Source organism: Spinacia oleracea, chromosome 3 (assembly GCF_020520425.1).
Source record: "Spinacia oleracea cultivar Varoflay chromosome 3, BTI_SOV_V1, whole genome shotgun sequence".
In the NCBI taxonomy this organism is placed as follows: Eukaryota; Viridiplantae; Streptophyta; class Magnoliopsida; order Caryophyllales; family Amaranthaceae; genus Spinacia; species Spinacia oleracea.
In genome coordinates this window covers 154,898,301-154,970,389 of record NC_079489.1, presented here as the reverse complement: position 1 = coordinate 154,970,389, position 72,089 = coordinate 154,898,301, and the positions used below count along the sequence as shown (strand labels likewise).

The window sequence follows — 72,089 nt, the reverse complement described above, 5'->3', positions numbered from 1 at the left end:
ATATTAACTTCATTGATATATCTATTTTAATTATTTATTGCTAAATATTGAAAAATTTAACTCTAAAATAAGTTAAACAAAATTTTTTAGAACATAAAATCCTTAAAATGTATAGGTTAATTATCAGACCCGAGTTTGACCCGTCCCTGAGAGTGACCCGATCTGAATTCTATTTGATCTGATTATTATCCGATCCAAACTAAGACCAGAACCCGAAAATAACTGTGTTGCAAACCGACTTAAACCCGACTCTATAAGACCCGAACCCGAAATTATCTGCTACAAACCGACTTAAACCCGACCCGATAAGACCCGAACCCGAAATCAAACCTAACCGAAATGTGACCCGACTCGAACCCGACCTGAACCCGGGATAGGAAAAAACCCGATATGACCCGACCTGAAATCGACCCGACCGAACCCGAACTCAACCCGAATGAAATATTGACCCGACACGACCCGACCTGATCATGACCCGAAACCCGAGATGATCGACCCGAACCCGACCCGATGACCTGTTTTGACAGCTCTACTAATGGGTACCAATACATAAAACAAATGTATTAGTATTTAGGGTGCGTCCTTGAATAAAATCTGAACTTACCTGAATTGAATTTATTTGAAATAAATTTATCTGAATTCAATTGACATGATACGACTTGGTTGGAACTTATTGGATCTTATCAGACTCGATTACAAGAAATTAAACTTATCAGAACTGATTGAAACTTATTGACTTTATATGATATGATTTTAACTTATCTAAATTTATTAGATTTGAAACTTTTTTTAAAAGGTAAAGACAACGTACGCACCCTTCATTAAAGTATCAAATAAGCATTACTTAGTACTCCGTAGTCCATACCAGTGACGACATACTAATTTGTACCGATACACGTTACCTGCGTACAAAATGAACGTAAGCCACTATTGATAGACATAGCGGAATTTAGCATATTATATAGGAAAATTTGTCAAAAAGGTCCTTTTAAAACACAAAAATTGTGAGAAAGGACCTTTTAAAAAAAAAGTTGTCAACCAAGGCCCAAATTGAATTTTTTGTTGTCAATCAGGACCAAGTGTCAATTTCCGGCAGTCAACCATCACTTTCCGGCGTTGACTGGCGCGTGACAAGCACGTGATTGACCTTTAGGCCTTTTTTTTATTATTTTTTTATTTTTTCCCTCCAAATTTTTTTCACCTCCCCCCACTTACCCCAACTAACCAGTTAAAATTTGAAAAAAAAAAATCGATCCTTCTCTCTCTCCTGCTGAACCCCTTCTCTGCCTCTTCCTCCATTTCTGTCTTCCTTCCAAGGTTGAATTTCTGGTGGAAATTAGTCAAATTCGTGACTCCCAAGTGGTATTCGGTGATTTTCGTACCAGGTAAACATTAAAGCCCTAATTTGTTTTGTCTCAATTCTCCAATTTTTAGAAACATGAAATTAGGGTTCTTTAGCTTAATTTCTTGCCTACTCTATTATACAGGATGAATGTGACCAAGAGAAAGGGTAAGACATGTGGATGTGGTTTTCCTGTAGTTCAAAGAACTTCATGGACCCATGAGAATCCTGGACGAAAATTCTTGGGCTGCAAGTTCTATGATTTCGCGACTGGGAAGGCTCGTTGTGATGCGTTCGATTGGGTGGATGAAGAAATTTTGGAATGGCAGAAGGATGTGACTAATGTACTCATTGCTGAGAAACAGCGATTGATTGGTGAAGTGGAAACCCTCGAGGCAAGGATTGATTGTATTCAACGTGATAATAACCGGGTGCACGAGGAGCATGGGAAGATGAAGGTTAAGTATGAGAAGATGAAGAAGATGACAGAAGGTGGTGTGAAGGAAGGGATTAGGAATGATCATTTGTTAGTTATGATATGTGTTTGTGCTATCGTTTCAATTATCGTTAGTGCAATGTACGTTAAGGTTGTTGGTTAAGCAATGCTTAAGAATGTTGTGGTCACTAGTTGATTTAGTTTGTTGGTTAAGATTAAGATGCTTGAAGTGCGTAGTTGTAAAAGTTTAATGAAAACTTTATGTAAGCGTTTGTGTTTTGATGAATAAATTCTAGAAATATTATCGTAAAGTATGTTTTTAATCTTAATTCTTGGGCAAGGTTTTACCAAAAAAAACCGAGAACTTAATAACACAACCAAGGACTTAATAAAAAAATTAACGAGAACTTAAAAAAAACCGAGAACTTAATGAAATACCGAGAACTTGGCGAGAACTTGGATTATAGATGGAGTAACCTGAATTTTACAAAGTCACCACAAAATAACTTAAAAAGTTGATTGTTTTAAACTAACCAAAAGTACACAAAATAAGGCAAAAGTTGACTTTTACTACATAACTAAAGTTGACTTTTACAAACTTAGTTGTTGTTTTGAGAGATGCAACTCTTTTGGGAAGGTTGTGAGCCTTGTATGGCATTCACAGAGGCTGTTTTCTTCTTTTTAGGGACATATGCACTCTTTCCTTTGGCTTGGGAGGTGGTAGCTGCTGTGGCCTTCTTCTTGCCTGCAACATGCTTCTGCTTCATTGGCCTTGGTTGTGGCCTAGGTATTGCATTTGTGGGTTGGGGGCTAGGTGCTGCAGGATGTGATGGTTGTGGGTGTGATGGATGTTGCTGTGCAGGCTGTGCTGGCAGTGGCCTTGTTCTTGGCCTCCCCCCTGTGTTTTGAACAACACCATCAGCCATGGGGGGTCTGGTACAGCTCTTTTGGTAGTGGCCCAATCCACCACACCTCTTGCACATGTTTTGCCTCTTAGGTCTCTTGACCCAACTGCTTCCCTTCCCCTTCTTTCCTTCCCCTGGCTCCTTTCTTCTCTTCCTCTTTGATGGCCTACCAGGCATAATCTTATAAGATGGGGGGAGAGGTTGTGGATATGGTGTTACTTCCCATTGATTTTGTCCAGGCATTGCATTGAACTTGGGTGCATAAGTTTTGGCATAAGTTGCAACATGATATGCTTGATGAACATAATCTTCATAATCAAGTCTCCTTTGGGCTAAACAAGCCAAGGCATGCCAACAAGGGATCCCCATCAATGTCCACCTGTAGCAACCACAGGATTTGTTCTCCAGATTCACAACAAAACAGTCCCCACCATGTTGAACCTCAAAAACATGCAAATCTGCTTGTATCAGCCTCATGTTGTATATTTCCTTCTGCCCCCTTTCTATCATCTTCACCACTGAAGGCATGATTGTACCCTCAAAGTTTTGCAAGCCTTGTCTCTTTGCACAGCATCTCATCATCACATATCTCCTGATCCATTCCATCAGAGACAAGATAGGTTTTGTCCTTGCATCCTTCAACACATTGTTGAAGCTTTCACAACAATTATTCAACAGCATTCCTGACTTGGCCCTAGGACTAAAACCATGCCTAGACCAATTACTAACAGGAATTGCAGTGAGATAATTGAAAGCATCAACACTGAGCTTCTTAATCTCAGCCATGTTTGCTTGGAATTCATGCTGTACATTAAAAAACAGAAAAAAATTCCAGAAACTAAGACCAACAGAAATTCCAAGTATTTCCAGAAATTCCAGAAACTAAATCTCAACAAAAAAAAAAATGGATGTAAAGGTATTAGTTTACCTTGGTTGATGACCTTGCTGCCTTCCAAAAGAACTCCTTGTAAACCTCCCCTGGGAATTTAAGTTTGAAGTTGGCCCATATATGCCTACAACAGAACCTTGTTTCAGCATTTGGAATGACTGTTCTGAATGCATCAAGCAGCCCCTACATTGTCACAGAGATGCATTAGACATAGCTTTAGTTACATTGACTTTCAGTTTATCACAGTGACCTAAGTTGACTTTTACAAAGAACCATTCATACAAGTGTGAGTGAAGCAAGTGTGGGTGAAGCAAGTGTGAGTGATACAAGTGTGAGTGAGGCAAGTGTTACACTTTTCAAAAACTGACTTAGTTGAGACATAAGCAGTGAGTGAAGCAAGCAAAGTGTAGTGAAACAAGTTGACTTTCACATAGTGACCACAGTTGACTTTCACATAGTGACCAACGTTGACTTTCACATAAATCCCAAACCAAAGTTGCTTCACAACTGAAAACAATAAAAAACAACACAACCAGGCATCAAGTCAACAAATTTAAGAACAAAAACAACCACATACCTTCTGCCTGTCAGATATGAAGGCCACATTGTCATCTTCTCCTTCCACAGCTTCATCTCCTTTCTCATGCACCCAAGTAACTGCATCTGCTACAGAACCAAGATCCTTAACCAGCAGCTCCAAAAACCAGATCCAAGTGTCTGAGTTCTCTGTCTCAACCACAGCCCAAGCAACTGGGAAAATGTTGTTGTTCCCATCTTTCCCAACAGCAGTCAGTAATATCCCTGGGTATGGACCTCTAAGGTGACACCCATCCACACCCAAAATTGGCCTACAACCAGCCCTGTACCCTTCTTTGCAAGGTTGTAAGCAAATGTACATCCTTTGGAACAGGGGAGGGGGGTTATCAATGCTCTCAAGCTTGACCACAGCTGTGCTACCTGGATAGTATGTTCTAATTGCCTCAACATAATCCCAAACCCTCTTGTACTCATCTGCTGCACTACCATTAATCATGTTCCTAGCTAATCCCCTTGCATTGTAACATTTATAGTATCCCACATCTGACTTCACCTCCCTCCTGACTCTCTTGATAAAGTACTCCATGCTCATTGAAGGTTCATCCCTAAAATCTTCCAAATATCTCTCTGCTAAGTACTCAGCAGTCACCTTATCATTGTCATGTTGATGACCACAGATATGCTTTAGGTTTAAGCTTTTAATTTGTACTGTCTCCTCACCCTTTAATTTCCTACAATGAACCTTAAAGGGACACTTCTTCTTCTGATTGCAAGTACATTTCACTATCCTACCAGCTTTCTTAGGGCATCCACACTTCTTTTTACAGTAAACACTGACTCTGTGGCTCTTGTTATGCAAAAAATAATAATTTCCACCAGCATCTATCTGATGGTGCCTCAAAGCCTTCCTAAAAACCTTATTTGAAGGAAATTTTAGCCCAACAGTTAGGTTAATCTTGTGCTTAAAATCTACATCTGGGTTAAAAACTGGGTATTTCCCCCCCTCATCATCAGATCCAGCTGGACTATGTAGTTCCTCATCAGTGTCATTCAGATCCTCATCACTGGCTAAGTGATAATCCCCATGATCACCTTCCCCTGCAACTGGATCTTGCACCACTACGTGCTCCACTGGCACCTCTCCCTCCACTGGCTGTCTGTTTTCAACCCCACCAACTAACCCACTAGACAAAACCTCCCTCACTTCTGTGTCAACAAACTCAGCAAACAAGTCATCATCACTCTCATCCTCATAGTCTCCCTCACTCAAATAAACAGACTCATCAGTGCTAGACCCACTGTCATACCCAAAATCTAGGTCAGACCCAAAACCACCTGGTTCATCAGTTTCTGGGATTGCATCAAGCCCTAGATTAGCCCTACTAGGAACAAATTTCCTTTTGCTTTGAGTTGCCTTAGAAGCTGCAGATGTTTTTTTTCCAGTTTCTGGGATTGTTTGTGAGGTGGGAACTGAATCTGCAGTGGTTTGAGTTGTCTGTGGGATAGTTTCTGGTGTGGGAATGGGGTTGGTTGGTGGTGTGATAATTGAAGCAGCTGTATTGTTTTGGTGGTTAGAGGTAGGGTTTTTGTCACTAGCATCTTGTTGGGCCCTACTAGTACTACCCCCACCCCCAAATATGCTTCCTGATGACTCACCATTTGATGACTCACAACCCATTGATGAGTCACCAGAATTAATGCTACCCAAATCCCTTGCCCTAGGCCCCCCACTCTCACTTTCTGAATCAGTGTAAAATGTTACACCTGGACCAAATTTTAAACTTTGAAACACCTCTTTCTCAGGCTCATGGATTACATATAGATGGTACCAGCCATCTGCCTCCCTACTAAAAAGAAAATCAGGTATATCATCATCACTCACCAATTGTTTCCTCCCAGTATACAGAGTCTTCCCATGTTCCCTATACCAAATTGTCCCCTCATTTTTATAGCCTAATTCACCCTTAATCCAGCCCACAAATTCAAAATAACAGACTTCTTGGACATTAGGGTGCAATGTTAACCCGTACTTACTACTTTCACCTTTCTCATACGTTGTTTTCCCACTACGAGTCACAAATTTACCCCCATGATAAAGCCTAATGTCTATTGGATCCTTCATTCTATATACGGGATAATCAACCGGTATCCTCCCGTTAAATCTGGTTTACACATTACCAAAAAACAAACAACAAATGACATAATTTAGGAACATGATCCAATAAATACAATACCACTAAATAAACCAATCAAGCTAATTGAGGAAATATTTAACACTAATTAGCCATATATATCAAATTAACAAAAAATAAGCAAATAAATCCAATTAACAATCACTAAGCATATCATCCTTTATTTAATCCAATTAACAACAAATATTGCGCAACCCTAATTTTTCTGTCAATTCAATTGGGGACAAAAATTTGGGGCTTTTCAACATAATTGGTTATTTAACATACATAATACATTAATTAATTATCTAATCAGTTAAATTAATCATATTAACCCACTAGCAAATTAAACAAACCCTAAATTACCAAATTATGCGATTAAACTAATACTCACCTTGATTTTTGGATAACTTTGAAGGTAAATATCACTGGCTTACTTTTACCCCTTGCCTTGCTGGTTCTGATCCCCCTTGCCTTGCCTTTATTACCTTTCGCCATTGATGCACAGAAAAAGGACGAATCTTTCAGAAATATTCGTTCGATTTTTTTAGGGCAAAAAATATGCGAAAATGACAGAGGAGAGAGGGAATTTTACCTTTAATAAACACTTCAACAACCTTGGTTCAATGATTTCTGACTCAAGCAATCAATTGCCATTAATGATGTGAAGAGGAAGACGAAGCTGAGGAGTTGCGCAGCAGGAGAGAGAAAATCGAGGTGTTTCAGTTTTTTTTTTTTTGGTTAGTTGGGGTAAGTGGGGGGAGGTGAAAAAAATTTGGAGGGAAAAAATAAAAAAATAAAAAAAAAGGCTAAAAGTCAATCACGTGCTTGTCACGCGCCAGTCAACGCCGGAAAGTTACGGTTGACTGCCGGAAATTGACACTTGGTCCTGATTGACAACAAAAAATCCAATTTGGGCCTTGGTTGACAACTTTTTTTTTAAAAGGTCATTTCTCACAATTTTTGTGTTTTAAAAGGACATTTTTGACAAATTTTCCTATTATATATTCCTTGTACGAGTATATAGTACTCTGTAGTATCTTTTAGTGATGAGACTACTTTGGAGGGAGATAGACCCACGAAAGAATAAAGAACAAAACCTAGAAGGAAAAAGGCATTACACACTAGCTTAAAAAGCAAGAGGTTTTATGGAGGGGTATATTTTTTCTGAGTTGCTTCCTTGAATAGAGAGAAAGTTTTCAAAAAGAAGGTGTATAGCCATTAAGTTTTAACAAAAGCATAAATTACCACATCCACATCTTGGGATCTAAAAAAAAAAAAAAGGATCCACTAATTTTGTTTTTAAAAACCCAAATTATTATTATTATTATTATGGACTCCACCAATTTTGAGCAACACGAACAACAAGAGCAACAACATCTTCAACACCACTTTCTTGGATGCCCTCCTTTAAACATTATTATTCCATCTTCTTCTTCTGTTGGCTATGGCGTTTCTTCTACCTCTCTTCACGAGTGGAACTCCTCCATCTTACCAACGTAAGTTCATCATAATTCATACAATTCTAATCATGCTATATAGTTTATTTTGTTTTCATTTCTATGGAGTATTTAATTTGTTAAAAGAATAAGGAGTAGGTCTAGGAATTTTCGAGGGTGTTCATGATAAAATTTATTTATTTTTATGAATTCTCGATATTCTTTATTTACATGTAGTGATTAGTTATATGAAGTACTTCGTGTGTATATTCTTTATATATATTCTTTATATATATATATATATATATATATATATATATATATATATTTGAACATATAGCTATTTTATTTTATTTTCTATGGAGTATTTGTTAAGGAATAAGGAGCGGGTCTAGAAATTCACGAGGTTGTGATAATTAAGAACGCATGGGAATGTAAATTTATTTATTTTCATGAATTCTCGATATTTCTCTCTGTACATATATATAGTGATTAATATATGAAATAATCCGTTTATAAAATTAAACATGTACGGATTTTGTATCTCCTGAGTTTGTTGGCTCGTAAAGCCTTAATAAAAATTTCTTACTGATCAAAAAAAAAAAAATATACGGATTAGCTATTTTATTTTATTTTATTTTCTATGGAATATTTTGTAAGAAATAAGGAGCGGGTCTAACAATTCTCCATGGTATTCATGATAAAAGCGTCTGAAAATATAAATTTAATTTTCCTCATAAATTCTTGATATTTTTTTCTCTATACAAATAGTGATTAATATATGAAATACTCCGTATATATATATGAACATATAGATATTTATTTTATTTTATTTTATTTTCTACAGAGTATTTGTTAAGAAATGAATATTGAGCCGGTCTAAAAATTCTCGAGGGTGTGATAATTAAGAACGCATGTGAATATAAATTTACTTATTTTCATGAATTCTCGATATTCTCACTTTCTTTCTATGTGTTCTTCAAATATATATATACTTCGCACATATATCTCATCAAAATTTAATACGATGAGCTCCAAACCGGAGAATAAGGGTAACTTTTTATTTATTTTTTATTTTTTTTGGTGTTAGCACCCGGTTCATCTTAGGGCTAAACTGGATTCGGGGCGAGTTCTGGGTACGTAGATAGGTTCCAGTCCCCTCCCAATCGTTGTTGCGGGGGATCGAACACGGGTCCCCCTATCAAGTTCAGCCCCAATCACCACGAAACCAACATACAATTGAAAACACTAATTTTTTACTTTTTCTGATCTGTTACGTTACAGGAGTACAACATCAAGTAACACTACAACGTTCCACAACGAAAAGACGCCATACGAGAACGAGTTCATGAGCAATACAACACCACCAATCTCACCCATGCCAAAGATAGAAGACGATATACTAAGCTCATTCCCTACCTTTGGTGGCCTAATTCATAACCCTACAACTACAATTCCAACAACTTTGGATAATCAAAATATAACTCATCCTTGGTCGTCATTTAGTGGGTTGATGATGTCATCCGCTTCTGGTATGCCCTTAATGCAGCTTCCTTTAGAGATAAGTAACAACAACTGGAGTAATCATAATCATAATCATAATCATAATCATAATCATAATCATAATCATGGTTATCATCCTAGCACAAGTTTGTTGAATCAACTCGGGTTTATGTCTTCGTCACCAAATGATTCGACTACATCTACTGTATCAAGTGGAAATCATCCTCGCTTGGGGTTAAATTTGCAAGCTATGGATTTCCTAGGAAATAATAATAATAATAATAATAATGATAATAATTCGAGTTTTGGTACTCAAAATCGAGGTATGTCATATGGAGAAGAAGTTATGAGCACAGATGGAAACTTCATGTCTCGTAATAACAAGGTAAATGTTACTCCCTTTGTTTTTTTTTACTTTTTATTTATTTTTATGGTTGCACAATCAAAATAGGAAAATCAATAAGAAACAGGAGTACATAATATTATAACTTTACAAGTAGCTGGTAAAAAATGGTGTTATTGATTGGTATATTATTCCCTAAACCATTCTTTCTTTAGCTATGATTTATCACACTGGAGAAAAAATGGCATATGAAAAAGTTTTTTTTTTTTTTTTTTTTTTTTTTTTTTTTTTTTTTTAGAGCATTAAAGTAGTAGATTATATTAATTCTTCATTATAAAGTTCTATAGTTTTAGACCTGCCTGAAAACCTATTTCATTTCTCTGGAAAAATTTCACAATAAATGACCAGCAGAGGATGTGGCCCGGCCCACACATGAATTTTATCTTTAATTTAAAATTAATCGTATAAGAATAATTACTCAAATTTGTATTTTACCATCTTTAAAGAAACACGATTTATTTTTTACCATCTTACTTAATTTTTATTGTATTTTATTACCATAAAAGAAATTGTGTTTTGCCACAACGAAACGTTTTCAATCACTCTACAACTACACAAATACACATTTTAGTGAAGGAAACATTACGTAGTGACAAAAATAGATATTTTTTTTGAAGATGGTAAAAAATAAATTATTTTTAATTTTAAGATATACTTTTTTTTACCCAATAGTTTGTCGGATGTAACTTTATATTTTCCCATTAAAAATACGTACATTTAAAAGAAAAATTATATATCTAAGTAGTACAACTTTTTAATTACTACGAAGTAAAAAATATTTCAAACTCCAACCCGTTGCTAATTGTATATATAAACATCTTCTTCATGCATGACTCTAGCTAGATTAACTATTTCCATGTCTTTTAATTCTATGTTGATTTCCCGGCCTCTAGTTAATTAAGTGGCCAAGTTAGCCCAATAAGTGCATGAAATCCATAAACTCGACCATCCAGTATTACAACTGAGACTGTGTTTGGTTCAACTGAATTTGACTGAAATTAATTTATCTGACTTATCTGTGTGTAAATTGTATGATTTATTTATTTATTTATTTTATTTATTTATAACTGAACTGAACTTATCTAAACTTAAAGAAATAAGTCAAAATAAGTTTAAATAAGTTGAAATATACGGATCCTGACTATATTATATTAGAAAAACTAGAGATGAAATGAGGTACAATAGCAAGAACAATTGATGACAATTTATCTTAATTTCACTACAAGAATCTGTATCTTTAACGACAACCTAATAATGACGGGTCAATAATTCCGCCGCAAAAGCCTTTTGCGAAGGGGATAACAACCAAACAAAGACGGGAACAACCGTCACAAATATCTTTTACGACCGGTTAACGACGGAATTTTCCATTAACGACGCCCCCTTTTATGACGGGTTCGCGACAGAAAATCCCGTCGTTAATCAACGATTATTGACCTTTTACGACGGAATTCCCCGTCGTTAATGGTGCAATTTCTTATAGTGTTTCTAGCTAGCAATTCATAAAAGAAATTAAATTAAAGCTGCTGGTTTTCGATTGCATGCATGCATACATGGTCATTAGATTTTTAATCGTGATTGAGTTTTTTCCCCAGCTTTATCCAGCGCATGCTAAAAAATTACAGTAAAATTTAAAAAAAAAAAAAGAAAAAAGATGATTTAATTACAAAGTCTTTTTTTCCCCTTTAATTTCATACAGTATTATTTTTCTTTGATTTAATTAAATACATATATTTATGATTTAGTTACAAAGTCTTTTTCCCCCTTTAATTTCAATATACAGTATTATTTTTCTTTGATCTAATTAAATACATATATTTATGATTATGTATGTTACCTTCAAAGAGCTCAACGTTGATGAATGGATCATTAACGGGAACAAAAAGAAACGCCGGGAGTACAAGTAGTAGTGATCAGTCAAAGGCATCAACATCCAACAATAATCCTGTTGCTGTTAAGAAATCTCAACTCAAGGTTTCTTGCCCGCCGTTTAAGGTAATCATAACGTGTTTAAATTATTGTGTCATTTAAAACAGAACAGAGGAAATACTATAATAACAATATTCAGCTTATTACATACTCCGTAAATCCGTAATCCGTACTCTTTTAAGTGCAACACTTTTCATTTCGATCCGGTCCATATAAGTATATAACAAACATACACCATGTAGTTCTTATATTTGCTACGGAGTACATGCATATGTAATTTTTCTATTTCTTTCTTGAATTTTAGTTGTAAATTTGTAATTCTTTCTTGTTAATGCATAACTTCACTTATTAGCAACGATTGTAAAACCTAGGTCGAATTTTCAAAAATACATTCATAGAGACTAATTAATCCGGCCAAAAACTTTTTACAAACTTTCATCATTGCAATTGTTTTTTACATATGCATAAAAAAATGTGATATGTTCAAAAGTTAGTATTGTGTATATGAATAAAAATCCAATCCAATAATTAAAAGGAAATTTAGTATGGATTTTAAGTTGAGTGAAAAAGTAGAGATAGAATAAAATGAATTGATAGGTTAGACCATGTTCTTTTGGAATGAATAATTTGAACCAAACTAAACTGAATGAAACTTATTGAAATTAGGTTGAACTATAACTATTGGAACTAAAGACAGGGTAGTATTAAATTGAATTACTAAGTAAAACGAATTAAACTTATTGGAACTAGATTGAACTGAATTTCTTAGACTAAAGTATAATGTTAAATTTAACTGAACTATTGTAGTGTAGAATAGAGTTATATAGTTGAAGAAGTAGCTTCTCGTATTAATTTCTGTGCATATACACGGCTTCCTCAATATATAAGTACTTAGGTTAACCTAGTTGACCTATAAAGATTAGGGAAACTAAGTACAAAATATATCCTAAATATGTTACATACGATGTTCACATCCTAGATTTCCTAAACAACACTATATGACAATTTATATCAGAATGTAGAATGAGTCATAAAACACTACAAGAATTTGTATCTTTAACGACAAATTAATTACGACGGGTCAAAAATCCCGCCGCAAAAGCCTTTTGCGACGGGGCTAACAACCAAACAATGACGGGAATAACCGTCGCAAATGTCTTTTACGACGGGATTTCTATTAACGACGACTCCCTTTTATGACGGGTTCGCGACAGGAAATCCCGTCGTTAATCATCGATTGTTGGCCTTTCGCGACGGGATTTCCCGTCGTTAATCGTACAATTTCTTGTAGTGAAAGACAAATGATGTAGACGATATTTGATTATGGCTCGATCCATTGGCGGATCTAGTGTATAGGGAGTGGGGTCACTTGACCCCACTTGGCCAAATTTTTTTGCATAATTTTAGTTAATTTTCGACTAATTTGTATTAAAAAGTACCTAATTTAGTTAATTTCTCAGTAATTTTGTAATAGTGACCCCACTTAGTACAATTTCTAAATCCGCCACTGGCTCGATCAACCCTACTCCATAATTTTAACCACCTGAGATCGATAGTTGATCTTTACCTCACATTACGGTTCTTGATTAGACATTTAATTTTATAGGTAGTGCAAAATTAATTTTGTAGTAAATAACTTTTATATTATATATCCGTACGTGTCAAGATTTTGAGTTAATTTTATATATGTCTTACAATATTTATTGTATATCTGGTTTAATTAAGAGTTTGTGGATTCTTAATTTGACATCTAATTTCATAAGAATCATATAATTATGAGTTTCCATCTAACTTTATCCCAATTATTTGCAAATTATTATGTTTTCCAGATTAGAAAGGAGAAATTGGGAGAGAGGATAGCATCGTTACACCAATTAGTCTCGCCTTTCGGCAAGGTACAAGTTCCCACTTATGCTTTTCCCCTTCCAACAAATTAAAAACAAGACACGTACCATTGTTTTTGTTAAATTATTACTCCATAAATGATTTAATCAAGCATTAAGCATATATTATACTAATTAATGACTTTGCCCATACTTTAGTACGTACCTATAATATTTTTCTTATTTAATTATATTTTACATTCTTCCTTTTTAGACGGACACTATAAAAAATTATACCATTAACGATGGGAAATCCCGTCGTCAAAGGCCATTAATCATTGATTAATGACGGGATTTTATGTCGCGAACCCGTCATAAAAGGGGGCCGTCGTTAATGGAAAATTCCGTCGTTAACCCGCTGTAAAAGACATTTGTAACGGTTGTTCCCATTTTTGTTTGGTTGTTAGTCCCGTCACAAAAGGGTTTTGCGATGAAATTTTTGACCCGTCATAATTAGATTATCGTTAAAGATACAAATTCTTGTAGTGGGGTACAACTTCTGTGGTTATTTTTTTTTTAAAACAAGCCACGTACCATTGTTTTAGTTTGTTAAATTATTACTCCGTAAATGATTTAATCAAGCATATGTTATACTAATTAATGACTTTGCCCATACTTTAGTACGTACATATTTTTCTTATTTAATTATCTTTTACATTCTTCCTTTTAGACGGATACAGCTTCTGTGTTGACAGAGGCAATTGGATATATCCAGTTTCTTCAAGATCAAATCCATGTGAGTTTTTACTAATTAACCATTATTTACTCTTTTTTTATTATTTAATTTCACTAATATTTAATTAGCTCTTTAATTTGTTATTTTGCAGACACTTTGCATGCCTCATGCTAAGCCTTCTCGTACCAAGCCATGTAGACAACCCTTCCATATGGTAATAAGATCATTTTAGTTTGTTTCATACTCATTCAAGCCTTTTCTGATTAACCGTAACAATTTGACTTTTACGTTTATCAAACACATATATTTTGATTATTAATAACTTAGGAGAGGTGAAAAGAATAAGTAATCCATAATTTTAGGGATAATTTATCAATTACTACTTAGGTTGTTAGAGATTTTTGCAATTGTTATCTAGATTGTTAATTAGTACTACCTACTTTTCTAACATTTGATGTCAATTGCTAACTTATCTCATATTTCGATCAATTAGTTCACTGATGATATCATAATCAAACCTTAATTATAATCAAACCTTGATGATAGAAATTAAAATCCCAAAACCAATTCCCAAAATTACCCAATTTTTTGAAAAAAAATCCAGAAATTACCAAAATTATTTGGGATTTAATTTCGAGACTTTTTGAAACTTTAAGTTTTATTAATTAATTAAAATAATTGAATTATAATTAATAATTATGATGTCATTAATGAACTATTTGGCCGGAGTAAGAACTAAGGTAGAAAAAAAATCAATTGTTAAATGTAGATAGTAATTAACAACTTTTAACAATCTAAGTAGTACTTTATACGCAGTATATAGTAATTGGCAATGTCTCTACCTAGGTTATAATTGACAAATTTTTCTAATATTAGCCTGCAAATTACACAAGAGTTAGCGATAGGGTCGTAGACTCGTAGGGGAGTACAAATCATACTAAGCTTATACTATGTTTTTACGTACACCAAATAAAAATGTTAATTTATTTTTTTTGTTTGATTACAATATACTTCCTCTATTTCAAAAAAAATTGCAACACTTTGATTAACACGTGTGCCAAAACTTTGACCGTAAATATCTCTAGTTATTCATCTTTTTTAAATCTTAAAATTTAATATTATGAAAATATACAATGAAATCTATCCACCTACATTTTACTCATAACATTAACTTTTTGTAAATTAGTAAAAAATATATGGTCCAAGTTAGTATATATGTGAATAGTGACAAGAGTAAAAGTGTTACAATTTCTATGAAACTTAGGAAGTATTTTTTTGACATTAGATTAAGCTTACATTAATTTGTTTGATTATATTAATTTGTAGGGACTAGGAAATGAAGAAGAGGGAAAGGAAGAAGAAAGAATAGAACTTGGAAGGAGAGGATTATGCCTTGTGCCATCCTCATGGACATCATATCTCACGCATAACCAAATGGATGCATCTAACCATCCTTCTTATTTCTAGCTTTTTTAATTTTTGTATAAGTATCTTGTTAGCCACGTTTCCACTAATGAAAATTGTAAGGACCAGAGTATACTTTTTACTATACCCAAACACAAACGTATGTTTTCTTCGAGTCAAAATCCTCTATTCCAGAATCTATATACCACTTATGTAACCATTTTTTTTAGTCAATCAATTTTATTTTCATATAAAATTACATTAATTTCAACCAAAATAAAAGATTGACACACACATGATAAACATATTGTGGTATAGAAGATTTAGACTCGTTTTTTCGGTTTTCTTTATTCAACCAATTAAGGTTGACTAATAATAAAACAATAATGCAAGTTGTTATAACAAAAAGGAACTAATTAAATTAAGAAAGTATTATTATATCTTTTTCACCTAACTAGCTACGCCTTCTTGCAATTTGTGACTTTTAGCTCTCTTTGACTCTTTCTTTTTTCTATATATATACGTGAATGAAAATGGCAATCTATACCTCTATACCTAGCATTTAAAAGGAAAGTCATAGGTGATTAAATGACACGTGTCACCCCATGCATCTTTCGTCCATAAATTTGTTATTTTTCCCTTCAATTTTTCTTTTTGTTGTTTGTTATTCTAAGTGTAATAGTTTCAATAACTCTTCCACTTCATCTTCCTCATTCAACATCAATTTAACATTTAATTTATATATTCATTCAACCTATTCTACTTCATCTCCCTTTTTAACACTCAATATTAATTCACCATCTAATTTATATATATTTTTCAATATCAATTTCACCTCTATATATAAATCATATTCCCACTAAAATCACCAGCCCTCAATAAAATTAACACTTTAAATGACGGTTAACAATCACTATATAATTGTTCGTTCATTGAACGGGCTAAAAGGCTAGTTATGTTAAAGAAATATTCCTACGGTCATAATTTCTAGGCAGGTGAGGACGTATTTAGCTTCAAATTGAAAGAAGTTCAAAGCAACTGAAAATTATTAGGTGCACCTGGGTGCACCGTGCACCCGAGGTATTTTTATGTCCATGGGTGACCCTGACAGGTTAAATTCGTATCACCTAATCAAAAATAACCTAAGGTCCACTAGCTAGGTAGCAAGGGAAGTCAGGATCGAATCCACAGGGAAACAGGCGTTCTTTCTACTATCAATTAATTAATCTAGACTATTGTGAACAAAAGTTGGTTGATGGTTTGTATGCTAAGACTACGAACGATAATTAAACAAGAATGAATCAATATATTAAGGAATCTAGGGCATAGGTTTGCCAACAAATAACAATCCAGGACAACGAACGATCACGATAATCAACAAGGTAATTAATTAGACTAGCATGCTCTCTCGAATCGATACTAATCATAGACTTAGAATTAACGGGCTCTCGCTACGTATTAACTCTAATTCCACCTATTGACACAAGCCTAAACATCAAATTGCATCTCTCGAACCTTAACTTGATATTGCCAAACTACCACAATTAAACCTGCGCAAATCTAATTGTATAGTATAATAAACAATCCATAGGAATTAATTACAATGCCAACAATCACAGTTATTCAATGTCCCTTCATATTATTCATGGATCCCCAAACCCTAGAAAATAGATTTACTCAAGCATATTAACAATAACCAAAGCAATTAACATAATCGAAAGCATTATTAAGGCAACACAATGAATGAAATTAAGGAGCAATACCAAATTGAATGGCAAAGGAAATTGAAAGCTTGAATTTTTATTGAATTTGAAACTAAGTGTTTTGAACTAAATTTGAGAGAAAAACTAAGCTTAGGAAAATAGTCTAAGTGCTTAATACTAGAAAATAAGATAATAATAAGGTCCTTCACTAAATTAACAAAGGCTATATTTATAGTTTAGCCTAAAAACATAAGAGAAAACCGGAATAAAACTGCGCGCTAAAGGCTTCAGGGTTGTCGTCGCCCGGTCGGGCGACTCTCCGCCCGACGGGTGAGAAGCTCGAAATTCGCCCGACGGGCGCAAGGCTGCCCGACGGGCGTAGGGAGACACTTCGAATCCATCTGCACGCGCCCGGTCGGGCGACCTTCGCCGGCCGGGCGAAGAGAGAAAATGCCTTGCTGCTGGCTTCGATGGGCGCCCGATGGGCACCGGGCGAGACTCCGCCCGTCGGGCGCCTTCTAACGTCCTGATTCTTTGCTTGCTCGCCAGATGGGCGAGGGGAGATCAACCGGGCGGGAAGCTCTTCGTCCGCAACACCGAGTCTAACTTTCGGAGCTCATCATGAACATCTAGGGCTCCCGTAAGTCGACAAAAGTCGTCCTGAACTCCCTCGGGATCGTGTGGTGGCCTAAATCATCAAGAAACGGGCCTAAAAAGACCAATTTCTCACTAAGTATTCCTGAAACTCAAGGCACACTAAAATACACATATTAGTACTAAAATGGCTCCTAGGAGCTCATTTGACGCATAAAAGTACTAAGGGACGGGGGTGAAAACAATATATAAAACGCACATATAAAACCTCCCCAAGCTAGATCCTTGCTTGTCCCTAAGCAAGGAAATCATCGATGAACACAAGACCAACTTCACCCCCAACATATTTCAAAATGAAAACATAATCCAAGGTAAAATCTAACAAGTATGCATCAATGTCAACCAATCAAGTCCATTCAATCGCTAATCCTCCTTAACAATCGTCACGCAAAGCGAACCACAAATGCACAATGGAATTCAAGACTAGTGCTCACACACTCGTCACTCATTTATGTGGCGGATAAAAGATGTACCCGTTCGCTCCCCTCCCAATCATATAAGTGAACAATGCCCTCCCAAACTCACACACTCGTGTGTCTAGAAAAACATACACTCAACCTAGTAGTCGACTCGGAATGTGTCATGTCATAACTTGCATTGATAAACAACCACTTTCACATTAATACAACTCTATGCACAAAGGTCGGAAGGTCTTTCAAGCTTGTAATGATAGGCTTAGGTAAGGGTGTGGTAAGTTTGGGTAAAATGTGAGCTTAAAGCCTTGGCTTTGGGGAGCATAAATCCTAAAAACAACCGTGATCAATAAACACAATGACCATAATCTCCCACTCAACACATGAATAAAAACAACAAACAACCACACTATACTTTCTTGCCTTGATTTCACAATTGTAACCAATCACTCATGAAGATAAGAAATTGTAACACCGGAGTGACAAAAGCTTGAATCAACTTGAGAATAACAATTTTTTCTTCCCTTTTTTTTTTCTTGCTCAATCTCAATTTTTTTTTTCTTCTTTTGGAACCTTCACATTTTTTTATTCTCCTCATCTCATTCATTTTTCAGCTCATTTTTTTTTTCAACAACAATCATGATAAGAAGAACTTCCCTTTTCAATACTCAATATGCTCAAAATGTACCACACTACAACTCCCTCACCTCACTACTATTAGCTCCCCCAAGCTAGGCTTGGGACTAGTAACCAATGGGGAATTTACGGGCTTGTAATGTGGTTAGTCACCGAATAAAGGGCACAAGCACAACATGGGTAGAAAAAGAGGGAACAAATGTATCTAATTTCATCTGAAGGCTACCTAAATAGAAAAGTGCCTTCGTCCTCCACAATGTGCATGTATATGAGTCATAAAACACTACTAATAGTTGCAAACCAATACTCAAAATCAACGACACACCAGGAAGCTATCACACATCCTAACCAAGTCAGCTAGTCAAGCACCAAGTCCACAAGTGGTTAGTCGGAGTTGACTCATGTTTAGGCATTAAAGCAATCGAATATCAAATCATGGCTAACACATCTACATTGCCCATCATCAAATACCAAGAATCAAAATAATTTTCGCTCAAGGGCACAGGGAAGCATGATATTGTATTCATCGGAACGTATTTTTGTATATATTTTTTTTTTCAAAGCAATAAACTAATCTAGAAAGCATTAAACACACCAAAGAAACACACCAAAATAAAGAAATGCGAAAAGAAAAGAAAAACATACCTAATATATACAGGTAATGTGAACCCCCCCAAACCAAATCAGACAATGTCCTCATTGGCTCAAGGGGTACCGAACCATCATCATCAACAACAGCATCACTGATGGCCTTGGCCATCATCACCATCATCACCTTGGCCACCCTGGCCACCATAGCCGCTGCTGCCCGCTCCCAACCCCCCGTAGTGGGTAGGCGTGAAGGTGCCCATGGAACCGGGGGCTCCGTACCCCTCTGTGGGGTAAGTAAACCAGGAAGGGTGCTGATGATCAGGGGCAATGTAGCCCTGCCTGGCGTACTGATCATAGAAAGGGAACATAGTCCTCTGGTGATCCGCGGCAAACTCGTGGAAACCGAGCTCAAGTCTGCCCAGCCTCTCATGAATGGCCCCTAACTCCTCTGAAGACCCATGCTCCTCCTGTGGAGCCGGACTACCTCTCTGTCCCGACCCCCTCTCTCTACGCCCTCCTCTCCTGTGGTAGGTGCGAGGCGCGGCCTCGGGCTGTGGCTGGGGCTGGGCTAAGGGTGCTGCCTGCTCACCTACATATATGTAATGGGGCTGACCCCTAGTAAAACTGGTGAGCCCGGTGGTGTCCTTGAGAGTAAAGAGAGCGTTCCTTTGGAACATCCATGACATCTGACCGGGGAGAAGTCCCCCGTACTCAGAGTGCACCCTGTAAAGGCTCCCAAAATACTCAATATCCAACAGATTGTTTCCCCGGACCGCAACATGGTCCCTCTCAACAAAGTTTGCCACCGCTATGGCAATGTGGGTGATCAGACCACCCAAATCAATATCGGTCGAGTAGCGGTGGGTGGCGGTAGTAAGCAGCTGCATGGCCAAGTGATGGGCCAAATTCATCCTGTAACTGTCATCACCATCCAACAAATACCCCCCGAGCACCTCCAACTCCGTGCTCCTCACATTCTCCTTTTGGTCCCTCCCAAAGATTGTAAAAGCCATAAATCTGAACCAAACAAAGGGGACGGGGTGTTGCACGCTAGAGGCGTGCAAATGTTGCATGCTACTAGGATTAAAATCCCCAGTCAATTTCCCCCATACCTCACTATTGTTATGCCCCTCCCCGGGGAACCTGTTATACTCAACATTCAAACCAAAGGCACCAAAATCCTTTATAGGCATATCATAATCATTATTCAACAATCTAAAAGACACTCTAACGACATCTTTGTAACCATTCTTTCTGACATTAAACGAGCTAAGGAATTCAAGAGTAAGATCCCTAAATGTCAACCTAGTCATGGAAAACATATGTTTCATGCCCACCCCATGAAATAATCTCGTAACATCCCTCTCAATACCCATATCATTCAAAGTTTTCTGACAAATAAATCGAGTAGGGACTACCTTCCGTAGATTGAGGTGTGCAAGGCGGGTTTGTTGCTCCTCACTAGTGAGAACCATGTTCGGAAAAGCCGAATCCGGTGCAAATTGAGGTGGTGGTGGTGGACGGCTTGTGGAAGCCTCCTCTTGTCTCCTTGTTGCTCCCATGCAAGTTCTTTTTGGCCTTGAACCCATTGTTGAAGATGATTTTGAGTTTTGAAATTTTTTTGGTGAAATTGGATTTTTTGTGGAGAGTGAGGAAGAGTGAAAATTGTTTGGTGGAGGTTGAAGAGGATGTGATGAGGATGATTTTGGTGTGTAGCTTGATGAATTTGAGTGAGAGATGAGGGAGATATGGAGAGTTGAAGTTCTTAGGGTTTGGGGTTTAATGGAGTATGTGAGAGAATGAAGAAGTGATTGAGAAGTGAAGTGAAGAGGATGGGAGGAAAATCCCGTGTAATATGCGCTAAAATCTCCTCTCGCCCGCCGGGTCGACGCCCGCCCGACGGGCCTGTGGCTCGTGAGCCGCCCGACGGGCACAGGGCCGCCCGTCGGGCGATGAGCGACGCTTTTGCTTCTTTCCGCACGCGCCCGGTCGGGCGCTCCTCGCCCGTCGGGTGATCGGCAATCTTGCAATTCTTCCTTCGACGCGCGCCCGGTCGGGCGCTCCTCGCCCGTCGGGCGATCGGCGACGGACATTCATCTTCGCAATAAGTCGCCCGTCGGGCGTCAGGCTGCCCGCCGGGCGAAGGGAGATCTTTCGAGTTCTTTCGACACGCGCCCGGTCGGGCGACCTTCGCCCGTCGGGCGGTTTGCGACTTTGCTCCTACGGATTTTTTTTTCCTATCTTTTCGTGCTTAGGAGCGGAACCTGTACATCATTAAACACCCAAGGACCGTAAAATGCTCTCTCCTCACCACTCATGAATAAAGAAACTAGACTACAAAACACACAAAACAAAACTAAACTATCGAAAGCAATGAAATACGGGTTGCCTCCCGCAAAGCGCTGGTTTATTCATAGGTCCCGCTCGACCTAGTAACCTTGAATATGCAGTCTATGAGGCGGAGGGGTTGAGGTGATGGACCTCAACCACTCCTACAGTAGCCCCATCATGGTACAACTTCACACGTTGCCCGTTGACCTTGAATCGTTCACCATTCTCATTCTCTACTTCAATAGACCCAAACTTGCTTACCATAGTCACGGTGAACGGCCCAGACCACCTAGACTTAAGTTTTCCAGGAAATAACTTAAGCCTAGAGTTAAAAAGTAGAACCTTGTCGCCCACCGCGAACTCTCTATGCAAAATGTGATTGTCGTGCCACTTCTTGGTCTTTTCCTTGTAAATCCGGGCACTATCATAGGCTTGTAGTCGGAATTCATCGAGCTCACCCAATTGAAGTAACCGCTTCTCACCGGCTAGCTTTGCATCCATGTTGAGCTGTTTGATTGCCCAATAAGCCTTGTACTCCATTTCTACTGGTAAGTGACACGCCTTGCCGTACACCAACCGATACGGGGAGGTACCAATAGGTGTCTTAAAGGCGGTTCTGTATGCCCACAGAGTATCATCTAGCTTATCGCTCCAATCCTTCCTAGACTTCGCCACCACTTTCTCAAGGATAGATTTGATCTCTCGGTTGGAGACCTCAACTTGACCACTCGTCTGAGGGTGGTAGGCTAGCCCAGTGCGGTGATAAACCCCATACTTGCGCATGAGCGCATCCAGATGCCTCTCATGGAAGTGTGACCCTCCATCACTGATCAAAGCGCGCGGAACCCCAAATCTAGGAAAAATGATCTTCTTGAACAGGGAGATGACTGTCTTAGCATCGTTAGTAGGTGAGGCAACGGCTTCCACCCACTTTGACACATAATCTACAGCAACAAGGATATACAAGTTACCCTTGGACGATGGGAATGGTCCTATGTAATCAATTCCCCATACATCAGAAATCTCAACCTCAAGGATCCCGTTCTGTGGCATCTCATACCTCCTCGAAATAGTGTCGGCCCTCTGGCACGCATCACAAGCCATAATAAAAGCCTGTGCATCCTTGAACATAGTAGGCCAGTAAAAACCACATTGTGACAACTTAGCGTTTGTTTTAGACGGTCCATGGTGACCACCATAAGGTGAAGAATGACACCTACTGATAACACCTTGAACTTCCCATTCTGGAATACAACGCTTGTACAACCCTTCAGCAGTCTCACGAAACAAATAAGGGTCGTCCCAGAAGTAATACCGGACATCATGTAGGAATTTCTTCTTCTGTTGATATGAAAGATTGGCCGGAAGAATTCTCCCCACAATGTAGTTAGCAAAATCTGCGAACCATGGTGACTGACTGGCAAGTGCAAGTAAATGATCATCCGGAAATGAATCATCAATCGGTGTAGATCCCTTACCATCGTCATACCTCAATCTAGACAAGTGATCTGCAACCACATTCTCAGCCCCTTTCTTGTCGCGGATCTCTAGATCGAACTCCTGTAGCAGTAGTATCCATCGAATAAGCCTAGGCTTGGCTTCCTTCTTATAGAGCAGATACTTAAGGGCCGCATGGTCAGTATAGACTATCACCTTGGATCCAATCAGATAGGTGCGGAATTTATCCAAGGCATAGACTATAGCTAGAAGCTCCTTCTCAGTAGTAGCATAATTAACTTGAGCTTCATCTAAGGTCTTACTTGCATAATAGATGGCATGTAAAACCTTCTCCTTTCTCTGACCCAGAACTGCCCCAACTGCATAATCACTTGCATCACACATTATCTCAAACGGAAGATCCCATTCGGGAGAACGAATGATGGGAGCCGAAATCAGTGCCTGTTTAATCCTGTCAAAAGCTTCGAGACAAGCATCAGTAAACACAAACGGGGCATCCTTGAGGAGGAGCTGGGTAAGTGGTTTAACAATTTTAGAAAAATCCTTGATAAAGCGGCGATAAAACCCCGCATGACCAAGAAAACTTCTAACACCCTTCACATTAACTGGAGGGGGTAATTGTTCAATCACTTGGACCTTAGCTCGATCCACCTGAATGCCCTTATCAGATATCAAATGTCCCAAAACCACCCCTTCAGTAACCATGAAATGACACTTTTCCCAGTTCAAGACTAAATTGCATTCTTCACATCTTTTCAAGACTTTAGTCAGATTTAGCAAGCAAGAATCAAAAGAAGTACCATAGACGCTAAAATCATCCATAAACACTTCCATGATAGACTCAATAAAATCAGAAAAAATACTCATCATGCAACGTTGGAAAGTAGCGGGTGCATTACACAGACCAAAAGGCATCCTACGATATGCAAAGGTACCATAGGGACAGGTGAAGGTGGTCTTTTCCTGGTCGTCTGGATGTATGGGGATTTGAAAGAAACCAGAATAGCCATCCAGATAACAGAAAAACTTGTGACAGGCTAGCCTTTCTAACATTTGATCAATGAAGGGAAGGGGAAAATGGTCCTTTTTAGTAGCAACATTAAGACGCCTATAATCAATGCACATGCGCCAACCTGTGACTACCCTAGTTGGTATCAACTCGTTTTTTTCATTTCTCACCACAGTTGTCCCCCCTTTCTTAGGCACTACCTGAACAGGACTCACCCACTTAGAATCAGACACAGCATACACAATACCCGCATCAAGCAATTTCATAACTTCAGCTTTTACAACATCTTGCATGACAGGGTTCAAACGACGCTGGGGTTGGATGCATGGTTTATGATTTTCATCTAGATGTATCCTATGCATACAAAAGTCAGGGCTAATACCCTTTAAATCATCAATACTGTACCCAATGGCCTTTTTGTGCCTTTTCAACACAATAAGAAGTTGGGATAACTGGTCTGCATCAAGTGCAGTACTGACGATCACAGGGCAAAGTTGTTCATTATCTAAAAATGCATATTTAAGGTTAGCAGGAAGAGGATTAAGTTCGGGTTTCTTTACCTCTTTAACAGAACAAACCGGCCGAACTAACCTCTTCAATTTGGTGCTCTCCGGCTCAGATTCTCCACCATTAAGAGCCAACTCCAAAGCATCCACTTCAGCACTCCAAGAACTGCTATCACCTGCAGAAGACTCACAACAAAGCACTGCCTCCAAAGGGTCTCTTTCGAGAACTTGGGAGACGTTATCACGAGTAATAAAATCAACTACATCTATGCGATAGCATTGTTCCTCCTCTAGCATGGGACTTTTTAAGGCACTATTCAGATTAAGAGTCACCTTATCATCCCCAACAGACAATGTCAATTTCCCACTTTTAACATCGATTACCGCCCCCGCTGTGTGAAGGAAGGGTCTACCTAAGATTATGGGAATTTGAGAATCCTCCTGCATGTCTAATACTACAAAGTCTACAGGTATATAGAATTTACCTACTCTAACAGGGACGTCCTCACCTATATTCAGTTTAGTACAGACAGACAAAGGCATGACAGACACACTAGCCCCTAGATCACATAAAGCTTTATCAATAAATACGGTGCCAATGTTACATGGGATGGAAAAACTCCCGGGGTCTTTAAGTTTAGGTGGAGACTTGTTTTGCAAATAAGCACTACATTCCTCAGTGAAAGCTACAGTCTCTACCTCACAAAAAGCACGTTTCCTGGTCAAAATATCTTTCATGAATTTAGCATAAGCAGGAACCTGTAAAATTAATTCAGTAAAAGGAACTGTTACCTGCAAATTTTTGACCACCTCCAAGAATCTGCCAAACTGCTTGTCCATCTTATTCTTGAGTTGTCGGTTTGGGAAGGGGAGTGCAATAGGTGGTACTTGAATATCCGCCCCCTTCTTAACCTCAGTTGTAGCCTCATTCTCATTGACTACCTTTTCATCTTCCTTTCCATCCATAACTATCTTCGGGATTTCCTCACTGACCAGATCACTAGCAGACACCCCGGAATCAACCTCAACCGGCATAGAAGGACCATCATAATCCCTACCACTCCTCAATGTAATTGCATTAGCAGTCTCCCTATTTTCGGGCTGTGAAGGAAGTTGGCCTGGTGGCCTCCCTGCAATAGTAGTAGCCATCTGTGCCAACTGTGTATCAATGATCTTGTTATGGGCAGTAAGAGCATCGATTTTTGCATCCTTTTCACTTAGAGATTTTTGCATTTGTAGCATCATGTTTCTTATCTCTACTAGCATAGGGTCAGGCTGTGTGTTTTGAGGTGATGGTGGTGATGTGTGTTGTCTAGGGAACCCAGGTGGTCCACTGGACTGTTGGTTGTAGTTGTTCCGTGGTTGGTAGGGTTGGTATGGTTGTTGTGGTGGATGTTGGACTTGGTGAGGGTTTTGGATATTGTTGCTCCTGTAGGATAGTAGAGGGTTATTTTGTAGCCCTCATTGTAAGATTTGGAGAACGGGTTATTTTGTTTGTAGGATTGAAATGCGTGACATTGTTCAACCGAGCTCCTACATTCCGGTGCATAATGACCAGACATTCCACAACTTTCACACACAGTAGCGGGTTGGGCACTCATAACAGCTACACTAGCAGGTTGGGCAGATTGAGTATTGGCTGCTTGCATATTATCAAACTTATAGTGTAAAGCAGTCAATTGGGCAGTTAATTGTTCAATAGAATTTAAATCATGCTTACCACCCCTGTTAGATAGACCTCTAGGATTTCCATACTGGGCATTGTGAATGGCTATCTCCTCAATCACCTCCATAGCTCTAGGTACCTCAAGTTGCATGAACCTCCCACTGACAGCTGAATCCAACAAACATCTAGACTCATTGCCCAGACCATTATAAAACTGCTGAATCAAGAACCAATCTTCCAAACCATGGTGCGGGCATTCTCTTTGCAAATCCTTGAATCTCTCCCAGACCTCGAACAAACTCTCATCCGCCTGTTGTGAGATACCTAATATCTGACCCCTCAGACGAGCCGTTTTCTCAGGTGGAAAATATTTAACATAAAAAGCAAGAGCCAAGGATTCCCAATTATTGATTTTCAAAGCCGCCCGATTCAACCCATTAATCCACAGCTTAGCTTTCCCACTCAAAGAGAACGGGAAAAGTATCTCCATAGTCTGTTCCGGAATCAATCCCTTTTGCTTGATGGTGGAGCAATATTGGATAAAAGACTGAATGTGAAGATTCGGATCTTCACCTGGTTCCCCACCGTACTGGCGTCTCTCGATCATGTTAATCAATGCAGGCTCAATCTTGAAGGTCTCAGCTGCAATAGAAGGCATGATCGCCTTTGGTAGCACGGACAAACTTGGCTTAGAATAGTCTGTAAGCCGTGGGGTAGGTGGCAGTATCAGATTTTCGTCACCCATCTCTACCTCTGAAACTGAATCTGTATCTGAAGGAAAAAGATCGCCAATATTATGATCAGAATCAGAGTAATTCCCACACTGTGCAAATGAAGTTCTTCGTCTACGAAAGGTTCTTTCGGGCTCAGGATCGAATGGAGTAAGATTACTAGTACCTACGGTCCTGGGCATAGACAAAGACTAACAAAACAATGTGAGATCCAGTCTCAAGGAACGTGAGTTCCTTGAGTAGTAACAAACAATAATCTAGGATAAGCAATCAACAACAGAAAATAAAACCGTCTCCCCGGCAACGGCGCCAAATTTTGACAGGTTAAAGTCGTATCACCTAATCAAAAATAACCTAAGGTCCACTAGCTAGGTAGCAAGGGAAGTCAGGATCGAATCCACAGGGAAACAAGCGTTCTTTCTACTATCAATTAATTAATCTAGACTATTGTGAACAAAAGTTGGTTGATGGTTTGTATGCTAAGACTACGAACGATAATTAAACAAGAATGAATCAATATATTAAGGAATCTAGGGCATAGGTTCGCCAACAAATAACAATCCAGGACAACGAACGATCACGATAATCAACAAGGTAATTAATTAGACTAGCATGCTCTCTCGAATCGATACTAATCATAGACTTAGAATTAACGGGCTCTCGCTACGTATTAACTCTAATTCCACCTATTGACACAAGCCTAAACATCAAATTGCATCTCTCGAATCTTAACTTGATATTGCCAAACTACCACAATTAAACCTGCGCAAATCTAATTGTATAGTAATAATAAACAATCAATAGGAATTAATTACAATGCCAACAATCACAGTTATTCAATGTTCCTTCATATTATTCATGGATCCCCAAACCCTAGAAAATAGATTTACTCAAGCATATTAACAATAACCAAAGCAATTAACATAATTGAAAGCATTATTAAGGCAACACAATGAATGAAATTAAGGAGCAATACCTAATTGAATGGCAAAGGAAATTGAAAGCTTGAATTTTTATTGAATTTGAAACTAAGTGTTTTGAACTAAATTTGAGAGAAAAACTAAGCTTAGGAAAATAGTCTAAGTGCTTAATACTACTCCCTCCGTCCCGGAATACTCGACCCGGTTTGACCGACACAGAGTTTAAGGGACTTGAATTGACTTATTTAATTTAATAGGTAGTAGTTGATAGTGGGGTATTAGTTTAATGTAGTTAGTGGGAAATGTGTGAAGGGGTGGGGTTGGGGGAGAGTAGGAGTTGAGTTTTTAATTATTTTTTGTATGGAGTAGGGGGTAGGTGGGTTAATAGGGGTGGAGTGAGAAATAATATAATATTGTTAGAATATTTCCATTTTTAGAAACAGGTCAAGTATTAAGGGACGGCCCGATAAGGAAAACAGGTCAAGTATTCCGGGACGGAGGGAGTAGAAAATAAGATAATAATAAGGTCCTTCACTAAATTAACAAATGCTATATTTATAGTTTAGCCTAAAAACATAAGAGAAAACCGGAATAAAACCGCGCGCTAAAGGCTCCAGGGTTGTCGTCGCCCGGTCGGGCGACTCTCCGCCCGACGGGCGAGAAGCTCGAAATCCGTCCGACGGGCGCAGGGCTGCCCGATGGGCGTAGGGAGACACTTCGAATCCATCTGCACGCGCCCGGTCGGGCGACCTTCGCCCGCCGGGCGAAGAGAGAAAATGCCTTGCTGCTGGCTTCGATGGGCGCCCGATGGGCACCGGGCGAGACTCCGCCCGTCGGGCGCCTTCTGACGTCCTGATTCTTTGCTTGCTCGCCCGATGGGCGGGGGGAGATCAACCGGGCGGGAAGCTCTTCGTCCGCAACACCGAGTCTAACTTCCGGGGCTCGATCATGAACATCTAGGGCTCCCGTAAGTCGACAAAAGTCGTCTCGAACTCCCTCGGGATCGTGTGGTGGCCTAAATCATCAAGAAACAGGCCTAAAAAGACCAATTTCTCACTAAGTATTCCTAAAACTCAAGGCACACTAAAATACACAGATTAGTACTAAAATGGCTCCTAGGAGCTCATTTGACGCATAAAAGTACTAAGGGACGGGGGTGAAAACAATATATAAAACGCACATATCAGACCCCTTTCACATTTTCTCCTCACATGTAAGGGAAAATTGTGAGAGTGTACACCGTGCACCCTGATGCACCTGATTTGTTCCACAAAGCTACGAGTTTTTGTTTGATTAGGTAGATAAAATAATATCCTGTCATATTGGAATTTTATAATGGTCAACCTAATTATTTTTTTTGGTTAACTGCGAGTGACTTACATTAATTTAGAAAGTTGCCATAGTTTGTTACATCAGGATTAGCATTCCCATGATCAATGTTTATGGGTAAGCTAATCGTAGCATCATTGCTTTCATACACATGTTTAAACAAATCTTTTGGGGGGTTAATCGGTACAGGCCCAACATGTAGGGAATTAAAACTCCTAGCAATTCTAGCCACATGATCCGCCTCTTTGACTTGCTCCCGAGGTACATTCTGTAGCACGCCTAGCTCAATCTTTTGCAGGGACTCCCTACACAATGAGTACACATTAGTGAGTCTGTCCTTCGGTGCGTTCCGGTCATTAATGCTCAGCACCGGTCTTTGACAGTCCGTCAAAATGGTAACATCTTTCCATGAGTTTTGAAGGCACCATTTGATGCAGTGGAAGATGGCGATAGTTTCTGCTGTGAGTGGATCCGTTGCTGAAGTATGACCCGCCATTCCCGCGAGCCATTGGTGATTCTATAACCTGCATATAGCTGCATAACCCACAGATAGAGAGTTTTGGCAGAAAGAGGCATCAACTTGGACATAATAGCAAGACGTAACCAAATCCAGTGGCTTAGAGGAAGGGCTGGTGGTAGTGTTCTGCCTAGAGTTTAGCATTTCTTTTGTCAACATTTGATTCCTTTTCCAAACCCCGGCTATCGGTTTTGATTCTTTTTTAAAGACCCACAGGTTTCTCCTAAGCCAAATGGACCAGAGGGAGTTAATGAATAGAGTGGGCCAGGAGGTGGAAACAATATCATCTAGGTCAGTCCTTTTCAAATTATAGACTATCCAATCCTGGAAATAAGAGTGGTTAGTTGTAAGGACGTGGTTAACCAATCCTGTCTCATCCCAAAACTGACGGGCTTTAGGGCAAGCAATGAAGAGGTGGTCAAGGTCTTCGTGGGTAGTCTGACAAAACATACAGTTTGAGTTTCGGATGATCATACGCCTAAAAAGATGACTAGCACATGGGAGTCTATTCCATAACATAAGCCACAGAAAAACTTTTTGTTTTGGATGGCAAATAGCTCCCCAAATAGTGTTCCACTCTTTCGGGTTCTCTAGGTGCTTAAAGGTTTTGTTCCACAGAAAGTCATAAGTAGCTTTAGAGTCGAAATACTTACCCTTACCCATTGTACATACAGGGATATCACTACAATCAGGGACTATTGGAATAGCTTGGATCCACTGATGGGAAATGAAAGCTTACCTAAGTTCCAAGATTTATTGCATATAATATCACTCACCTTAAGACGTTCTTCATTAGCATTCAAAGCTCTGTGGATTATGGTTCTAAGAGGACCTTTCCCTGTCCAGTTATCCTCCCATAGTAGGATATTCTCACCATTCCCAGTGCACCACTCTGTGAGGGAAGCAAAGTTCTCCCATCCTTTCCCCACATCCTGCCATATGTGGGATCCATTCTTGAATTTGGTAGGATGCGATCTATTGCCAATGTATTTTTCTTTTATGAGAGTGGTTGTGTAACACCCCCAAAATTTGGACCTTTTATATAATCGAAAACCCTGTTTTTGTTTCATTAAAACATCGTCCAAAATTTGGGAGTGTTACTGCTACATTTATTCTCCATAGAAAATAAATGCAAAGCAACAAAACAATTTAAAATCATTAACGTCAAAATTAACTAAGTGGTCTAAACGGTGGCCCATAAAAAGTTACAACCAAAGCCCATAAAATAAATAACAAAATCAAACTTAGACTGAAATAGAAATTGTCTCTTGACTAGGTGGTTATTCTAAGCGTCTCCTCACTCAAAGCCAAGTACCTTTACCAACTTGCAAAAATAAATAGAAAAAAGACAAGAGAGACGAACTCCCAAAAATCAGATAAACTGAGTAATTCCAACTCCATCCCGTAAAATAAATAATTTTAGTTTGAAAACGTTTTGAGTACATAAAATAAATAATTAAACAACAAGTACCAATTTAATAACTCCATTATTAAACTCATCACATAAGATCAATATTAATTAAGTGAGGGAAAAAGAACGCTAAGGGTCGCGCGTAACCCTTGAGAATGGCCAAAATAAGACGAGTATAAAATGTCCCTAGTGTGCACACCCCTCACTAATTGACTATGGGTCTCCGCGACCGCGCACCAATAGAATTAGGAGGAAGACTAAGCAGAAAGTTTAATATAGAATAATAGAAACCTACTAGAAGCCTACCGGGTCTCCACTAAAGTGCACCGATAGAACAACATCTAGAAGGGCAACCTGTTCCTAACCCTTACGGGCTTTTCCCTCGAAGATTACACTTTAAGTCATTAATATTTTAATTGGGATCGACACATATAACATGTAGCCACAAGATTAACCAACGTATAGATTAACATCATTTTAGTCTTTCTTATATACACAACATATACCCAAGAGTCATCAAATTATCTCTGCCATTCAAACCATTAGCGGCAACCCAAGTCTATGTCCCAGTTACACGAATACACGACATACAATACCAAGACTGTAATCCATAAGACATAAATCATCATCTCCATAAAATAAGTACGTAGAAAAATAGTATCTTCATAGTATTACTAATATAAGACATGTCTATAAATTTAAATCATATAGCTCATATACAACACACTTAAACTTTCCTATTGCACAACATACCCACAATAAACATGTTCAAAATATTTTTTCTAACGGGACCTAAAGATGATGGACATCGAAAATTACCTTGAACGCACGTAATCCCTTAAAGTACAAAGTCTTCAAAAGAGTCACCTAATAGTCCCCGTCTACAATTAAAGAATAACAAGCCTAAACCAGAATATCGATCACGTATTTGATATGAAAGTAAATCATTCTACTATCAGTTAGATAAAATACTACTTAAATTCAAAACCCCTTTATAATCGAATAACAATTACATAATAAATTATTACTACTACATGGACCAGTTATAAAAGATCGAGTTTCATATAAAAAGAAGCCAAAATACTTTTAATGTATAAATAATATAGCATAATAAATTCTTCAACCTTTGTACTGCTTTACCGTAATTGAATACAACTTGAAAAAGAAACAACTACTGTAAAAAAAATAGGGATCATTAAAAATATTTTCCACTATAAAACTAAAGTTAGGCAATAAATAATAAACTCATAAGAAAAGAAATGTAGTTGAGTGTTGCAATTGGTGTTGAGCACCGAATGTAAAAGATCAATCCTGTAATATTGCATTGATTTGCTTACTTACAATAATGAGATTGGGTTATGACTTACCAAGCCTTGAGATGAACGAAGATGACGAATGACGGCCAGAATGATAAAGGGTTTTGAGGGTCAATAAAATTATGCACAGGAAATTTTTGGTTACAATAGGGTATATATAGCTTGGTACAATTAGGGTTTAATTAGGAGACTAAATTTCAGAAAATTTATAAAATAAATCTGAAAATATATATTTGTAGTTACTTTTAGTTAAAACTTATATAAAAAAAACTGTATTTTAATTCTAAATAATGTTAAAATACCAAAATAGTTCATTAGAAAATACTCGAAAATTCGGGGTATTACAGGCTGCCAGGTTGTTCACATTATTTAGTCTCCAGCAAAGTTTAACAAGTGCAAGCAGATTAAGAATGGAGGTTTTCCTAACATTGAGACTGCCTTGACTCACAGGGGCACACACTCTATCCCAAGCCACCAGGTGGGTTCTTTTCTTATCAGTGGTAGAGTCCCATAGGAAATTAGAGCAAATTTTGTCTATCTCATCTACTGTTTTCCCAGGGAGGGCTAAGGCTTGCATTGAGTAGTTTGCAATGGTGGACAATGTTGATTTGATTAGGGTGAGTCTTCCCGCTTTAGACAGGCACTTTGCTTTCCAAGAGGCTAGTTTCCCCCTAATTTTCTTTGCTATATGGCTCATTTGACTGGTCGAGGGCCTTCTATCTGTTAGGGGGAACCCTAGATATATTCCTAGGTCGGGGCTCTCATTCACTTTGAGGTGGGAGGTAAACAGAGATCTATCATCCTGATGAGTGTTTTTGGAGAAATACAATTTGCTCTTAGAATGATTCGGTTTGTGACCCGAGCAATCCCAAAATATGTCCAAGGTAGAGCACATCCCCTGAAGAGTGTTTGCATTTGCCTCTCCAAAAAGGAGGAGATCATCTGCAAACATGAGATGAGAGATTGGGGTTCCGCCCCTTTTCAGCATGAATGGGTTCCACTCCCCCTGGGTATGAGCATTATTAATGAGGGTGGAAAGATATTCCATGCATATGATGAACAAATAGGGGGATATGGGGTCACCCTTTCTAAGACCTCTAGAAGCATGAAAACTATCCGATAGGGCACCATTTATCCTAATCTTGGAGGTTGTAGACGTGACACAACTCATAATAAGGTCTGTTGAGTTTCTGTCAAACCCATGTCTATGCAAGCAAAACCTAATGAAACTCCACTCAATCCTGTCATAAGCTTTCTCTAGATCAATTTTTAAAGCAAACCAACCTTTAGGGCCCTTTTGTGTTTCATGGAATGAAGAATTTCCGAAGCCGCTATGTAGTTAGTGTCACACCCCCTACCCGAAAGGAAACTATTCTGGTTTGGGGATATGATTGAGTTCAATAGAGGTCTAAGTCTATGGACAATGAGCTTTGACACGATTTTGTAACTGGTATTGCACAAGCTTATTGGCCTATACTGTTTTATTGACTCCGGATTATCTGTCTTCGGGATTAGGCAGATAGAGGTATCATTGATAGACACAGGGAAGGACTTAGATTCAAAGCACTCAGACACAAAGGAAAGGATGTCCGGCCACATAGTTCCCCGGTGATTTTGAAAAAACAATGCATGGAAACCATCAACTCCCGGGGCTTTTAAGGGCCCTATGGAGAACAGGGCAGAATGTACCTTAGCCAGAGTTGGGGGGTGGGCAATGCAAATCACAGACTCATACTCCAGGTTGGTGTTCTGGTCATTCCCATTCATTTCAGAGGAAAAGAGATTTTTAAAGTACGAGACAATGTGGGACTGGATGAGGTCTTCCCTGATTGGTTCCCCCACCTCTGAAAACAGGTTTGAAATTTTGTTTCTCTTTCTCCTAATTAGGACCGAAGTTTGAAAGAATTTTGTGTTCCTATCCCCATCAGTCAACCAGTTGGACCTGGCTCTCATTTTCCAATAAGATTCCTCCTGTTGGTAGAGGGACTGAAGTTGATTGGTCAAATCTTCCTCAAGGTCCTGCAGGTGCTTACACTTAGGCCTGTCCTCACACTACTACAAAAAGTAGTTAAGAAACCATTAATAAGAAACCATTTATGACACTTTATAGGTATCTTATATATAGAAACCATACAACTTTGAAACATGGTATCTTAGAAAATTAATAAGATACCAAAGGTTAAAAAAATATGGTTTCTTAGGTAAACATAAATATTTTTTTAATAATTGAATAAGGTATGGAGACAAAGAAACATATCTAAATAAAGTGGTCCTTTTATTATGTGAACTCCTTATTATAAATGATCCGATACAAATTAAAAAAAAACCAACAAAGAATTCTTAAACTTGGTAACATCGAGTCCATCAACAATTAGGGTTTTCTATTCTTCATCTTTCTTTCACTCGCCTCCTCCTCACCTGTTTCTCTTCTCTAACCTCACTTTCCCCTGCAACTCTAGCGCCGCTAATAGAGATGCTTGCACTTCGTAATAATTTACCGGAGAACAAGCATAACGAAGATGAGATACCAAGGCGCAGACCGACGAAGAGACCAAGATCCTGAATCCATCCGCCTACCGTCAACATCTCAATTCGGCGACAGAGGATTCCGATGCCCAGCGACCAATGTTCAACTTCCTCCTTCAGCCTCGGCGCCACCGACAATCAATCAATGGTACAATCCATCAACACTTACCTCTCTTCTAAAGGTGTCTCACTTTCACTCTCTTTTCAACCGCTGCCCTCCACCAAAGACGTCAAAGAATTGTTGCGGTTTCTCTTCTCTCGCCTCAATTTCCCTTGCAACTTCGGCGCCGCTACTATGAGCCTTGAGGATGATCTACTTCTGTTACTGAAATTTCTGAAGTGCCCTCAGAAGATCACCATGTTACTACATTGTTTGTATCAGCGGCGATGTCTTCTTGCCATCCCACGGGGGTAACATGGGCCGAACAATGTAGGTAACATGTGCTGAGACGATTGAACAACGAAATATTGTTAGTTTAATAACCAGTTGCATCTAGATTTTATGTTAAAACCTTATGTTTGGTTATTTCTTTCATTTATTAATTTGAGAACTTATTTCTGGACATATGATGTGGTTAAATAATTTAGTCGGTAAATGTTTGAAACATGTGTGAAACGTGAGATAGAGTTGTCTCCATTGCATTTCCTCCTTCATTGGTTATATCTGATGGACTTACTCTGTTTTAATGTCATGTAGGTCGGAGATTACAGACACATGGGAAGCGTGATGGTGCAACACACACGGCAATGTCACATCCTTTGAAGGGGAGAGAAAACCAAAGGGACACGATGACTCATTAGTTTATGTTCAGTAGATAATTATGAAATTTAGTGGCTTATTTAATTGAGGTTAAGAACATGTTCAGAATCATTCAAACTCAGATATGGAGTAGTTATATACTTCTTTATTTTTGAGATGGATATATAATGTTTTTAATTGTATTTTTAATTGTTGATAAAATTAAATTAATTGGTACTCTTTAGTTTTTGTACGTTTTGCCATTTTAATAGAATTTAATTTTCTAGGACGGTTTAAGCGTATATCGTGGGCGGTTTATAAGGAAAGATAACTTCCCAAAAATTATATTTTCAACAAAAAAATAATTAATGATCAAAGAGACCACACTACTTACATATATGATTTCTTCGATTCCAACAAACTTACCTTTCACTTAAGAAAAGTGGTTTCTTTGCGTTCATAATTTTTGAAAATTAAAGGAGTATAAGAAACCATGTTTCTTAAAAGTCTGGTTTTTCTGTTCATTCTAACAAACCACACTAAAAGTATGGTTTCTTATGCAAAGAGACCATTGAGATATAAACCATACTATTTTTGGTCTCTTAGGCCTATTTGGTATGGTTTCTTAGCCACTTTTTGTAGTAGTGTCAAGACCCTTCTGAACCCCTCTTAATCTAGCATGAATGACTTTCTTGTTATAGAAGATGTTCCCCACATTCTCTCTAGTCCATGAGTTAATTTTACTAGGCATAAGATTAATTTTTGAGGGCAAGTTCCCCATACTATTAGCCCAATCTGTTAGATTATGATACATATGACAATTCATAAATCATGCGGAAAAACCATAAAGCCAGGAAAGCATATTATTTACACATAATCATTTAGCATAGTTTAGATGCATACACTTTGTTGCGTGCCTTCCCTAGCTGCGCCCGAACCGAACAAGAACAAGTCTTTAGGACTCCAAATGTCGTCCCTCCGTAGATAGTCCATAGCACGTCCGGATCCGCCTTAAGCTTGACCAACTAGAATCGCCCTTAAGGTACTTAGAATTTTCGGCTATTGTAGGCAATTATATGACTGAATTTTTGCTCTCAAAAATCACTTTGAATACTTGAATCGTATCAACAAATAATGACCCTAGGCCCTTATTTATAGAGGTATGGAAAAGGAATTGTAATCCTACTAGGATGTGGATTTGTTAATTAGAACTTTATTAGGAATCTAAACAACAAAGAAAATCTAATAGGATTAGGATTTTAATCTTCGCACGAATCCTAATAGGATTAGGATTTCCCGCACACGCATCGTACAAGCCGTGCACCCGCGTAGGCCTTGCGGCCCACGACAAGCGCACAACCCATGTGCGGTGCTGCGCGCGCGCGCCCTTGGTTGGGCCTGGCCTTGCGCTGGGCCTGGTCGAGGCGTGCGTTGCTGCGTGCGGCTCGCTAGGCGATGGCCTGGCTTCGTGCTGGGCCTTCGTCTAGCGGGCCTCGTCCGATGCTAATTCGTACGATACGCTTCCGATTAAATTCCCGATTCCGGAATTCATTTCCGACACGAACAACATTTAATATTTCCGATTCCGGAATTAATTTTCGTTTCGAACAAATATTTAATATTTCCGTTTCCGGAATTATTTTCCGATTACGATAATATTTCCGATTCTGACAATATTTCCGTTTCCGGCAATATTTCCGATTCCGGCAATATTTCCGATTCCGGCAATATTTCCATTTCCGATAATATTTTCCGATACGTACCATGTTTCCGTTTCCGGCAACATCTACGACTTGGATAATATTTATATTTCCGATACGATCCATATTTCCGTTTCCGGCAATATCATCGTTTCCGGAGTATTCATTTCTTGCCTGTGACGATCTCAGCTCCCACTGAAACCAAGATCCGTCGATTCCGAATATCCATAGATGGAGTATTTAATGCCATTAAATACTTGATCCGTTTACGTACTATTTGTGTGACCCTACGGGTTCAGTCAAGAGTAAGCTGTGGATTAATATAATTAATTCCACTTGAACTGAAGCGGCCTCTAGTCAGGCATTCAGCTCACTTGATCTCACTGAATTATTAACTTGTTAATTAATACTGAACCGCATTTATTAGACTTAATATTATATGCATACTTGGACCAAGGGCACTATTTCCTTCAGTCTCCCACTTGTCCTTAGGGACAAGTGTGCATTTCCTAATTCCTTTGTCGCTCGATGCTTGCTCTTGAACATAAGGTAAGAGTTGTCATCCTTATTATGTCCAGAGGTGTTTCTCGGTTTCAGAGTTCAACTGATCAAATAAACAGATAATCATAGCCTATGATTCATCCGAGCACGGCCATGCATTTCACAGTTTCTAGCTCTCCGAGTGGCCTTGTACAACTTTTAAGCATCTCATCCCGATTTATGGGAGGACAATCCCAATCTTGTGATCTTGAGATTAGACTTCGTTTGATAGGTGATTACCTGAGCGTTGCCTTTATAGCCTCCTTTTACGGTGCGACGGTTGGTCAACGTCAAAGCAACCAGTTCTCAAACAAGTAATCTCAAATCACTCAGGTATTGAGGATTTAGTGTCTCATAATTTTTAATGAAATTTACTTATGACAGATTTTCATCTCTTACAGTAAAGTTTCATAGATCTGTCCGATACTAGTCTTCCCAAAGTAAGTATCTATGCAAATGATTACGACATTGCCATGTCCACATAGTTAAAGAAACAGAACTACTAGTCATCTTGCATTCTAGTCGTCTAACGTTTTCTATGCGTCCATCTTTATAGAAAACTCCGACCAGGGACCTTTTTAAACTTTTGACATTCAAGTTCACTTGATAGACATTTCTTAGTCACAGGACTGGTCCATACAGTCTATCTTGAATATATCGTCAAATTGAAGGGACTCATCATTTAATACTAAACCAAGATTAAATGGAATATGAAAATACATTTCATACATGATAAATGTTCAACCCCATTGTTTTACAACCATGGGCCTCAAACCCATCTTTTAAAACAGTTCATGGAATTCAAAGCTATGCTTGATTTCCAGTGCTACAATGTGAGTGTTGTTTCTCACTTGTTGCATAGGTTTAGTTATCATGCTTTGCCAATCTTAATATCTTTTCATCGAATGTTCTTCGAGATATGATGATAAGATCTTTTGAGTGTGTTTATTTTGTGATCTATTCCTTCTAGCTACAAGAGTAGTTCTACGCATCTTGCAATGAAGAACCATCAAGTCAGAAGACATATGATCTACCCAAGTTCAGTGAAGAACTCTTTAACATAAACAAACAACCCTGTTTTATTGCTTCTTAGGCAATAAGTACTTTTACTTCAACTGTTTAGGTTGCTAGTGATGCTTTGTTTGGATTTACTTATCCAAGCAGTTCACAGATATGTGGAAGACTTTCCAGTTGTATCTTAGAACATAGAAATTAATATTTAATTTCCCACGCAACAACTCATGGTCTCCAATCCATGTTGCCATTTCAAAACACGATGCTCTATAGCTCGTCCTTGTCAATGGTTAACTCCAAAGGGATCTTGCTTGATCCTTTGCCAGTGTTTATGCGTGTAGCATTAAAGTTTAGCATATCTTTATTTCCTTGAGTCAAGAACTAATCTTATGTACCTTTTCAAGTACCATAAGTTTTTCTTGATCTCAATCTAGTTGATCTTTACTTAGATCAATAGAGATTGGTGTATGTTCGTCATGCCCAAAGTCACACGATACGTTTTTGGCGATCCTCATATTATATCATACATGATAAATTCTTTTGCAGAATAATTCCTAATTGAATTCTATTCATGTAACTTTAGCTCATTCAGTTTCAGTAGATACTGAATCCAACTAAATTCTTTGACATATAATATAGGTTAAGGATCTCACTTAGATCCTTTGATGTTTAACTTAGTAAATGCTTATACATAGTTCAAACATTCATTACTTAGATTTATTCATATGGGTCGAATGTCTCCAATGGAGTTTTTCGTGTTTAATTTAGTAAATGCCATTACTTAATCTAAAACAATATTATAATATCTTTGTAAATAGATCTTAATACCCAATATGTACTAAGTTTCGCCATGGTCCATTATTGATGAATAATTTCAAATCTAAGTCATTAGCATTTGAATGTTATTTCACAATAGAGAGATATGTGTGTGATACACATAGGACCAAATAAGTTTTTATGTACTCCCACTAAACTTCTTATACATCTATAAGAATCATGTATATTTTATGAAACTAAAATGCTTATTAGCTTCACTTAAAATACAGTTCCAATTCCCAATTGCTTGCTTAAATCTGTATTTAGATTTTATAAGCTAGCTTTCCTTTTCAAGCATTTATTTGGATCCACAAATTCTATGACATACCATGTACATATTATATTCCAACATTTGATTGAGGAATACGTTTTGTCATCCAATTGCTATATTTACCAATATGCAATCATTGCTTGAATATAGACTTGAGCATTACGATTATGCATGAGGTTTCAACACAATCCACACCGTGAATTTGCTTGTAACTTTTAGCAACTAATCTAGCTTTGTGTGTGAACACAATTCAATGTTTGATGGTTTTTATCCTTTAAAACAAACTTGCAACCAATAGGTGTGAAACTATTCTTGTAAATCAACAAAATTTCAATTTTGTCATCAAAACATTGAGTATGTTTTATGGCCTCTAACCATTTAAAACATTTGAGTCTATATATGGCGTCTAACCATTTTAGGGAATCTGGGTTTCGTCATAGCTTTCTTACAAGTCACAAACTCATTAATCTACATGATAATAGTTTGACTGCAAGTTGTAGGTTTCTTCACTATCTAATAGAAGAATTGCATAGTTTCAGTGACCTGAACTCCATGTTTCTTCACTATCTAATAGAAGAATCTCATAGTTTCAGTGACTTGAACTCTATGCCTACAAGGGTATAGAACATCAAACAACATAATATCAATAGCCACTTAAAAGTCCTTTGAATATTCTGTTCTCCTTGAAGCACTTGTAAAGTCTTCTAAGAGATGTCTAGTCTTTAAAAGCCACTTCTAAAGTCCTTAAAGAATAAGTTCGGATTTTCTGAAGCACTTCGAAAAGCCTCCGGAATGTCCGTTTATGTTTGTTGTTCGCCTCGAAGACTTTCGAGGTCTATTTTCTCCCACTTGTCATTTTGGAAACGAATCTCCAAAAGGACATTATTTCGAGCAAACAAACATTATGTTCTCAAAAATTCGTGGTAGAAACAATACCCTTGTATCTCATTTGAATAAATCACAATGAAACATATATCTATACTTGGGCCTTAGTTTGTCGAACGACAAACACTAAGCTCCCACTGAGTTTTGTAACTCCCTAGATATATTTTATGAAAAGTTATTCTGAAATTACTTTTCAATAGCTTTGACGAATTTGGTTTAGTTTGGTGGTAGTTGAGCATTTTGTTTTAGAAATTATAGGAAAAGTCTTTATGATTCATCATTGATCGAATCAAGTACTAATTGACTTCGATCATTCCTACTTAGATATACCATATCTTATGGAGCTAGATCGTGAATTTACAACACACAATCATTGATGATCATTCTTGACTTAAGTAATCATCAACATGATCTGACCTAGATCTTTATGATTTCTTGCCAGGTGGATTTTATACTTCTGAATCTTTGAACTAGCCAAACAGATTCAACTTATATCACATTTGAGTAAATAGACCTATATTCACTCAAATCCATGTGAAATAAAGTCATAAAATCTTTCTTTAGCTTTGAACTCTATTGTCTAGGCGTTCTAACAATAGTTCATATCTTTTGTTACTTTCAACAAGTAAGACTAGTTGTCTTAAATTGATCTAGAAATCAATCAACTTTCAAAAGTCCATCAAAATAGAGCTTTTGAATGTTAACTTGTTGATATGGTCTAAGCAACAATGCTAAAGGTTAGTGGAACTCAAATCAAGAGATTGATTTGAACCTAGTAAAGTTTTATTGTTAAAGAGTTGTTTGTTTTTAATCAAGCATATTGACTCAACCCGTAAATGACCATTTCATTCAAACAAACAAACATTGTTTTTGTTTTTCTTGAATGTGAGTCTTTCTGTGTTTGAAAACAGAAATTTAGGTATGCTGATTATGGAACAAAAAAGCCATTAAGTTCCAGCCTTTGAAAGGACTTAAAACAAACTAGATGACCCTACAATTAATGTAGCATTGCCATGCTTCATTTCTCACTTGTAGGTCATTAGTGTATCCTAGCTTCCATTGTTTGAGTTATTACTGAAGTAAGAACCTCAAGTGGTATATGATACCAAGGAAGTTTGATTGCTAGGTCACTGTTCTTTCAACATAAACTTATAGGTAGAAACAGAATTGTAAATTCCTTTCATTAGTTCCTTTGTTTTCCTATTTCTTGTACCCTTTCTAATAGCTTTAAGAATTGAATTCTCTAGTGTTGACTTTTGTACTTTGTTTAGACATGTCCAATGTTACTCCAACAAAGTTCTTACCATTTTATTTATGTTGAATATTTTGTTTCAACTAGATGATCTTACCAGAAGCTTCTAAAGTTCTCTAAGCATCGATCTATTCGAATGTCTAGGGACTAGACTCATTCGAGAATTAAATGGAAAATGATTTTAGGTTGTTAACCATTGGTAAAGCTGAGCGTTTAAACTCAATGCTTTATGATATCAAAACTACATTGTATTTTGAATTCACAAGCACCAATTGGTTCGCCATTCGACTTTGATACTCGAAAACAACCATAAAAGTCGCTAAAAGAAACGTACATTTAAATTGCTCATTTTCTCTCTTTTCCGTGAATCGTTCTTGGATTCACTACCAATCGAGGAAATTTACTTTTACCTTTCTAAAAGGATTTATTGCAGTGCAAGATATTTAACAATAATTAAAACATACATTGAAGCATGCAAAGTCTAAACATTTATCATGAGTAATAACTTGAAAATTAAAGCAATCATGCAATTTATACAAGTTATTAGCATTTTATTCGATTTTATTGTTCCGGCAGGTGTGAATAAAATGATTCCAAGATCCTAAAATCATTGAAGAACTAAGCACAGTTTGTCGACTCAATTCTAAAACATCTTAGGTAAGAAAAAGCCTTTTGCTAATAGTCTAGAAACTATTCTTGGTTGATAGGTACGTCTAAGAACTTATTAGGTAAACCTATCGATTTTGCCACGACATAAAAGGACTCCTTACTAATATCGTTGAGTTTCACCAAAACTAACATGTACTCACAATTATTTGTGTACCTTGCCCCTTTAGGACCAATAAGTAACACCTCGCTGAGCGAAAACTATTACTAGATTGATGTAAAGGATATCCAAGCAAGTGTATATTTTGGCATGGCACCTTTTAACTCAATTTTTAAGTTTGGAACTTAAGGCTCTTACTATGTTGGTTAGATTTTAAGTGAACTAAAATCCTTAATCATGCAACATAATCAAGCTTTGATCTCATGCATTTTAAGACATATTTAAAAGCAATAAATAACTTAAAACATGCATAAGATAAATGTGATCTAGTATGGCCCGACTTCATCTTGAAGCTTTAACTTCAAAGTCCATCTTGAAAATCTCCGTGGGAGGCACCATTTTCTTCAAATAGGATAAGCTATAATTAAAGTTAATTACAACTATTTGATGGTACGCAGACCATATTTGAATTGAAAAACAACTTTGGTACTTTAGACCAATTACATTCAAATTAATGGTACGCGGACCATATTTTCTATCCTATTTGGGCCATACTAGTCACTTCATAACCTGCAAAACAGTACATATACAATATATAACATTCACCCATTCATTATCATGAATGGCCCACATAGCTGGTTAGTAAAACACATTATGCATCACATAAACATTTGCAGCAATTAATCAAGGGCACCAATAATCTACAAATTATTCAGTCCTTATTAATTCTAATCAAGTTGTTTTAACCTTAAGAATTTGTAGACCTAATCAAGAGTTTATGACTAAAAAGGGCTCCCACTTAAACCAATAAATTCATATGCTTTACTAATTTTAAACATAAAAATGTATTTCTAGTCTAACCGGAAACATACAAATTTAATTAAAATTTAAAGCTAATATAAATTTATAATTGAATCCAAAAAGTTTAATTTAATTTCAGTCGTATTTAAATTAATTCATGATTTTAATTTTAGTAAAATAATTAGAATAAATAAAATTTATTATAATTACAATATTCAAAATTAAAATCCAAGAAAATAATTTAAATTATTAATTTTAAAATTAATTAAAATTACGTAAACTGAAAATTTCAAATTAAAATTTCAAAACGATCTAATCGCAACGCAACAATCCCACGCAACGCACGCCCATGGGCCACACGCACACATCCATCGCTGGCCATGTGCGCGCAGCCCATGCGCTGCGTCGCATCGCTGCTGCTCACCATCGCAAGGCATCAATCGAACACGCGAGCTGGTGCTCGCTGCGCGCGCCAGAGCTCGATGCACGCGAGCCATCGCTCGCTGCGCTCGCTCGCCAGCGCTCGATCCATGCGAGCCATCGCTCGCTGCGCGCCTGCCTTTCCCGCCACGAGCTTGCGCTCATCGCACGAGGCAGCAGTATGCGAGCTGGAGCTCACTGCGCGCGAGCCATCGACGATGTGCGTAGCGCTCGTGGCACGCGAGCTTGCGCTCGCTGCGCGCGAGGCTCCCCATGCTTGCGCAAGGCAGTGCGCGCTGTGGCGCAGCACGCTTGCTGCCCACACGCGACTGCTCGTGCCTTGCTCTCGCCCCTGCCCACATACCCATGGCTCACAGCCCACGACACAAGGCAGGGCTGCTACCTTGTGCTCGTGCACCATGCCCTTGCTCGCTGCATTCGTACCGCATGGGCGACGAGCTCCCTTGCTCGTCGTCGCATGCCCGCACTATACAACACCCCTTAAGGGTAACACGTAGCGTCCATTGCTTTGTGCGTGCAAGTTATATGAGCGAGTCGCATAAAATTAAAAATTTATATTCAAAATTAATGACAAATTAATAAATAATATTAATTTCATAATTTTAGGGCGAAAAATCGAAAATTTATTATTTAATTGATTTCCGATTAACATGGATTCAAGTCTAGGTCATAAAAATTTAAAATTTAACATAAATTTACAATTGTTATGGTGGTTTTAATCATAGGTATCTAATTAAATTATAACTAATTATGAAAATCAAATTAATTCTAAATTATTCCAATTTTCAACAAATTAATCATAATTACAAATTAGATTGCATAATTAACAAGGCTAGGCATTCAAACTTGTTAAACATATACAGTAGGTCAATCAAAAATTCAAGATTTATCAACAAGAATCGCAAATATTTAATTTAACATTTAAATTTACGAAATTTTGCATTCGAAAAACTAAAATCTCCGAAAAGTCATAGTTAGGCTTCGAATTTGAGAATTCTGGGTTCGGCAGAAAAATACTAATTTTGTCAAAATTTTAGAATGCCTTTTACATGCGGAATTGACACAAAAATCACTCGATTTGGATGAGTGACGAAGAAACTGCCGAAAAACTGCGTACGTATAATTAAATAAACGCAATTTGCAATTAATTAACAATTACGAAAATTAATCACCCCTTTTAATTCTTGCAAATTTGTAATATTTAACCATGTTTATGCAATTTAGATTATGAAAATAATAAGAGGCTCGTGATACCACTGTTAGGTTATGATACATATGACAATTCATAAATCATGCGGAAAAACCATAAAGCCAGGAAAGCATATTATTTACACATAATCATTTAGCATAGTTTAGATGCATACACTTTGTTGCGTGTCTTCCCTAGCTGCGCCCGAACCGAACAAGAACAAGTCTTTAGGACTCCAAATGTCGTCCCTCCGTAGATAGTCCACAGCACGTCCGGATCCGCCTTAAGCTTGACCAACTAGAATCGCCCTTAAGGTACTTAGAATTTTCGGCTATTGTAGGCAATTATATGACTGAATTTTTGCTCTCAAAAATCACTTTGAATACTTGAATCGTATCAACAAATAATGACCCTAGGCCCTTATTTATAGAGGTATGGAAAAGGAATTGTAATCCTACTAGGATGTGGATTTGTTAATTAGAACTTTATTAGGACTCTAAACAACAAAGCAAATCTAATAGGATTAGGATTTTAATCTTCGCACGAATCCTAATAGGATTAGGATTTCCCGCACACGCATCGTACAAGCCGTGCACCCGCGCAGGCCTTGCGGCCCACGACAAGCGCACAACCCATGTGCGGTGCTGCGCGCGCGCGCGCCCTTGGTTGGGCCTGACCTTGCGCTGGGCCTGGTCGAGGCGTGCGTACGTTGCTGCGTGCGGCTCGCTGGGCGATGGCCTGGCTTCGTGCTGGGCCTTCGTCTAGCGGGCCTCGTCTGATGCTAATTCGTACGATACGCTTCCGATTAAATTCCCGATTCCGGAATTCATTTCCGATACGAACAACATTTAATATTTCCGATTCCGGAATTAATTTCTGTTTCGAACAAATATTTAATATTTCCGTTTCCGGAATTATTTTCCGATTCCGATAATATTTCCGATTCTGACAATATTTCCGTTTCCGGCAATATTTCCGATTCCGGCAATATTTCCATTTCCGATAATATTTTCCGATACGTACCATGTTTCCGGCAACATCTACGACTTGGATAATATTTATATTTCCGATACGATCCATATTTCCGTTTCCGGCAATATCATCGTTTCCGGAGTATTCATTTCTTGCCTGTGACGATCTCAGCTCCCACTGAAACCAAGATCCGTCGATTCCGAATATCCATAGATGGAGTATTTAATGCCATTAAATACTTGATCCGTTTACGTACTATTTGTGTGACCCTACGGGTTCAGTCAAGAGTAAGCTGTGGATTAATATAATTAATTCCACTTGAACTGAAGCGGCCTCTAGTCAGGCATTCAGCTCACTTGATCTCACTGAATTATTAACTTGTTAATTAATACTGAACCGCATTTATTAGACTTAATATTATATGCATACTTGGACCAAGGGCACTATTTCCTTCACAATCCCCATTAACAAAGTTTGTAAACCCCGGGTGCAGGTACCATCTAGGCTCGAATCTAAAAGGTTTGGCCGTTTTCACAAATTGAGTTGGTCTTAGGCAGTTTAGCTTAATGGGGAAATGGTCTGAGGAGTCTCTCACCAGATGGGTTAGGAAGGAATCGGGAAATTTTTCTAGCCACAGATTATTTACCCAAGCCCTGTCTAATCTCTGGAATATAGGTTTCTTTTTGCATTTATTAGTCCAAGTGAACCTGTTACCAACAAAACCAATATCATGTAGACCACAGTTGTTCATACAGGCAAGATATCTATCTACTCTTTTTCCCTTGATCGCCCTTCCCCCCAATTTTTCAGACTGACTAGTAACATCATTGAAGTCCCCAATTGCCACCCAAGGTAAGTTCATGTTAACAGCAATATTTTCTAAGTCACTCCAATTTTCATTTTCTCGCTTTAAATTTAGGATTAGCATAAATAGCAGACAGGAAAAACGGAAAAGAAAAGGATTTGTTGGATACCTGGACAATGCCATGAGTAGCATGGAGGTCAACACTTATTGACTGAAAGTCAACATGTGTTGAGTTCCATAGTACAAGAATCCCACCAGTAAAACCATTGGGCTCAGCAAGCTCATATCGACCGAACGGAAGAGAGGCTGCAATTTTTTTCCGCGTGGTCTCTCGCGGTTTTGATTTCTGTCAGTATAAGGATATCAGGGGTGTGCTCTCTAATGAGATGTTTGACATTCTCATTAAACCCGAATCTTGCGATACCTCTAGCATTCCAGGCCACTATTATCATTGGGAAAGGTGTTGGGCAGTGGACCGAATCCTCCACATATTCCATTTGGTTTTCGTTCCTCAATTGGTCCATGAACTCCCAAGCCTCCACATTGAGCACTCCCGTCATTCTTGGGTTCACCGTAATGGTGGTTTCCCATATCTCCTCCTCCCCTTTCATTGCTGCTAGTATCTCCACTTGTGGTATCTTTTCTATTGTGGACACTATCCACAGTCCGTTGCTCGAATAGTCGAATGTCGCTGTCAGGGATTCGAAGCTCAACGTATATTCCGCTCTCAATTGAGGGAGAACTGGTACTGGATCCACCATAAACTGTAATTCCCTCGGTACAATTAGTTGGTTTTTTGCTCCCCTCTCTGTCTGAAGGAAATAATGCCCTTGGTCCAAGTATGCATTCTATGTTAAGTCTAATAAATGCGGTTCAGTATTAATTAACAAGTTAATAATTCAGTGAGATCAAGTGAGCTGAATGCCTAGCTAGAGGCCGCTTTAGTTCAAGTGGAATTAATGATATTAATCCACAGCTTACTCTTGACTGAACCCGTAGGGTCACACAAATAGTACGTAAACGGATCAAGTATTTAATGGCATTAAATACTCCATCTATGAATATTCGGAACCGACGGATCTTGGTTTCAGTGGGAGCTAAGATCGTCACAGGCAAGAAATGAATACTCCGGAAACGATGATATTGCCGGAAACGGAAATATGGATCGTATCGGAAATATAAATATTATCCAAGTCGTAGATGTTGCCGGAAACGGAAACATGGTACGTATCGGAAAATATTATCGGAAATGGAAATATTGCCAGAATCGGAAATATTGCCGGAAACGGAAATATTGTCAGAATCGGAAATATTACCGGAATCGGAAAATAATTCCGGAAACGGAAATATTAAATATTTGTTCGAAACGGAAATTAATTCCGGAATCGGAAATATTAAATATTGTTCGTATCGGAAATGAATTCCGGAATCGGAAAATTTAATCGGAAGCGCATCGTACGAATAAGCATCGGACGAGGCCTGCCGGACGAGGCCCAGCACGAAGCCAGGCCATCGCCCAGCAAGCCAAGCGCGCCGCACAAACAGCAAGGCCAGGCCCAGCAGGCTGCGTGCAGCGCGCAGCGCGCACAGCGCGCACAGCACGCGCAGCGCACAGCGCGCGCAGCGCGCAGCGCGCGCGGGCGCTGAGTGGGCTGCTGCTCGCGCGCACGCATGAGGCCCATCGTGGCTGTCGTGCGTGTGTGTGCAAGTGTTTGTGTTCGTGCACGTTTCCTAAAACATGCAGAGTTCGGTTAATGATTAAATTCCTAATTCTATTTGATAAATTAATTAAATTAGAGTTCTTGTAGGATTCTAGGTTTGATTAATTTGTATCTGAATAGGATTTCGATTCCCTTTCCATACCGCTATAAATATGAGGCTAGGGCTCACAATTTATAACACAAGTTTCAAAGTATTCAAAGTGAGTTTTTGAGAGAAAAATTCAGTCACACATTTGCCTATAAAGTGCCGAAAATAATAGTACCTTAAGGGCGATTCTAGTTGGTCAATCTTAAGGCGGATCCGGACGTGCTGTGGATTATCTACGGAGGGACGACACTTGGAGTCCTAAAGACTTGTTCTTGTTCGGTTCGGGCGCAGCTAGGGAAGGCACGCAACAAAGAGTATGCATCTAATCTATGCTAAATGATTATGTGTAAATAATATGTTTTCCTGGGTTTATGGTTTTTCCGCATGATTTATGAATTGTCATATGTATCATAACCTAACAGTGGTATCAGAGCCCCTTATTATTTTCATAATCTAAATTGCATGAACATGGTTAAATATTACAAATTTGCAAGAATTAAAAGGGGTGATTAATTTTCGTAATTGTTAATTAATTGCAAATTGCGTTTATTTAATTATACGTACGCAGTTTTTCGGCAGTTTCTTCGTTACTCATCCGAATTGAGTGATTTTTGTGTCAATTCCGCATGTAAAAGGCATTCTAAAATTTTGACAAAAATAGTCTTTTTTTGCCGAACCCAGAATTCTCAAATTCGAAGCCTAACTATGACTTTTCGAAGGTTTTAGTTTTTCGAATGCAAAATTTCGTAAATTTAAGATGTTAAATTAAATATTTGCGATTCTTGTTGATAAATCTTGAATTTTTGATTGACCTACTGCATATGTTTAACAAGTTTGAATGCCTAGTCTTGTTAATTATGCAATCTAATTATTAATTATGATTAATTTGTTGAAAATTAGAATAATTTAGAATTAATTTGATATTCATAATTAATTGTAATTTAATTAGAAACCTATGATTAAAAACCACCATAAAAATTGTAAATTTACGATAAATTTTAAATTTTTATGACCTAGACTTGAATCCATATCAATCGGAAATCAATTGGATAATAAATTTTCGATTTTTTCGCCCTAAAATTATGAAATTAATATTATTTATTAATTTGTCATTAATTTTAAATATAAATTTTAAATTTTATGCGATTCGTTCATAAAACTTGCACGCACGAAGCAATGGACGCTTCGTGTTACCCTTAAGGGGTGTTGTATAATGCGGGCATGCGACGACGAGCAAGGGAGCTCGTCGCCCGTGCGGCACGAATGCAATGAGCAAGGGCGTAGTGCACGAGCACAAGGCAGCAGCCCTGCCTTGTGTCGTGTGCCACGAGCAATGAACGAATGGGCATGGGCGAAGAGCGAGCCAAGGCAGTCGCGTGTGGGCAGCAAGCGAGCTGCGCCACAACGCGCGCTGCCTCGCACAAGAGCGCGCAGCCTCGCGCGCAGCGAGCGCAAGCTCGCGTGCCACGAGCGCTGCGCCCAGCATTACTCGCGCGCACAGCGAGCGATGTCGCCCGCCCAGCGAGCGATGTCGCGCCCCAGCGAGCGATGGCTCGCGCGCACAGCGAGCGATGTCGCGCGCCCAGCGAGCGATGTCGCGCGCCCAGCGAGCGATGGCTCCCGCGCCCAGCGAGCGATGTCGCGCGCCCAGCGAGCGATGTCGCGCGCGCGCACTGCGAGCGATAGCTCGCGTGCGATGAGCGCTGGCGCGCGCAGCGAGCACCAATGCGTGCGGAGGCTTGCGATAGGGAAGCAGCAGCTATGCGACGAGCGCATGGGCTGCGCGCACATGGCCAGCAATGGCTGTGTGCGTACGGCCCATGGGCGTGCAACGCGTAGGGTGTTTGCATTACGATTAGATCGATTTGAATGTTTAATTTGAAAATTTCAGTTCACGTAATTTTAATTAATTTTAAAATTAATAATTTGAATTATTTTCTTGGATTTTAATTTTGAATATTATAATTATAATAAATGTTATTTATTCTAATTATTTTACTAAAATTAAAATCATGAATTAATTTAAATACGACTGAAATTAAATTAAACTTTTTGGATTCAATTATAAATTTATATGAGCTTTAAATTTTAATTAAATTTGTATGTTTCCGGTTAGACTAGAAATACATTTTTATGTTTAAAATTGGTAAAGCATATGAATTTATTGGTTTAAGTGGGAGCGCTTTTTAGTCATAAACTCTTGATTAGGTCTACAAATCCTTAAGGTTAAAACAACTTGATTAGAATTAATAAGGACTGAATAATTGGTAGATTATTGGTGCCCTTGATTAATTGCTGCAAATGTTTACGTGATGCATAATGTGTTTTACTAACCAGCTATGTGGGCCATTCATGATAATGAATGGGTGAATGGTATATATTGTATATGTACTGTTTTGCAGGTTATGAAGTGACTAGTATGGCCCAAATAGGATAGAAAATATGGTCTGCGTACCATTAATTTGAATGTAATTGGTCTAAAGTACCAAAGTTATTTTTCAATTCAAATATGGTCTGCGAACCATCAAATAGTTGTAATTAGTTATAGCTTATCCTATTTGAAGAAAATGGTGCCTCCCACGGAGATTTTCAAGACGGACTTTGAAGTCAAAGCTTCAAGATGAAGTCGGGCCATACTAGATCACAAATATCTTATGCATGTTTTAAGTTATTTATTGTTTTTAAATATGTCTTAAAATGCATGAGATCAAAAGCTTGATTATGTTGCATGATTAAGGATTTTAGTTCACTTAAAATCTAACCAACATAGTAAGAGCCTTAAGTTCCAAACTTAAAAATTGAGTTATAAGGTGCCATGCCAAAATATACACTTGCTTGGATATCCTTTACATCAATCTAGTAATAGTTTTCGCTCAGCGAGGTGTTACTTATTGGTCCTAAAGGGGCAAGGTACACAAATAATTGTGAGTACATGTTAGTTTTGGTGAAACTCAACGATATAAGTAAGGAGTCCTTTTATGTCGTGGCAAATTCGATAGGTTTACCTAATAAGTTCTTAGACGTACCTATCAACCAAGAATAGTTTCTAGACTATTAGCAAAAGGCTTTTGCTTACCTAAGATGTTCTAGGATTAAGTCGACAAACTGTGCTTAGTTCTTCAATGATTTTAGGATCTTGGAATCATTTTATTCACACCTGCCGGAACACATAATTTGAATAAAATGCTTAATAAACATTGAATTATGCATGTATGCTAGAATTTAAGTTTATTAAGAGAAACTGTGAATGGTTATTTATTTGTTTATTCTTTTCAATTGTAGTTTTTAATATGGCAAACAACAATTCATTCAACATTCGATCAATTCTCGAAAAGGAGAAGTTGAACGGGAAAAACTTCCTTGACTGGCAAAGGAACTTGCAAATAGTTCTTATGCAGGAAGAAAAGGAGTATGTCCTAGATGAGGCGATGCCCGAAGCTGCAGGCGACGGGGTCACTCAGGCAGCCCTCAATCGTTGGATTGATGCCAACAAGGATGTGAAATGTCTAATGCTCGCCACCATGAGTGCGGATCTGCAGAAAACGTTCATCAACTCAGATGCTTTCACAATCATCAGTGAGTTGAAGAACATGTTCCAAGATCTGGCTCGAGTCGAAAGATTCGAGACTCATAGGCAAATTCTTGAGACCAAGCTTAAGAAAGGCGAGCCCGTAAGTCCACATGTTCTCAAAATGATTGGACTCATTGAGAATATGAGTCGGCTGGATCAGCAATTTTCTCAGGAAATGGCTATAGACACCATCCTCCATTCTCTTCATAGCGGGTATGATCAGTTCAAACTGAACTACAGTATGAATAGTCTGGACAAAACGCTCACTGAGCTTCACGGTATGCTGAAGACCGCTGAAAAGACGCTCAAAAGTGATAAGCAGGATGTGCTTATGGTGCGTGGGGGCAAGTTCAAGAAATATGGAAAGAAGAGGAATGCTAAGAAAGGTGGCAACAAGGCCAGCCCAACTAAGCAAACTGGCGCCAAATCTGCAAAGAGGAAGGTCAGTCAACCCACTTCTGAATCCGAATGCTTCTACTGCAAGAAGAAGGGGCATTGGAAGAGAGATTGCTTGAAGCTAAAGGAAGATCAGAAGAACGGAACAGTCGTTCCATCTTCAGGTATTTTCGTTATAGACTGTATACTTGCTAATTCAACTTCTTGGGTATTAGATACAGGTTGTGGCTCACACTTATGTTCCAATCCACAGGGACTAAGAAGAAGTAGAAAGTTAAGCAAGGGTGAAGTCGACCTACGAGTGGGAAATGGAGCACGGATTGCTGCATTAGCTGTAGGAACTTACTATTTGTCGTTGCCCTCCGGGCTAGTTTTGGAACTGGAAGAATGTTTCCATGTTCCAAGTCTTACTAAAAACATCATTTCAGTTTCTTGCTTAGATGCTAAGGGATTTTCCTTTATAATAAAAGACAATAGTTGTTCGTTTTATTTTAAAGAGATGTTTTATGGATCTGCTAGATTAGTCAATGGACTTTATTTATTAGATCACGACAAACAAGTATATAACATAAATACCAAAAAGGCCAAAAAGGATGATTCAGATCTCACCTATCTGTGGCATTGTCGATTAGGCCATATAAACTTGAAACGCTTAGAAAGACTTCAAAGGGAAGGAATTCTAGAACCATTTAACTTAGAGGATTATGGTAAATGCGAGTCATGTTTACTTGGCAAAATGACAAAGCAACCTTTCTCTAAAGTTGGAGAAAGAGCAAATGAACTATTGGGTTTAATCCATACAGATGTATGTGGACCAATGAGTACAAATGCTAGAGGTGGTTTCAGCTACTTTATCACTTTCACTGATGACTTCAGTAGGTATGGTTATGTCTACCTAATGAAGCATAAGTCTGAATCCTTTGACAAATTCAAGGAATTTCAGAGTGAAGTAGAGAATCAATTAGGCAAGAAGATTAAGGCACTGCGGTCTGATAGAGGCGGTGAATATCTGAGCTATGAATTTGATGACCATCTGAAAGAATGTGGAATTCTATCAGAATTGACTCCTCCTGGAACACCACAATGGAACGGTGTGTCGGAACGGAGGAACAGAACCTTGCTAGACATGGTCAGGTCAATGATGGGTCAGGCCGAACTTCCATTAGAATTTTGGGGACATGCACTAAATACAGCTGCACTCACTATAAATAGAGCTCCGTCTAAAGCTGTCGAAAAGACTCCATACGAATTATGGTTTGGAAAGCCTCCAAATGTGTCTTTTCTTAAGATTTGGGGATGTGAAGTATACGTCAAACGATTAATTTCAGACAAACTTCATCCAAAATCTGACAAATGTATCCTTGTGGGCTATCCAAAGGAAACAAAGGGGTATTACTTCTACAATACATCTGAGAACAAAGTGTTTGTTGCTCGAGATGGTGTCTTTTTGGAGAAGGATCACATTTCCAAAATGACAAGTGGGAGAAAAGTAGACCTCGAAGAAATTCGAGTCAAACAACAAACTCTAGAGAATGCTCAAGATGACATTCAGGATGAAACTCAGAGATCTTTAGAAGAATCTGGTGAGAATCATGGTCAATCTAGAAATGTTACCCCGCGTAGATCGCAAAGATATAGATCTCAACCGGAAAGGTACTTAGGTATTTTGACGAACGAGAGCTATGACGTTCTATTACTTGAAAGTGATGAACCTGCGACTTACAAGCAAGCTATGACGAGCCCTAGCTCCAAGCAATGGCAAAAAGCCATGCAATCTGAATTAGACTCCATGTCTGAAAACCAAGTATGGGATTTGGTCGATTTGCCAGATGGCTACCAAGCCATTGGAAGCAAATGGGTTTTCAAACTGAAAAAGGACAAGGATGGGAAACTTGAAGTTTTCAAAGCTAGATTGGTTGCAAAAGGTTACAGGCAAGTCCACGGTGTGGATTACGATGAAACCTTTTCACCAGTTGCAATGCTAAAGTCTATTCGAATAATGTTAGCAATCGCTGCATATTACGATTACGAAATATGGCAGATGGATGTCAAAACTGCTTTCTTAAACGGCGTTTTAACAGAAACTGTGTTTATGACACAGCCTGAAGGTTTTGAGGATCCAAAGAATGCTAAAAAGGTATGCAAGCTAAAGAAGTCAATCTACGGATTGAAGCAGGCATCCAGGAGCTGGAATATACGTTTTGATGAAGCAGTCAGTGACTTTGGTTTCATCAAGAACGCGGACGAATCTTGTGTATACAAGAAGGTCAGTGGGAGCAAAATTGCTTTCCTAGTATTATATGTCGACGACATATTGCTTATCGGAAATGACATTCCTATGTTGAACTCTGTCAAGATTTGGCTTGGGAAATGTTTTTCGATGAAGGATCTAGGAGAAGCACAGTACATATTGGGCATCAAGATTTACAGAGATAGATCTAAAAGGATGATTGGACTTAGTCAAAGCACTTATATCAATAAGGTGCTTGATAGGTTCAAGATGGCGGACTCCAAGCGAGGCTACCTACCCATGTCTCATGGAATGACTCTAAGCAAGACTCAGTGCCCAAAAACACTTGATGAGCGTAGACGAATGAATGGGATTCCATATGCATCATTGATTGGTTCAATAATGTATGCTATGATATGTACACGCCCGGATGTTGCGTACGCACTCAGTGCTACGAGCAGATACCAGTCAGACCCAGGAGAGGCGCATTGGACTGCTGCCAAGAATATTCTGAAGTACCTGAAAAGGCACAAAGATGACTTCCTGGTCTATGGTGGAGATGATGAATTAATTGTTAAAGGCTATACGGACGCAAGTTTCCAAACTGACAAAGATGATTTCAGATCACAGTCTGGGTTTGTCTTCTGCCTCAACGGAGGAGCAGTAAGCTGGAAAAGTGCTAAGCAAAGCACCATTGCGGATTCTACAACTGAAGCGGAGTACATTGCTGCACATGAAGCAGCAAAGGAAGCTATATGGCTAAGGAAGTTCATAGGAGAACTTGGTGTAGTCCCCTCCATTAAAGGACCAATAGCCCTGTATTGTGATAATAACGGAGCTATTGCACAGGCAAAAGAGCCTAGACACCACCAGAGAGTCAAGCATGTACTTCGTAGATTTCACCTTCTACGAGAGTTCGTTGAAAGAAAAGAAGTCGAGATAAGCAAAATTGGAACTGATGACAACATATCAGATCCATTAACTAAACCTCTGCCGCAAGCGAAGCACAACTCGCACACTGCAGCTATGGGAATCAAGCATATTGGAGAATGGCTTTGATGTCTCTGTTTAATGTTTTAAAGTTTTAGAGTTTAAATCTTTGTAAAACATTATTGGTTAATCATTCACAATAAATGAAAAGAATTCATTTTTCCATTTAATTTGTGGTTTATTAAATGATGAGTCCCTTCAATTTGACGATATATTCAAGATAGACTGTCAGGACCAGTCCTGTGACTAAGAAATGTCTATCAAGTGAACTTGAATGTCAAAGGTTGAAAATGGTCCCTAATCGGAGTTTTCTATAAAATTGGACGCATAGAAAACGTTAGACGATTAGAATGCAAGATGACTAGTAGTTCTGTTTCTTGAACTATGTGGACATGGCAATGTCATAATCATTTGCATAGATACTTACTTTGGGAAGACTAGTATCGGACGAGACCTATGAAACTTTACTGTAAGAGATGAAAGTCTGTCATAAGTAAATTTCATTAAATTATTAGACACTAAATCCTCAATACCTGAGTGATTTGAGATTACTTGTTTGAGAACTGGTTGCTTTGACGTTGACCAACCGTCGCACCGTAAAAGGAGGCTATAAAGGCAACGCTCAGGTAATCACCTATCAAACGAAGTCTAATCTCAAGATCGCAAGATTGGGATTGTCCTCCCATAAATCGGGATGAGATGCTTAAAAGTTGTACAAGGCCACTCGGAGAGCTAGAAACTGTGAAATGCATGGCCGTGCTCGGATGAATCATAGGCTATGATTATCTGTTTATTTGATCAGTTGAACTCTGAAACCGAGGAACACCTCTGGACATAATAAGGATGACAACTCTTACCTTATGTTCAAGAGCAAGCATCGAGCGACAAAGGAATTAGGAAATGCACACTTGTCCCTAAGGACAAGTGGGAGACTGAAGGAAATAATGCCCTTGGTCCAAGTATGCATTCTATGTTAAGTCTAATAAATGCGGTTCAGTATTAATTAACAAGTTAATAATTCAGTGAGATCAAGTGAGCTGAATGCCTAGCTAGAGGCCGCTTTAGTTCAAGTGGAATTAATGATATTAATCCACAACTTACTCTTGACTGAACCCGTAGGGTCACACAAATAGTACGTAAACGGATCAAGTATTTAATGGCATTAAATACTCCATCTATGAATATTCGGAACCGACGGATCTTGGTTTCAGTGGGAGCTAAGATCGTCACAGGCAAGAAATGAATACTCCGGAAACGATGATATTGCCGGAAACGGAAATATGGATCGTATCGGAAATATAAATATTATCCAAGTCGTAGATGTTGCCGGAAACGGAAACATGGTACGTATCGGAAAATATTATCGGAAATGGAAATATTGCCAGAATCGGAAATATTGCCGGAAACGGAAATATTGTCAGAATCGGAAATATTACCGGAATCGGAAAATAATTCCGGAAACGAAAATATTAAATATTTGTTCGAAACGGAAATTAATTCCGGAATCGGAAATATTAAATATTGTTCGTATCGGAAATGAATTCCGGAATCGGAAAATTTAATCGGAAGCGCATCGTACGAATAAGCATCGGACGAGGCCTGCCGGACGAGGCCCAGCACGAAGCCAGGCCATCGCCCAGCAAGCCAAGCGCGCCGCACAAACAGCAAGGCCAGGCCCAGCAGGCTGCGCGCAGCGCGCAGCGCGCACAGCGCGCACAGCACGCGCAGCGCACAGCGCGCGCAGCGCGCAGCGCGCGCGGGCGCTGAGTGGGCTGCTGCTCGCGCGCACGCATGAGGCCCATCGTGGCTGTCGTGCGTGTGTGTGCAAGTGTTTGTGTTCGTGCACGTTTCCTAAAACATGCAGAGTTCGGTTAATGATTAAATTCCTAATTCTATTTGATAAATTAATTAAATTAGAGTTCTTGTAGGATTCTAGGTTTGATTAATTTGTATCTGAATAGGATTTCGATTCCCTTTCCATACCGCTATAAATATGAGGCTAGGGCTCACAATTTATAACACAAGTTTCAAAGTATTCAAAGTGAGTTTTTGAGAGAAAAATTCAGTCACACATTTGCCTATAAAGTGCCGAAAATAATAGTACCTTAAGGGCGATTCTAGTTGGTCAATCTTAAGGCGGATCCGGACGTGCTGTGGACTATCTACGGAGGGACGACACTTGGAGTCCTAAAGACTTGTTCTTTTTCGGTTCGGGCGCGGCTAGGGAAGGCACGCAACAAAGAGTATGCATCTAATCTATGCTAAATGATTATGTGTAAATAATATGTTTTTCTGGGTTTATGGTTTTTCCGCATGATTTATGAATTGTCATATGTATCATAACCTAACACTGTCATCAACCACCATTTCAGAAATGTTGCTGCTTCTTTGCAGATCGCCTCCAGGTCCCTGATATCCGGAATGACCGATGGGACCATTTCCCCCCCTTCTTTCCTCGCCATCACCATCCCTAAGTACGGTAGATCTACTACCTCCGGTGTTAGGATGAAGGATCTTATCTGTACTGGCGGGATCCTTATCCTCTCCGACTGGGATTTCAGGTAGTAAATCATGTCGTTGAAGATGATTTCCGGGTAGGTTGGTATGGGTGGATCTTTGAAGGACGCTTGGTTTGGAGGGCTCGGTGGGTGGCAGGTTAGGACCGGTGATGGTAGGCGTATGGGATGGTCAACCTAATTCGAGTTAGTAAGTTGCGAAGTATTTGATTTATGCACTGTGCATAAAGCAAACAATAAAGACTTGACACACATAATTAATCACCAACAAACAATATACAATATTAAAAAAAATTATGTTACTTGAGTTTCTTTTCTTTTTGTATCTGAAAAGAACCTACTCTCGATGAGAAGAGCCAAACTATCTGTTGAAACCTCCAAAGCTTTCTGTTAGAGGACTTGTCTTGGAATACGCCCCCTATAGATAAAACCAACACAGTCACACTATGAGATGATAAAAATTTACTAGCAGAGGCTCCGGCTTTGGATTAAGTCTAATACGAATATTGGGGGGCGGCTTTGTATAGTAGGGGTGCGCCGGACCGCCGACTCCTAGAGGCTCGAGAGACCTTTCCGACAAAACGTCGCGTCAGTTAGCAATCAACAACGCAAACGATTTTAAAAGGTACTCTATTAGTTCACAACTTTATTTTTTTCTTAAAAGATACGGAGTAGTGAATGTCAAAGTGACTAGTAGATAGTAAGTGACAAAATTTTACATAGTACTTTATAATAAAAAATATTAATAAAAACATGTTAAAAATAACAAAATACCGGATAAATGTTTTCCAGATATATATGGATTTCGTTCAAATATTAAGCTCAAAAAAATCTCAAATTTTAATAATTCAAAATAGCAAAAGGCATCACCCAACCTACACCCTATAAATATTGAAACACAGGAGAAGAATCACTTGCGTCTATTTTAAACTACAAACTTTTCAGAAAGGCCGATCTACGATAATATATTTGTATGGCGGCCCAAAAGAGGGAGGTTATCCGTACCAGTTCTGTTTTTTTAGTTACCCTTATTGATGTTATTAGTTTTCTTTATTGTAGTTATAAGATACCTTATTTTCAAGAATGTACAATGTTGTTACTATGTTGGTTAGATTTTAAGTGAACTAAAATCCTTAATCATGCAACATAATCAAGCTTTTGATCTCATGCATTTTAAGACATATTTAAAAGCAATAAATAACTTAAAACATGCATAAGATAAATGTGATCTAGTATGGCCCGACTTCATCTTGAAGCTTTGACTTCAAAGTCCGTCTTGAAAATCTCCGTGGGAGGCACCATTTTCTTCAAATAGGATAAGCTATAACTAATTACAACTATTTGATGGTACGCAGACCATATTTGAATTGAAAAACAACTTTGGTACTTTAGACCAATTACATTCAAATTAATGGTACGCATACCATATTTTCTATCCTATTTGGGCCATACTAGTCACTTCATAACCTGCAAAACAGTACATATACAATATATACCATTCACCCATTCATTATCATGAATGGCCCACATAGCTGGTTAGTAAAACACATTATGCATCACGTAAACATTTGCAGCAATTAATCAAGGGCACCAATAATCTACCAATTATTCAGTCCTTATTAATTCTAATCAAGTTGTTTTAACCTTAAGGATTTGTAGACCTAATCAAGAGTTTATGACTAAAAGGGCTCCCACTTAAACCAATAAATTCATATGCTTTACTAATTTTAAACATAAAAATGTATTTCTAGTCTAACCGGAAACATACAAATTTAATTAAAATTTAAAGCTCATATAAATTTATAATTGAATCCAAAAGTTTAATTTAATTTCAGTCGTATTTAAATTAATTCATGATTTTAATTTTAGTAAAATAATTAGAATAAATAAAATTTATTATAATTACAATATTCAAAATCAAAATCCAAGAAAATAATTTAAATTATTAATTTTAAAATTAATTAAAATTACGTAAACTGAAAAATTTCAAATTAAACATTCAAAACGATCTAATCGCAACGCAAACACCCTACGCATCGCACGCCCATGGGCCGCACGCACACAGCCATCGATGGCCATGTGCGCGCAGCCCATGCGCTCGTCGCATAGCTGCTGCATCTTCCATCGCAAGCCATCGCACGTTGTGGTGCTTGCTGCGCGCGCGCCAGCGCTCGACGCACGCGAGCCATCGCTCGCTGTGCGCGCTCGCCAGCGCACGCTGCGCGCGCTCCATCGCTCGCTGTGCTCGCGAGCCATTGCTCGCTGTGCGCGCGAGCCATCGCTCGCTGTGCGCGAGCAATTGCGCGCGTTCAACGCTGGGCGAAGCGCTCGTGGCACGCGAGCTTGCGCTCGCTGCGCGCGCTTGCGCAAGGCAGTGCGTGTTGTGGCGCAGCTCGCTTGCTGCCCACACGCGACTGCCATGGCTTGCCTTTCGCCCATGCCCATACGTCCATAGCTCGTGGCCCACGACACAAGGTAGGGCTGCTGCCTTGTGCTCGTGCACCATGCCTTGCTCATTGCATTCGTGCCGCACGGGCGACGAGCTCCCTTGCTCGTCGTCGCATGCCCGCACTATACAACACCCCTTAAGGGTAACACGAAGCGTCCATTGCTTTGTGCGTGCAAGTTATATGAACGAATCGCATAAAAAATTTAAAATTTATATTTAAAATTAATGACAAATTAATAAATAATATTAATTTCATAATTTTAGGGCGAAAAATCGAAAATTTATTATTCAATTGATTTCCGATTATTATGGATTCAAGCCTAGGTCATAAAAATTTAAAATTTATTATAAATTTACAATTTTTATGGTGGTTTTTAATCATAGGTTTCTAATTAAATTATAATTAATTATGAAAATCAAATTAATTCTAAATTATTCTAATTTTCAACAAATTAATCATAATTACAAATTAGATTGCATAATTAACAAGGCTAGGCATTCAAACTTGTTAAACATATACAGTAGGTCAATCAAAAATTCAAGATTTATCAACAAGAATCGCAAATATTTAATTTAACATCTTAAATTTACGAAATTTTGCATTCGAAAAACTAAAACCTTCTAAAAGTCATAGTTAGGCTTCGAATTTGAGAATTCTGGGTTCGGCAGAAAAATACTATTTTTGTCAAAAGTTTAGAATGCCTTTTACATGCGGAATTGATATAAAAATCACTCGATTTGGATGAGTAACGAAGAAACTGCCGAAAAACTGCGTACGTATAATTAAATAAACGCAATTTGCAATTAATTAACAATTACGAAAATTAATCACCCCTTTTAATTCTTGCAAATTTGTAATATTTAACCATGTTCATGCAATTTAGATTATGAAAATAATAAGGGGCTCGTGATACCACTGTTAGGTTATGATACATATGACAATACATAAATCATGCGGAAACAACCATTAAGCCAGGAATACATATTATTTACACATAATCATATAGCATAATTTAGATGCATACTCTTTGTTGCGTGCCTTCCCTAGCTGCGCCCGAACCGAACAAGAACAAGTCTTTAGGACTCCAATTGTCGTCCCTCCGTAGATAGTCCACAGCACGTCCGGATCCGCCTTAAGATTGACCAACTAGAATCGCCCTTAAGGTACTAAAGATTTTCGGCACTCTTAGGTAAGAAATGTGTCTGAATTTTCTCTCAAAAACTCACTTTGAATACTTGAATTAATCTCTGAAAATATGTGACCCTAGGCACGTATTTATAGAGTTATGGAAAGGGAATTGGAATCCTAGTAGGATACGAATTAATTAAACTTAGAATCCTACAAGAACTCTAATTAATTAATTTATCCTTTTAGGAATAGGAATTTAATCATATACTAATTCTAATAGTTTTAGGAATCGTGCATGAACACAAACTCACACACACACGGCAGCCACGATGGGCCGCCCATGCGTGTGCGTGCGAGCAGCAGCCCACGCAGCGAGGCCATGGCCTTGGCGCGCGCTGGGCCTGCCTTGCGGTGGGCCTGGGCGCTGCCTTGGCTGGGCGCGCGTTTGGCTTGCTGGGCGATGGCCCGACTTCGTGCTGGGCCTTCGTCCGGCAGGCCTCGTCCGATGCTAATTCGTACGATACGATTCCGATTAAATTCCCGGTTCCGGAATTCATTTCCGATACGAACAATATTTAATATTTCCGATTCCGGAATCAATTTCCGTTTCGAACAAATATTTAATATTTCCGTTTCCGGAATTATTTTCCGATTCCGATAATATTTCCGATTCTGACAATATTTCCGTTTCCGGCAATATTTCCGATTCTGGTAATATTTCCATTTCCGATAATATTTTCCGATACGTACCATGTTTCCGTTTCCGGCAACATCTACGACTTGGATAATATTTATATTTACGATACGATCCATATTTCCGTTTCCGGCAATATCATCGTTTCCGGAGTATTCATTTCTTGCCTGTGACGATCTCAGCTCCCACTGAAACCAAGATCCGTCGATTCCGAATATCCTAGATGGAGTATCTAATGCCATTAAATACTTGATCCGTTTACGTACTATTTGTGTGACCCTACGGGTTCAGTCAAGAGTAAGCTGTGGATTAATATCATTAATTCCACTTGAACTGAAGCGGCCTCTAGCTAGGCATTCAGCTCACTTGATCTCACTGAATTATTAACTTGTTAATTAATACTGAACCGCATTTATTAGACTTAACATAGAATGCATACTTGGACCAAGGGCATTATTTCCTTCAGGTTTCCCATATCTCCTCCTCCCCTTTCATTGCTGCTAGTATATCCACTTGTGGTATCTTTTCTATTGTGGACACTATCCACAGTCCGTTGCTCGAATAGTCCAATGTCGCTGTCAGGGATTCGAAGCTCAACGTATATTCCGCTCTCAATTGAGGGAGAACTGGTATTGGATCCACCATAAACTGTAATTCCCTCGGTACAATTAGCTGGTTTTTTGCTCCCCTCTCTGTCATCAACCACCATTTCAGAAATGTTGCTGCTTCTTTGCAGATCGCCTCCAGGTCCCTGATATCCGGAATGACCGATGGGACCATTTCCCCCCTTCTTTCCTCGCCATCACCATCCCTAAGTACGGTAGATCTACTACCTCCGGTGTTAGGATGAAGGATCTTATCTGTGCCGGCGGGATCCTTATCCTCTCCGACTGGGATTTCAGGTAGTAAATCATGTCGTTGAAGATGATTTCCGGGTAGGTTGGTATGGGTGGATCTTTGAAGGACGCTTGGTTTCGAGGGCTCGGTGGGTGGCAGGTTAGGACCGGTGATGGTAGCCGTATGGGATGGTCAACCTAATTCTAGTAAGTTGCGAAGTATTTGATTTATGCACTGTGCATAAAGCAAACAATAAGACTCGACACACATAATTAATCACCAACAAACAATAATAAGTTAGCAATCAACAATGCAAACGATTTTAAAAGGTACTCCATTAGTTCACAACTTTATTTTTTTCTTAAAAGATACGGAGTAGTGAATGTCAAAGTGACTAGTAGATAGTAAGTGACAAAATTTTACATAGTACTTTATAATAAAAAATATTAATAAAAACATGTTAAAAATAACTCTTGATCAAGATCACTTCAATTTTCATTTGATCAGGGTCATATTTTTCGTTGGTAACCGATAAGGATCACATTTATCTTTGACTAAGGTAACTTTAGTCGTCGTATAAGATCACTTATATATTTTTTCGAATTCACTTTTAGAGGCACGCCAAAAAAATTTAGTTTAAACGCATAAAACTTTTGAAATAGAATTCCTATTCCAATCAATTTCGTTGGTCTCTCCTCCTCTTCGGTTGCTTGTTGCGGTTAGCATCTTTTGAAAGTGTCTTCACCGTTTCTTTCTCACATTTTTCTCCTCCATTTCCCTCTCTTACAAGTCTCCTCCCTCGCTTTCTCTCTCCTTATCAGCTTCTCTCCACCGCACGCCGATTAATCTCTCTCTCTCTCTTCTCAATCGCTGAAAAAATGGCGATACTCCAACCACCAATCGCCACCAGAATCATTGCAGAGAAACATCATCGATTTTTGAGTAATTTCGTGGAGAAACAGCTCTGTGCTAATGCGATGTTCATTAACTCTCAAATTTCGGCGGTTTTGAGACGTGGTAGCACCAGAAAATCCACCGATTGTGGCGGTGCTTCTGTTAGGGTTCGCAATTGTCGTCGTGGTCGACGCTCTACCGAAATTCGGTGTCGTTTCAGCTCGCCTAATGACGGTGACAGCGTTACCGGCAATTTTGAGGGCGGTGATGGTCATTTTGTCAATTCTTCTGTCATCGAAGCTGGTATTGTTAACTACTTCGTATATTTCAAATTGAGTTTATGATCTTATCTGTAGTTGTATCTTCTTAGAATTGTAGTGATTTTTTTTGGGTTGATTGTTAATTGAAATTACGGGCGGTTAGCTATTCTTAATCCGGCTTTGAATTGCGTTGGAGTTTCTTGCAATTTTGTACGAGTAGTTGATTGATATGATCCGGTGTATATTTTTTCTCTGTAAATTCGAGTGATCATATTGAAATTGATTTTAGTCATTAAATGTATTGATCAATATCGCGTGTAAAGCAATTAGTGCTGAATCTTATGTTTTTCGCTTGATTGGATTTTCAAATTTCAACAGTGTCTCCAATTGCAGAAAGATAGCGTTTCTATGAGCTCTTCTTCATATTTGTGTATACGCAACCTTGTCTTGTGGACATATGTCACGTAAAAAAGGAGCCTTGTGAAAGCCAGGAAATGAATAAGTAAATTAGCTATAATGCACATAAAAAGCTCATACTCTCTAATGTGAGATGTTACCATGTGCTAACTGCTTATACACTCCTTGTGGGAATTATTATCAAATTATATCAAGTATGTTAACATGAGTAAACATTGAGCTTCATAAAGACTTTCATGCTGTAGAGTGTAGATGACACGAAGGGTGATGGTAGGAATGAAATATTCGAGTTGCTCCAAGAAAACGATAGGTATAATGATTTCTAACTAACTAATCAAGTGAATGCTGACCCAAAACTTAAGTTTTAGATAAACCAGTGCTCTTAAAAATCATGTAAAGCACGGCCAGAAATCAAGCTGGTCTATTGCCCGTATAAATCACCGATCAATAGAATAACTCTCTCCTGTGTACTCTCAGCTTAGTCAAGAATGATACTCAGTTTCTATTTATCATTCTTCTCCACTCCAATAGTTCCTTTAGTCACTAAGGTTAAGAGTCTTAAGACACACTTTCGAGCAAACTTCAAGTTCAAGTACTTGTTGTTCTTGTAATGCTTGTTTGATTGACATCAAAAAAACATGGGAAATAGGAGTTCCTAGGAAGTAGAAGAAAGCGAAGTCGTTTGGTTGGAAAAAAATATTTGGGAATTTGCACTTCGTAGGAGGTTCTGCTTCCCTTAATATGAAGGAAGTTGCTTACATAGCCCATTAGATAATAGAACTAGGTAAGTAGAACTACCTGTAGTTAACCAAACAGCATTCTGCACTTCTTAGGAAATGAAACTACATGGGAAAAACAACTTCATAGGAAATATTACTTCTTATGTTCAACCAAACGATCAATTATGTTACTATGTTAGTTAATTAAATACTGACAAAGAAGGGAATCAGTGAGAGAGTGGTCTCATGTGCGCCGTCACTGATTCATTCAATAAGACAATGCATGTTTCCCTCAGAAGTCAGAAACCAATGGCTTCCCTTTCACAAGCTGTAAACATCAGTTACATTTTCCTTTCAGGTTTCGTTCAACGTATAGTATCTATAATATTTCTATAGAAGACAATAATGCTTCTTGGTGAAATATCCACTTTTTATGAAACTCAAGTGTATGGACTGCACAGTTTGTAGTAAGTTTTTCTATCATACCCAGTCTCCTTTTGGTCTTCGATATGTGCTAGTTGTAATTGGCTTTCTCCATGCAATGTTAATGGCTGGGTAACTTGTTGCAATTCTATCAAGTGTTCTTTGTTGATTTTCCTCTGGCATCTATAGTTACCAAGTTCTTTGAAACTCCGCCTCTGTGTTTGTGTCATGCCCTTAAATATTGCTACTCATATCTGTCTGTTGAGCCCGGTTTAGGTTTGTCACATTTATAATTGATCTACGGTTTTTCTGTTTAGTTGAGGTGAAGAATGGATCAGAGGGATTTATGATCAAAATGAGGGATGGAAGGTACTTAAGATGTGTATATAATCATACCAAAGGAGGGTATCCACCTGATTATATTTCACACCCTGCTATTGTGCTAAAGTTGGAAGATGGAAGTGATATCCTACTCCCAATTATTGTTTGTAAGTTTCAAAAAAATAAAAAAAATGGATTCAGTAACACTCATGGAGCTATATTACGAAGAATACTATTACACCTTTGTCATTTTTTTGACGTTGAACTTGCCGAACTTCTTTTTCAGTGGAAATGCCAAGTGCTTTACTGATGGCTGCACTACGCAATGTTGAGATGGTACATTCTCCTTTCTTTTATTAGTTTTATTGTCCTTTTCATTTTCGCCTCTATTTTATTTAATAGGAAATATCAATTTTGCATATTGACTTTTATGTCAATATTTTCTTGTGGCGTGTAAACTTGATAGGCTAGGCCATCTGTGTACCAAATAGTGAAGGAAATGATAGAAACAATGGGATACATGGTAAGTTGTTCTCCAGAAGTCACTTCTATCTTTGGGGTTTCAAAAGTTATGTATTGCTGTTGGTTGATGCCTTGTGCACAGTTCTTATTTTTAACTTCATCTCGTGATCATTGAAGGTGAAATATGTTCGAGTTACCAAGAGGGTGCAAGAAGCTTATTTTGCGGAACTTTGTGTCATGAAAGTAAATTAACCGAGCTTGCTTCTCTTCTCTTGTTCAAATTTATTTTTTCTTCAATTTTTTAGACTAATTTATTTATTTGAATTGATCTCATAGATGGATTGTGAAACAGAGTCTCTTAGATTTGATCTTCGGCCTTCTGATGCCATTAACATTGCTGTAAGATGCAAGGTATCTGCTTCATTAGTTTAATACTTCGTAGTAGTCTAGGATTAGTGCGAGAATTGGTTATGTCTTAATTGTTTGCTGAACAGATAAGCATAGTCAATTAGTAACGTATTTTATTTGGAACTTGCAATATTTCAAGTGTATATGGTGCAGTTGTGGTGCTAATACTTGCCAGTTACTAGAGTCTCTATCTATGTTTATTATCATGGAGGATCCAGTTCAATTTTTTTTTCTTTGTAACTGACTTGGCAATTGGCAGAAGTCCTAATAATTGTGGTAGGCTTTGTGCAATGTTCTTGGCACTCTTTTTGCTGGACTTTTTTTTAAGTCATTGGAGATGTATGACTGGGTGAAAACTGCGTTGTATTTAGCTTTTTTTTTTGCTGCCATTTTCCACTGATTAATATCTTAATCACATTTTTCTCATCTTTGTTTAGGCCCCTATACAAGTTAACAAGTCTTTAGCACTGAAAGATGGACTGAAACTTGTTGAACATACAAATCCTGTATTCAGTCCTCCACACTCTGATGGCTCTTTGCTGTCGGCAATGGATAGGTAATGGAACAGCTTTTGTCTAAACTTAGTTGGAAATCTGCTAACAAGTTCCTTTCCACCTTACAAAAGGTTCTTTTTTTTTTCACCACAAGTTTAGACTGCCTTTTTTTTGTGTGAGTGTGGTTGATGTTGGGTGTGATAAAGCCAACATCACATTATGGCCCGTTGCTCCAATCTTTTATGAAGAACTCTGACAAACAGAGCCTAAGAGTTTAACCAAGTTGCTTATTTGTTTAAAAAATGAGCAAGGTTCGATCTTATATTCTTTGTTTCTTTGTTCGCCTACCCCCATATCGTTTTGAGACAAGGTTTTTTGTTGTTGTTGTTGTTGTTGTTGTTGCCTATTATGAAGAAAGGATAGCATTCAATATTTTTTACTATGTACTAAGAGGGTGTCTGTCACTATAGAATTGTCTGTTTTCTGATTAGCAACAATTATCTGGTGCAGACCAAATGGACAGCCCTGTCCTGAAAGTGAAGAATTCGTCCTTTTACGCAACATGTTGATTGCTGCTATTGAAGAACGCTATCACGATGCAGGTAGGCTGCATCTTTTTTTCCTAATAATTGCAACTTCATTAGCCAATTCCCTTCTGTATGGAGTCTTTCTGAAGGCGGATACAGGTGTCATTCTTCAGGGCATGGATTGGTATCATGACAACATGGTCTTTTCTTTTTCACAGATATGCACAGCTCCTAAGAGCATCTCCAATGGTTACATACAGGGACTAGCTTGCAATTTTCATAATTTTCTAGCTACTAGCCAACCATTGGAGTACATATGATTTTCTAGCCAAGTTATGCAAATTAGCTCTGCAAAGCTAATTAGCTTGGGAAAAAAGAACGAAAAATAAAAAAGTGTTCATAAACATGTGAATTGAACAACAAAAATAAATTTTAAAAAATGGTTAAAAACATTCAAGCAACTTGCTAACCATTGGAGCAAAATAGACATGAAAAAATAGTAGCTTGAAAATCTGATGTGGGAAATGAAAGTAACATACCAATTTGCTTACAATTAAAGATGCTCCAAGGATTTCATGAACTTCAGGCAACTGTAATTGTACTGTGTCTTGAACAAAGAATTTTTGTGAAATGTTGTTGGGAAAAAAAGACAAGTATAGCAGAACCTGCAAAAGACCAAAGTACTTTTTACGATGTCGTTATCTGTATGAACTGGCAAATGGGGAGGGGCATATTAGGTAGTGCCATATAATTCAGTTAGTAGTATCTCTAAGTGAGTTAGTTAGAGGAGTAATTCCATAAATAAGAGAGCATTAGGAAGGGATTATCATGTTTTATATTGACGAGTTTTTTGTTGAGCTTTTAAGAGTTCACTTGGGAGAGAATCAAGCCTCTTGAAAGCTTGAATATCATTACATTTTGCTGCACTTTCCATCTAATTAGTACAATCATGTTCTTCCTATTTTCTGCCATTTATTGATGCTTAAATAAGCTATGAACTAGCGTAACTTGAAGACCAACTCTCCCGGATTTGTATGCTCCTGAGTCTGGCAATTCTTCTTTTGGCATTTCCATAGATATAATCAGTTCATCTTTATCTAAAAAAAGGAGATGGTAAATAGATGACTTACATCTTGAATCTAGGCATGGAGCTAACACTATTGTGTCTGATACTCTGATTAGCATCTAATCTTGGCTTTTGCTCGTGGTTAACACTTTATAGCTGTACTCGATGACATAGAAAATTCATGTATTAGTGGAATCAACTGACTTCAACTTTTTCTTAAACATAGTTCTCTACGGGATGTTTGTTTCTTTTTCGGGTGTGTTCTAGTCTTCTAGACCATGGTTCTTTATTTACCCTTGCTAACCTTTTTTCTGTGTGGGATGCAAATTGCAACCCATTTCCCCTTCCAGTAGTTATGCGTCAAATATGCGGTCTATAAATGGTTCAATTTCCTGTCAATGCAGCCCAATGGAAGGATTTGCTCATGCAGTTCAGGTCCAAACAGCAAAAGTGGACATGACATGGCGCGTCTCAAATAATGTCAGTCTACCCTCCCCTTATCTCCTTTCCTTTTGCTAAATACGAAGTGCAAGAGAACATGCATCAGGGCTTTGCATATGCGGTTCATTGCAACAAATATATGTATCTGGACCAGCTGCTAGCCTCACATTATGTCTTATTTATACGCAAGTTCTATGGCTACTCTGTTCTGTAAATCTGTTTGTTAATTATGTGAATAAATGTAAATAACTAAAACACGCATATACAGCAAAAATTAGAAAATTAGAATGTATTACTAGCTTAGATAATTGTATAGACATCCCGATAACTGAATTTCATGTAAAAGCTTCTTGCTTTGTGATGGTGGTATAATTTCATTTACATTGATAGATGCTTGTGTATCCCTTGTGGTTAATGATGCTCAAGTTTTGCATCTTCCTTGAAGTTACAGAGTTTTCACCCTCTTATTTTCTGAGATTCTGTTGTTTCTTTGCTGCTGTTATTTGGTTGTGCTCCTCAGCCTTTCAGTTCAGTGAAATGTGTTTGCTAAAAGAGAGGTTTGAGAAAAAGTTAGAGGATTGCATTTATGTTTTGTTGATACTGGAACAGAGGGTGAGTTCAACCTACAAATTTCAAAAGGTTAGACATAGGAGTTTTATGTCTTTTCATATGATCAAGCTAGTTGCTATTTGGGGACAATAATGAAGTTGGTTAATGGGACTAGATTTGGAGTTGGGGACTTGAGGATTTCTACACCTATAATGGCTTGTGTCCCCCAGAAAATTTAGTACCAATACATAATATTTTAGTACCAATAACACAAAATTGTTAAGAAGTGCCAATACAAGTCATTTTGTGTTATTGGTATTAAATTTTCTGTATTGGTACTCACTTGTGTCCATATGGACACAAGCCACTTGAGGCCAAGACTTTCTCTGGGGACTTGGGGGGTCCAAGTGGAACAGAGGACATGTAGTGTCATTTTAGTATTGGGGAGAAGCGAGGATGTTGTGACTTCAAACAGAGAAGATTGTTAATTTGTTAGTGAAGGATTCAACTTTCAAGTACCTCAAATCAATTTTACAAAGAAATGAATAGAAATTGATCAGGGTATAGTCATAGATTTAACTCATTTAAGTCTTGGTGGCTCAGGTGGAGAGTTGGATTGTTGTTTAGTCAGTGATTAGACCTGACAAGAGGGTGGTTTGTGTCGATTTTGGATTGAGTATTCAGTTTAGGTCATTTCCGATGGAGTCAGAGATTCATTTGTTCTTTTGGCTGTGGGATATAATGGACTAAACTAAAATGGCGCTTAAAACCTTTTCGCTTCTTTTCCATGAAGTAATAGATGGTCGTCTCGTTGTCGTCCCGTTATCGCTGTGGGTCAATTGGAAACAACCTCTCTGCAATTGTAGGGGTAAGGTTGCTTACGTCTGACCCCCCTTACCTGCGGGAGCCTCTTTGAGGCAATGGGGTAATGATATAATATATTCAGTTTAGGTCATTTCGGTTCACTCCTATGTTGGGTCGGGTACATGTTTGAGTTGGGTCCATTCGGGTGTTGGGCTTATTTCGGTTTATTGATGGTTAGATCGGGTCTAGTTCAAGTCA

At 38.3% G+C, this 72,089-nt stretch overlaps 4 protein-coding genes and 1 non-coding gene across 5 annotated transcripts; 4 read left to right on the top strand and 1 right to left on the bottom strand.

The window, feature by feature from the left end:
- The first annotated feature begins 1,015 nt into the window (after positions 1 to 1,015).
- LOC110796814 (uncharacterized) lies at positions 1,016 to 2,001 on the top strand. The gene is made up of 2 exons (XM_056839692.1): positions 1,016 to 1,385; positions 1,488 to 2,001. Exon 2 carries the CDS (start codon positions 1,489 to 1,491, stop codon positions 1,939 to 1,941), a length of 453 nt encoding a protein of 150 aa, XP_056695670.1. The 5' UTR covers positions 1,016 to 1,385; position 1,488; the 3' UTR covers positions 1,942 to 2,001.
- Positions 2,002 to 7,433: 5,432 nt separating this feature from the next.
- LOC110804547 (transcription factor bHLH110) lies at positions 7,434 to 15,773 on the top strand. The gene is made up of 7 exons (XM_022010152.2): positions 7,434 to 7,779; positions 9,004 to 9,607; positions 11,471 to 11,620; positions 13,384 to 13,449; positions 14,108 to 14,173; positions 14,265 to 14,327; positions 15,440 to 15,773. The coding sequence occupies exons 1-7, from the start codon at positions 7,613 to 7,615 to the stop codon at positions 15,578 to 15,580; spliced, it is 1,257 nt and encodes a 418-aa protein (XP_021865844.2). The 5' UTR covers positions 7,434 to 7,612; the 3' UTR covers positions 15,581 to 15,773.
- Positions 15,774 to 26,723: 10,950 nt separating this feature from the next.
- Positions 26,724 to 26,830, top strand: LOC130470923 (small nucleolar RNA R71). The gene has a single exon (XR_008931638.1). It is a non-coding gene; the product is annotated as a small nucleolar RNA R71 (small nucleolar RNA).
- Positions 26,831 to 29,981: 3,151 nt separating this feature from the next.
- On the bottom strand, positions 29,982 to 48,186 carry LOC130470195 (uncharacterized). The gene is made up of 8 exons (XM_056839834.1): positions 47,902 to 48,186; positions 47,595 to 47,771; positions 47,267 to 47,527; positions 35,127 to 35,267; positions 34,067 to 34,760; positions 33,034 to 33,965; positions 30,758 to 30,913; positions 29,982 to 30,698 (listed from the first exon to the last, which is right to left on the bottom strand). Exons 1-8 carry the CDS (start codon positions 48,184 to 48,186, stop codon positions 29,982 to 29,984), a joined length of 3,363 nt encoding a protein of 1,120 aa, XP_056695812.1.
- Positions 48,187 to 64,712: 16,526 nt separating this feature from the next.
- On the top strand, positions 64,713 to 70,869 carry LOC110804541 (bifunctional nuclease 2). The gene is made up of 9 exons (XM_022010143.2): positions 64,713 to 65,243; positions 67,077 to 67,247; positions 67,367 to 67,416; positions 67,547 to 67,603; positions 67,720 to 67,785; positions 67,879 to 67,953; positions 68,388 to 68,506; positions 68,955 to 69,046; positions 70,442 to 70,869. Exons 1-9 carry the CDS (start codon positions 64,925 to 64,927, stop codon positions 70,495 to 70,497), a joined length of 1,005 nt encoding a protein of 334 aa, XP_021865835.1. The 5' UTR covers positions 64,713 to 64,924; the 3' UTR covers positions 70,498 to 70,869.
- The last annotated feature ends 1,220 nt before the right edge of the window (positions 70,870 to 72,089 follow it).

What these genes read in the sequence shown, in the direction of transcription:
- LOC130470195 (XM_056839834.1), bottom strand. Translation starts at nt 48,186, where the DNA reads ATGGTGGATCCAGTACCAGTTCTCCCTCAATTGAGAGCGGAATATACG. An exon ending in AGGTTAGAGAAGAGAAACAG is followed by an intron (nt 34,761 to 35,126) that starts GTGAGGAGGAGG and finishes TTTTTGTAGTAG; the next exon opens with TGTGAGGACAGGCCTAAGTG. An exon ending in CTAATGAAGAACGTCTTAAG is followed by an intron (nt 30,699 to 30,757) that starts GTGAGTGATATT and finishes ATTTCCCATCAG; the next exon opens with TGGATCCAAGCTATTCCAAT.
- LOC110804541 (XM_022010143.2), top strand. Translation starts at nt 64,925, where the DNA reads ATGGCGATACTCCAACCACCAATCGCCACCAGAATCATTGCAGAGAAA. An exon ending in TTCTTCTGTCATCGAAGCTG is followed by an intron (nt 65,244 to 67,076) that starts GTATTGTTAACT and finishes TTTTCTGTTTAG; the next exon opens with TTGAGGTGAAGAATGGATCA. An exon ending in TTGCTGTCGGCAATGGATAG is followed by an intron (nt 68,507 to 68,954) that starts GTAATGGAACAG and finishes TATCTGGTGCAG; the next exon opens with ACCAAATGGACAGCCCTGTC.
- LOC110804547 (XM_022010152.2), top strand. Translation starts at nt 7,613, where the DNA reads ATGGACTCCACCAATTTTGAGCAACACGAACAACAAGAGCAACAACAT. An exon ending in TTTCTTGCCCGCCGTTTAAG is followed by an intron (nt 11,621 to 13,383) that starts GTAATCATAACG and finishes TATGTTTTCCAG; the next exon opens with ATTAGAAAGGAGAAATTGGG. An exon ending in TTCTTCAAGATCAAATCCAT is followed by an intron (nt 14,174 to 14,264) that starts GTGAGTTTTTAC and finishes GTTATTTTGCAG; the next exon opens with ACACTTTGCATGCCTCATGC.
- LOC110796814 (XM_056839692.1), top strand. Translation starts at nt 1,489, where the DNA reads ATGAATGTGACCAAGAGAAAGGGTAAGACATGTGGATGTGGTTTTCCT.